We start from the raw sequence: 72,089 nt of genomic DNA, 5'->3' as shown, positions 1-72,089 counted from the left end.
ACTGACTTCTTCCAACTGGGATGGGCACACACCAAAGGTTGACCTCTGTTTTGATGGATGTCAGCTTCTTGACACCTCCTGGGAACCTCATAGATGGTGTTCCTACCATGGCCCTCACTCAGGTTACTGGCTGGTAGATATCTACATCTGTGGGGGCCCTACACCTCAACAGCCAAACACCTGTCCTCAGTTCTGCTCAAAAGCCTGGGGATGTGACTTATGGGTGGCAACTTGGCCAGGAATGGAACAATGGTCCACCAGGTGGCGCCTCAAACAGTGCAGTGACATCAGGATTTCTTGTCACATAATGCTACCCCATCCTCTTGCCCCAACAATCCCTGTATAGCGCTCACCCTCTCAGTCTTAGAACCCAATGCCATGTCATGGGCTACAGAAATCATTCTCCTGTTGGGCCAATATCACCCTATGGGGACCGACCCCATGGCCAAATTTATGATTAAGTCCATGTTCACGCCAAGCCTTACAGTCAACCCCCGGAGTCAGACAGAAAATAACTTGCCCTGGCGCATCCCTGGGTCCCCCATCCACAGGCAGCAAGCATCTATAGCACAACTGTTAGGTATGATTAACGCCTCCCACCAAACACTTAACCACTCAAATCCACCCATAGCGTCTGACTGCTGGATCTGTATGAAGTCCGGTCCCATCCAATACCTAAGTGTCATCCTCAACCAATCCACCGTGTCACCTCCCACCTCAATACCGGGGACCTCAGATTATCCTTTTCTGGCTCCGGTACCGCTGTATGGCAACTCTTCCTCTCCCATCATGGGCCACAGTCAGATCTGTGCTCCTAACAACATTTTTCTGGCTTGTGATCAAGGTATATACATCTGCATCACCCTGCACGATCAATTATGCAGGCTTTTCAGTCTCTTAGCCAATCTTTCAGTCCTCCCCAGGAGCGATGCCCCACTCATATGGAGACCTCCTAGCCACCCTCAATGCTCCCCCATGGTCATCCCTCTTATCATGAGCCTGCTGGCCACATCAGGTGTTGCCCTCAGCACCACTGGCGTCAGGATGTCAGGTTCAGTACCAGGGGTTAACTCAACAACTCACAGTGGATTTTTCCACCCTCACTCAGTCAGCCCTAGCCCTGCAGCGCCAACTCGATTCACTGGCCTCAGTGGTCCTCCAAAACAGGCGCAGGCTCGACTTGCTCATGGCCGCACAAGGGGGGCTCTGTCTCTTCTTACAGGAGGAATGTTGTTTCTATGCTAATGAGTCAGGGGTGGTCCAAGAAACTCTGATCCAATTACAGGAACGAGTACATGCCGGTGGGAAACACTCCAGCAGACAACTTGGTGGGATACCCTCTCACAATTGTTCCCTTGGTTTGCCCCCCTCATCGGCCTCCTCCTATTGCTTTTCCTCATAGTAGCATTTGGTTCTTGTATTCTTAATGCCCTCACTAGGTTTATCACTACTCAAATTGCTAAAATCAGACTCCAGTTGCTCCTTACTCACTATTGCCCCTTAGAAGATGAAAATAATGCCCTCTAAACTAGGTGTTTAAAGGGGCATCAAAGGGGGGAATGATAAGGGAAATCTGTGTCCTAAGATGGCCAACTGAGCCAGCAAGGGAGTCCCAGCCCCTACTGCTGGGGCTCTTCCGGGTTCTTCTCTCTGCTCTGCTTCCCGCGTGCACCAATCCGGGTTCCTCTCCCTGCCCCACTTCACACACACGCCAAGAGTGCCCACTATGCCAAAGTACAAGTGTATAAATTACCCCCTTTGTTTGTGCTTGGGGCTCAGACCTTTGGAGATCGCTCTCCTCTGAGCCCAACGACATTAAATAAACCTATCCTCCAAGATCTCCGAGGGCCGCTTGGTTCTTCCATCAGGCAATCCAGTCCAGGCTCCGTAACAAATTCACTTGGTAAACTCCATTAAACATATAGTGTCTTTGAGTAACTTGGGCTTCCTGAGGAGAAGGTCAAGCACTTTTAAGTTTCTTCCACTTCCCATGCTCTTCTCCAAAATGGCAGCTCAGGAATGGTGGTGGGCGCTGGATACAAACCCACCATTTTTTGCCTTCCATCTCCTATTCTGGTCACTGGAGCCCCCACCTGCCATCTAATATTCAAATCTGGGCCTGAGGAACTGTCAGATCTTTCTCAGCTGGGTCTGATGAGGTCTGATCTTCAATTTCCAGTCTACCTCCAGCCCAGCTGGGCTACCCTACCCTTGCTTCAAGTCACTTTGCCCCACCAATGTTTATACCCCTCCCCTTAAGTTCACCTACTATCCACACTCCACCTACCTGATCCTGCAATTGCCCACATGGTCTTGGGAAGAATCACTCTGTGAAATTTCCTCCTCACAAGAAGGAAATAGGGCAAAGACCACTCTTCTTTCACCTCTGCCCTCACCCTACCTAAAATGTCTCCACATTGGACACCTTGGCCTAGACAGAGTCACTCAGACACGCTTTGTCTCACCATCTGCTCCCTCTGTTTCTGTTACCTCCTCCTCCCACAAGGATGGGCTCCCCTCTTTCTCTACCTGGAAGAATATGGCTCATGCACTCAATCCAAAGAAGGCCCAGATGGAACCTACCCTACCCTATGCTTCCTGGAAGCTTTTGAGTTCATGGTTCAAGCTTGAAGGTGAAGGAAAAGAAGGAAAAAATCTTATTGTAAGACAAAACAAAAATACTTCCAAATATTTCAACATTTTCCAAAACGTGATTCCCTCCCATCTTCTCAGAAGCAGAATTTTTTAACTCCTTTCTAGAGTTTCTTCACCAGCCTTTAGTTCCCTAAGTTGCCAGTGTACCTTCAGCATTCCAAAGACGACCTATTATCTCATTTAAACAAAACAAAACAAACCCACCCAAACAGTCCTCTGAGCTTTGATGTCAAGTCAAAGCAGCATGCAGTAAGGGCTGGAGGCTGCAGAAAAGCCAAATGTGAGAACATAATACAGTATTAAATTGAGAAAGAAAATGACTCACAGAATTCGGGGCATATGAAAGTATGTTTGGAAAATCAAGGCCAGCATTATTAATGAAGCAGACTTGTTTCATATGGTGGTGAACACACACCCATAATTACTTTAACGATCTTCAACATCACATCAGGAGGACATAACCTGCCAGATTGAAAAGGTGAGCACTGCCCTACAAAACTCATCATATAAAACCAGCCTTATCTAGCTTTTATAAATTAATCTTCTAATGCAATTGCCCAATTGAATAAAGCTTTAGTATGACTCAATCTTACTTGAATTTAGGAATTCAGTCCAAATACTGAGGTAATAGTTGACACAAACAGTCATTTGCAAGGTCAAGGGGGTTCCGATCAAAAAGACTAAATTTCTCATTACTTGTCATTTCCACATAGTGTATGTCTATTTGAATATTGAATGGATCTCAGGGGAAAGTTGAAGATCATTTCTAGAGCCTTATTATTAAAGTCTCAAATAGATGCCAAGTAAAGAAATTTACATAGTTACTAATACAGACATTATTTTAAAAAGTCATTCCTAAGCAAGATAAATTTTATTCCATTAAACAGATAAAATACCCATTACCTATTTTTTAAGCAGTTTCTCTTCAATATTTATATAACAGTTTGTCTTTCATGTGTGACTTAGATCCACAATCAAAAAGAGTCTCTAAAAATATTAATTAAAAAAAAGGGGGGGCGGGGCGCCTGGGTGGCTCAGTTGGTTAAGCGACTGCCTTCCGCTCAGGTCATGATCCCGGAGTCCCGGGATCGAGTCCCACATCGGGCTCCCTGCTCAGCAGGGAGTCTGCTTCTCCCTCTGTCCCTCTTCCCTCTCGTGCTCTCTATCTCTCATTCTCTCTCTCTCTCTCTCTCAAATAAATAAATAAAATCTTTAAAAAAAAAAGGGGGGGGGGGCACCTGGGTGGCTCAGTTGTTAAGCCTCTGCCTTCGGCCCAGGTCATGATCCCAGGGTCCTGGGATCGAGCCCCACATCAGGCTCCCTGCTCAGCAGGGAGTCTGCTTCTCCGTCTCCCTCTGCCTGCCGCTCCCCCTGCTTGTGCTCTCTCTCTGTCAAAAATAAATAAAATTTAAATTAAAAAAAAAAGACTAAGTCTCTGCTTTGGTGCCACTGTCATTTTAAAGGGGAAAAACAGAGAGTCATGGAAAAGTGATGAGAGGTGTTGAATAATGTAGCTATGAAGAAACTCTTGGAGAAACAGCATAAATAGGGTGATAAAATGAGAACGTCAAGTCTACTTAAGCTCCCTAAACTTCCCTGAAATGTAATATAATCGTTAACCAGAACATAAAATGTCACTGAGGAAACCACAGCTTTTTAGGAACTGGAGCCTCTTCAGTTCTTTTTGTTTGTTTGTTTTTCCCCAATTGCAAAATCCACTTTTCTATAACAACAAGGAAATGAATATTTATGAACTCCTGCAGCTCTTTGTTGGTACACATATTAATATACTGATGATCAACAAGCTTTCGTATATGCTTGTCCACTTCTTCACACACACACACCCCAGATTATAAACTAGAGCAAGGATTATGGCCTAATATTCTTCAATCTTCCACAATTCTTATTCTAGTTCTTGCAGACAGTAGAGACTTAGTAAATGTTTATCAAATTGAACTGGACTTTGCGTTAGTGGTTTAACTAATAGATGGAGAACCTGCCACAGTCAAAAGCTTCAAAAAAAGAAAGAGAATTTCTAAATAAGATATTTTTAAAACTCCCTCATTTTATGGTACACTGGCATGGTGTGCAAACTAATTTATATTTTTTCATCAGCTCTTTTATACTCGGGTTCAGCAGAAATTTTGCTGGTAAATCCATATGGCAAATTTCCAGGGTTTTAGACTGTCGATTCAAAACCAAAAGCTGTGTTGACCAAAGGTATCTCACAGAGACAGAGTGCCCTGGCTTCTGATTAAATTAGTGCTGGATGAGCTTAATTGCCTCCCTTTTTAATATCTCACCACTGGAGACTCAGTGCAGGAGGGCTGAATTTAATTGTAATATCAGGTTTCAGAAAGTATGGCTGTCCTTCCAGATTCTATCCACTTTTCCCTCTAGGACAATTTCCTTTAATTAAAGAGATAAGTGTCTGCTTTTTATGTGTATTAAGAGTGGCTCAAGATTAGAGTTCTAGGACAAGCAATGCACACACGTGGGATAAAGACAAATACAGCTTTGATGAAGCAGAGTAACTAGAAGAGAAGGAAGGAAAGGAGGGAGCGAGGGAAAGGAAGCAAAGAAGTGAAAGATACTTCAGTGAAAATGAAAAACACAAATAGAGTAGTGAGTTGTGAATTTAAAGACACCACCTAGGCAGGGCCAGGATGATGTGTCTTCTTGACTTGGTTACCCCAAGTCCTTAAGTCACACTGCCATGCCCTCTGTAGTTTTCAGAGAATGTTAGTCCTGCTTTTCCAAATTGATACAGATTCTAATTTAGCGTGTCTGCCGAGGGTCCCGAGAGTCTGTATTTCTCACAACTGTCACCCGGGGACCAGCCTTTGACTACTAAAGTGTCAGCTGGTACCCTAAGCAAGAAACTGATTTTCTTGTATTAAAATATAGAACCAAGTGTCTCAACTTCGACATTTCTGCCATTTGGGGCTGGATGATTCCTTGTTGTGAGGTGCCATCCTGCAGGCTGTCCAATGTCCCGCACTGTAGGATGTTTATCAGCATCCCTGTCCTCTTCTCACTAGACGCCCGGAGCAAATCCCCCAGTTATGACAAACAAAAATGCTGCGGAATACAGCTCAACGTCCCCCGGGAGGCAAATCACCCTAGCTGAGGTCCACAGAAATCAAGGACATGTGGGCGGTCAGAGGGAAAAGGCCAATAGGTAAAATGCATGCATTTTTGTAAAAGCAGCCCTGTGTTTTGGTTCTTTGCCAGCCCTGACCCTTAGCCAACCTTGGCCTTCCTTTAGAAATGACAGGGGAGGAAACAGCGCTGGAAGCCTTCATGCCAACACCTCGGATGAAAACATTACAACTCGGCCAACTGCAGCCTGGCCTCCCTCCAGGGAAATCTGCCATCCAAGAACCACCCCCTCCATTCGCTGCAGAGCTGGCAAGATCTGAGAATATTCCTAGCATCTAGAAGAAATAAAATCCTTCGGACCTATTTTTAGGGCTTAGATAAATGTTCAACTAGTAGAAATGTTCACTATTTCAGACACACTAAAAATGTAGTTTTAATATCATCTATACAATGCATCTCAGAGATTCATTCATTCCTTCCTTGCATTTAAGGAAGCAAACAGCCAATATTTTCTAGACTGTTTCAGAAACATAGCAGAAGTTGGCATGGCCTTTCGGGTGAATTTTAGTTTTCCCTCCTGTCAGGAACGCCAGTAAAATAATCTCTCTCATCATTGCAATGTGGTCATTTCCTTCTCCACTTAACTCCCAAATTGCTTACAATTTTGGTTCAAAGTCTTTTCCTTTACCTTCTTTATTTATTGTGTTGTTCAATTATAATTATTTGAATATTTATTGGGCCCTACTAAATTACAAAATGTGTGGAAGGCAAAAAAAATAAGACAGTGTTTCTAATCTCAGAGTTACCTATTTAGTTAAGGTAAGACTAACATAAATAAATAGACTAGTGACCAATACAAACAATTCTAAGACTCCCTACCTCCTGAACTATGCCCAGCACATAGGAGACTCTCAACTAATCTTTGTGGAGTGAGTGGATGAACCACTAATGCTCCAGTTTCCAAATGCCATCAAAGTTGACAGATGAAGAATTTTATTGGTTGGAGAAGGTTTCATGGTGAGAACTGAAGAAGTCTACCCACACCTGCACTAAGAGACGACCAAACTCTAGGATGGCTTTTAGCAATATAAGTCTGTGTCCCGGGATGCCTGGGTGGCTCAATCGGTTAAGCAACTGTCTTCGGTTCAGGTCATGATCCTGGAGTCCCAGGATTGAGTCCCTGCTGATCGGGCTCCCTGCTCAGTGGGGAGTCTGCTTCTCCCTCTGACCCTACCCGCTCTCGTGCACTCTCTCTCTCTCAAATAAATAAAATCTTTAAAAAAAAAAAAAAAGAAAGAGGCTGTGTCCCCAGGATGACCACAGTCCCACCCTCCCCCCCCCATAAAAACACCTGCCCAGAGAAAGCTCACCTGCCAGAAAAGTTGGCTGCTTTTCTAACCAACACCTGAGGACAGGCCCAACCTCCCTTTCTTAGAGCATCTACTAAAAAGAACTTACAGCTGTGAATCCTTCCTCTGTCCCTTTGAGATGTATATGTATCTCCTACAACTCTGGAGTGTCCTCCTTAAGGACCTGAGAGCCTTGGAAGTGTAACCATCTGGCGGTACAGAGCCTCTGCCTACCAGCCCTATCAGAGGACAGAATCCGCACTTCCGTCCCCGCCAGCTGGCACCCACGGCTGGCCTCGACGCATCTATACTGACCAGCTCTTTGTCGTTCTCCTGGAGCCCCACTCTCCTCCTCCATACTTCCTCGCGTTAAAAAGCCCAGTCACTCCCACCCAAATCAGGGTGTAGCTGATTTTCACCGCTTCCACTCATGCCCCCCTTTGTTTATCTTTGAACTGGTGACGTTGAGACTAGGACGGTGGGCAGAATTCCCCTGTCGTCACTCTCTTCTAGCGCCTTCTTCCAGCCCACTTCATAGACATTGATTGTGCCCCATTTTCCCACCTTCCTTTACCATAGCTGCCGCCCACCGCCAGCTCCCATTTACTCGTTGTCGCGTCTTTCCCCAACCGGTGACAGCATCTGGGGAGTGTGGTCCTGGGGCAGACTGACTGTATACCTTTGGAGGGGGTCTAGGATCTGAAGTGGCCCCCACTGCATCCAACTCCACAAAGTACTCCGAAACTGTGGTCCACACCAGGAGCCCCTCCTGGCAAATTAACTGAAATTCCTACTCCTCCCACGTGTGGTGGGGGGATGGGCTTTCCCAGGCGGGCAGAAATGAAAACTGCTCCTGCCCTACTGTCTCCTTTCCCTTTCCTCCTGCATCTATAGGTAGGATCAGAGATGTTAAAATTCTACAGAGCTCCTTTACTACAATCTTCTCATGTAATAATAGAGGACCCAACCACCGCTACTACTTGACTTTTGCATGCATACTCTGCAGCAGGAACTGTGTTGAATGCTTCACAAATCGCACGCTTCTCCCCCACCCTTGGAAGAGGAAGACACCGAGGCTTGAGAAAATGGGAGTCTTAACTAGGTTTCTGCAGCCAACAAAAGGGGCAGGGCTAGAATTCAAACCCACTTTTTTTTTTTAAGATTTTATTTATTTATTTGAGAGAGAATGAGAGAGAGAGAGCACGCACATGAGAGGGGGGAGGGTCAGAAAGAGAAGCAGACTCCCCGCTGATCAGGGAGCCCGATGCAGGACTCCATCCGCGGACTCCAAGATCATGACCTGAGCCGAAGGCAGTCGCTTAACCAACTGAGCCACCCGGGTGCCCCAAACCTGCTTTAAAAAAAAATTTTTTTTCCAAATCTTTTACAAATATGAAACTTAAAATTAGCCACTCTCTTATCCTCCAGATTTAGTAAAATAGTAAGACCACCACCAAATTTTGTTAGATGCATTTTTTAAAAAGAGATGTGTACAAAACGATCAGCCCTGAGGATGTAGGTGAAGGGGGCTGTGACATATAGTTACAAATTTGTACAAAGTCTTCTGTACTTACCGCAATCACATTTTCCTTAAATTTGGCAAAATTTCAGTAGCAATTGATTTAAATATGAAAATGGTAAGATAGCATGTTATCCTGAGAGAAGTTAATGCTTATAAATGTTGTTTTATTTGTCTCAGTTTAATGAAAGACTAGTCAGTAAAGAATTTTGTAAATATTGAAAGTTCCATTAGGGGGCAACATGGGGCCGTCACATAGGTGAGACATTATTAAAAAAAACAAAAACAAAAACAAAAAACCCTGAATCCTCTCTTTAACCTCAGACTTTTCCAGAGCCCAAGCGTACTCCAAAAATAATATGCTAGGAATTGATTTTAAGAATTACTGCCAGGAATTCGAAGCTCTGTGACATCCTCCCAATGGCAATGAGAGCTAAATATCAGAATTGAGGAGTCTAAGACCTGAGGTTAGACCTTGGGTGAGTTCCTTGCCCAGTTTGGGTCTCCAAGTTCATGTTTGTTAAACAGGCTAAAATCACTTCCATTGCTTACTACAGAGGGCAGATGCTAATTTCCAGGGAAACGCTATGCCTACACAGGTAAGATTTGATTAAAAACACAGTTAATTCAAATAGATTGCTGTATTACCTGTCTGGAGCCAGGATCCTGAAGACAACATATGCCCAGAAGCATAAAGTTGGAGTGATAATCTCCTGACACCTGAATCCCTAAAACCCTGATGTAAAAGGAAATCAAGGCCTCAGGTAAAAACCCTTCTTTCACTAGCAGCCTTTCACTAGCAGCGACTAGGCACCACACGGAGACATCACTCAAAACCAGTGGAGCCTGGGTGGGCAAGCTCCATCAGGGATGGAGGAGTTTCCAGCGGGTCTCAAGAAACTGGTGGTCTGTCTGCATACCTAGGGCCCATAACTGTAGATACCTCAGTTAATTATCAGCCTTTTTAAATGCCTCTGCTATAATTAACTTTTGCAAAAATGATTACACAGGCTTTTATGAAAATTATGTTGTGCCAATAGGTTGCCTAATGACTTATTTGTCTGATCCTCACTTTAAAGAAAGTAGGTATTTTTAAATCATTGCACTCCCTGATACTGGTTGATGTTAATGATTCACCTATGTGTACCTTGCTTTGCTTTGTTCATATTTAGGAACAACTATATATACTGCCTTACAGTTTAACTACTTTACAGTTTAGGATTTTATGTACATGTTTATCTCCAGAACTAATCCTGAACATTTTGAAATTCCATCATTCAAGGTTCTTTGTTTATAAGAGGGCAGATTTTTCACCAGTCTCAAAATGAGAATACTAAAAATCAAATGAATAAAGTAACTCAGCAAGTCCCATCAAATTCCCTAGTGACCTGATGTAGGTCACCAGCAGGGGTCACTAAAGAAGTGATGGGGTGAGACCAGGTATTTAGCCTAAACCATAAAGTGAGTTTTCAATGGGAGACCCTGGGTGATAAAAATCTGTTTAGCATTTTCCATAGATGTTATATAGTCTGGGTGGGAAATGATCCTGTTCTAGAAAATTCATCATTTGGGGAGGAAAAACATAATCCTTAGTCAGAGTAATAATAGGCCCAACCCTTGAGAAAAAAAACAGAACATGTTAACCATGGTTCCTCCATCTACAGAGTCAACATTTGCACATTCAAAACTTGCAGGTATCAAATATACATATTTGTTTTGAAAAGAATTTTTGGAGCCAGAAAATAATCTACTCTTAGTGACAACCCTCTGACATCTCCTGACTTCTGTTCTACCATACATGAAGATGTCTCAAGAGAAATTCCAATTCTTACAACTTGAAGCGTTCTTCTGTTGTGCTGAAAAACGCATAGCTAGAGACAAATGAATTCTCATGTCTCTGGGTCCCACACTCCTCCACAAAGCTTCACTGTAGACCAGATTCTGAGGGCTGAGCCTCCAGCAAAGTGCAAAAGAAAGTCTTTAAGAAGCAATGGAAGAAGGCAAAGTGGAAGAGGGAAAGTAAGGGAAGGAAAAGGGAAAATGTTTTATTTGTATTCAAAGAGAATTCCATGACTGTGGCGTTGAGATAGAAAAGAGCTATGTTGGGGCACCAGAAATAAAGGCTTAGAGTATGATAAATATGCTATTTCGGGAAGAGTTAACAAAACGTATGAAATCAGAGCTGTCCTAGACCCAGGTTCTGTTAACCCAGGAGTTAAAGACCCTTTCACAAGGCTCTTTGGTGTAGGACTCCTGGAAGTCCTAGTGTCATCCACAGCCTTCTTTGCTCTGCCCACACACACACACACACACACACAAAATGGCCAACTTTCCTCAAACCCTAGAGCATCTGAACGTAATGCACACCAAAATTTTCAGACCAGTTTTTACATGTAGATAGGGCTTAGCTACTTGCAATCCCCGCTAAGCCAGTCTTTGCCCTAAAGAGACATACTTGTCCCCAACCTGGGAGAGCTGGTCATCAGCCTGGTTCATGTCTCCCAGCTCCCAACCTAGCAGCCCGTGTGGTAGTTTCCATAGGGGTTTCTTCCCACTGGCTCCCTCTCCCTGACATTAGTCTGAGCCCTTTTCTGTATATTTCTTTCTAATCACATGCCAGTCTCAAGGTCTGCTGCTTCACCATACCAGCGAACGTCAGGATTGCCCACAATGATCCAGCGCTTCCAGGAAGTTTAAAAAGATAAACTGTGCCTCCAGCACCAGCTCCCCCATCTTAACCACCACTTGCAGTTCTTCATTCACTCTTTAATGTCCCCTCGCCTGTGCCCCCACATCAGGGACAGCCCCTCCATGTCCCAGGCCTGCACGCTGTACCACCCCTGCCAGAGGACCCCGTGGAGAAGCTGAAACTGGGGTTTCTGGGGGGCACTGCCACAGGAGTATCCACTGTGTTGGAAGGTGAATTCAAAGATGTATGAGACACATAACCCCATCTTCAAACTGATTAGCTTTGAGTGTCAGAGGTAACCTCACAATTCAACCCGATGTTCTCAGGCCTGAGGAAATGTTGTAAAACAACTAGGTTGTCAAGAATGTAGGTTTTATGTCAGCTTCAAAAATAAGTCCCAAAATTTAGGTTACGTGAAAGCAGGAAGGTTTCCAAAACCACAGAAAGAAGTTCCACTGGATTTGATGGGTCACAGGCCATGGATAAAGGTTTGGGGGCAGGGGGTAAACACAGATGATGAGTGAGTTGTAATACTCCCCTGCAGACAGCCTCCTAGAATATCTGGAGGGCGAGTGTCTAAAAGCAGAAAAACCAGGGCGCCTGGGTGGCTCAGTTGGTTAAGCGACTGCCTTCAGCTCAGGTCATGATCCTGGAGTCCAGGGATTGAGTCCCACATCGGGCTCCCTGCTCAGCGGGGAGTCTGCTTCTCCCTCTGACCCTCTTCACTTTCGTGCTCTCTATCTCTCATTCTCTGTCTCTCAAATAAATAAATAGAATCTTTAAAAAATAAAAAAAAAAATAAAAGCAGAAAAACCAGCTGGAAACCTAGTATAATTCTCCAGCAGGGAAAACGCCAGGGCCTGAGACAGAGAAGGGCAGAGGGAATTAAGAAATATGAAAGACCTCGCAAAGGAAGCAGCCTCAGGAATGGAACACAAAACAGTCAAATGCAATAAAGACCATCTACCCTTGGTTCCAGGGAGAGGAGTGGAGCCAGGAGCGGAGATCCTTTTTGAGTTCGTATAAATCTGTTCCTAAGGCACGGAGACCCTCTGGTTTTTGAAATCACTGTGACCTGAGACGTGAACCTACTTTCTCTAGTTGTTCATTCAACAAGCCTTGATTTAGTACTTCTTCTCTGCGAGGCATTAAAAAGTCAGAAATCATTAAATGAGGTCCAGGCCCCCAAGGAATTCACCGACCAGTTCCATGACTTACAGGTAATGATTTTGGTTTCCTCATCTCTCACACAGAGAACTGCCACTCTGTTTTCCTTCATGATTTCCCCCATAACCAACTATGATGATGCACTGATCTTTATTTAAACTGGTACTCTCTTGGAGGTGTCATGAGCCACTGCTAAGGTGTGGATCATTCATTATGCCCCCCCTTTTTAAAGCTGTGTGGGGTTTTTTTTTTTAGATTTTATTTATTTATTTGACAGAGAGAGAGCACAAGCAGGGAGAGTGGCAGGCACAGGGAGAGGGAGAAGCTTATCAAGGAAAACACAGAGCTTAAAGAACAGCAATTCAAACGGAATTTCAAACATCACAGAGGACTAGAGGCATGGTCCTTCGCAGCTTGTAGCAAAAAGTCTCCTTCTCTGCTATTTCTCAGACGGAATTTTGTGCCCCATCAGGAATATGGGCGGTACTCTAAGCTGTACTCGAAGCCACGGGAAGCCGGGCGCATTACTCTGAAGCATCTATTTTGCTTGAAGATTTGGGGTAATTTTATTGATTTGAAGTAGCTTATATTAAAACACACCAAGGGCGCCTGGGTGGCTCAGTTGGTTAAGCAACTGCCTTCGGCTCAGGTCATGATCCTGGAGTCCCGGGATCGAGTCCCACATCGGGCTCCCTGCTCGGCAAGGAGTCTGCTTCTCCCTCTGACCCTCTTCCCTCTCGTGCTCTCTATCTCTCATTCTCTCTCTCAAATAAAATCTTTAAATAAATAAATAAATAAATAAATAAATAAAAAATAAAACACACCAAAACATTATGCAGTTCAATGAAGTTTTGTGCAGATTTTTCATAAAAAAATTTTTTAATATTTTATTTATTCATTTTTGAGAGAGTGACAGAAGGCATCAGAGGGGGAGAGAGAAGCAAACTCCCCACTGAGCAGGGAGCCCGATGCGGGGCTTGATCCCAGGACCCTGGGATCATGACCTGAGCCAAAGGCAGATGCTTAACGACTGAGCCACTCAGGCGCCCCAGATTTTTCATTGAAGTAAGTTTACACTGGGCCTTCGGGAGTATGTGAAGGAGACCTAGGGGAAGGGAGAGGAAGGTAAATAAATTGACTTTTGGATGCACTCCAGGGTGAGGTTTGGGAATCTTGACTCATATGACTTAGGATGAAAAAAACAATCAAGGACCATTCAATGAGACACAAAACTCAATACATTACTAAAATGTCCTTCCTTTTTCCCTGTATTTACTTTCAGTGGAAGTTTTCTGTGCTTTATAATTCTGAGCCTCCTGACTATAAGTTAGAAACTCAGTAACTGAAAATGAAAGAGCAAGCTGTGAACGGAAGGACCATCAGAGCTGACACTGGCATGTCTGAGGTTAAAGCGATTGTGAAGGTGGACTCCATTATCTGCAGAACATAGCCAGCTCCCTCACAAACCAGTGACCGTTCAATGGCATGGGTCAACCAAAATGTCAAATTTAAGGTTTGTACACACGGTCTGCTATGGACGCCCCCCCCCCACCTCACAAGGCCTTTAAAGAACTTAGGAGCCCAAATTCTTCGGCTGTCTAGGTTGTCTGTGTAAATCTTGACACAAAGACAGCCATCTCCATGGTAACCATAGATAAATCTAGACATAAGAGTGGCTTTGTATCGCTTACACAGAAATGAGAAAATCTGGTTCAAACTGTCTGACTTTTGATGCTAAAGATGATGGATTCAAAAAATAAAGTTATTTTAAATCTGTCCTCTGTGGCACTTAAATAAAGTGGACATATGATTTTCCCAGAGTTGAGTAGCTCTTGAGACTGATGGCTGGGACTTTTCGTTGCTGGCCTTGCTTGGGTGCAGCAGCAGGAGTGTCTTCAGCAGGCAACAGCTAAAACGTCACACAGCTTAGAAAGGCCCTCCGAGTGAGGTCCAGAGCAGAGCAAGCCAAAGTCCCCCATTTAGAAACATTTGCAGAGTCGAGAAGAGAGCAGAGCATTGGCAAAATAAGGGTCTTGGCAGACTGGTTCCCCAACGACTGTGCCCCCTCCCGCCCCTCTACTAGAAGGCCAGAATTTAGAAGGTGTTTTAACTGCCTGGAAATCACAAGTTAGAGAAGCAAGGAGAGCGGCAGGTCAAGCCAAGCCCTTGGTTCCCTGGGGAGCTTGATCTAGATAGTCCCCACGCAGGAGGCACAGGTAGATCTGATCTCAGCCAGAAGGCCCAGGCCCCTTCCCTGACTCCAGCCTGCCTTGCCCTGACAGATCCTGGCAGCCATTTGGCCAAGGCTGGTCTTCAGGAGGGCAAAGCTCTTTCTGCGCCAGAGAAAGAGGGACCATGGGTGGGAATGGTAGGCTGACTGTGGACATAGCTTAGTTTATAACTTTAAAATATTGAGATATATGATATATGGCCTGCTTTCATACTGCTGAACCTGATCAAGGGTTAGTAATCAATTTCCAAGAAACACCAAGTCAGCGAAACATGTTAACCAAAGCCCAGTGATGCAAGCAGCAAAAATTCAGAATATGGAAACTCTACAGGACAAGTAACAAACAAACTGCAGGGGTGGGGGAGGCTAGGCTGTAGAAACAATAGATTAAAAGAGACTTGAGAACCTATTCAACAACTATACGGTGCAGCCCTTGCTTGGAATGGAGCGAACTGACTAGAACAGTCATTCGTGAGCCAAAATATATACTGAAATATGAATGGATGACATGATATGATATCTGGGATTTGCTTCAAATCCTCTAGTTGGGGGGATAGAGATGACCTAAGAACGGCCAGGAATTGACCCCTGGCGAAGCTGGAACGTGAGATATGAGGGTTCCTGACACTATTCTCTCCAGTCTTACATAGATTTCCTTTCTTCTCTCCTTCCTTCCTTCCCTCCAGCCATATCTATTCACTAGACTAAAGGAAAAATAGGAGTAAGTTTGTGCAAATAAATGCAATGTTTTCAGCTATTTGAGGAACTTTTGAGTCAAATGCTTTCCCCGTGTTAAATAGAGGTATTACCTATTTCAAAACATTTACTCTATCAAGACAGTGTCTGAGAGAAAGCAACTCTGAATCCAGAATGAGCTTTAATTTAAATCTCACCTTACCACCTGGGCGACCTTGAGCAAATCATTAAACCTTGCAGCACCTCCCTGGCAGTTTTCTCACTTGTCAGCCTGCCGTAAAACCACTTTGTGTGCTTTGTTGTGAAGATCAGCGAGAATGTTTGAATGTGATAGGTTCTTAGCACACAACTGACAACAATTGATTAGAGATTATATTCCGATTATTTCTGCAAAGATTTAAATTCTTTGCCACAGAAGACCTAATTCTTGATTTTCAAACTTTCACATTTCACCATTTTACTAAAGGTTTTGTTGCGTTTGACGGCTAACTCCTCCTTTTAGTCTGAGATAGCAGCTATAGAAAATAGCAAGCAGTTAAAGTTTAATGTTAAATGTTGGTCTCATAATGAAATCGCCTTTGACTATTAAATTTTACTTTATTCTTATGCCAACCTGTGACGGAATATTTTCTTTGTATATATTTATCCATAACAATAAACTTATATCGGTTGCCATAGGAAAAATTAGTCAGCTCTTGGGAGTTTAAAGAATGAATGACAAACTGAGGGTTCTAGAGGGGAGAGGGGTGGGGGGATGGGTTAGCCTGGTGATGGGTATTAAGGAGGGCACGTTCCGCATGGAGCACTGGGTGTTATGCACAAACAATGAATCATGGAACACTACATCAAAAACTAATGGTGTAATGTATGGTGATTAACATAACATAATAAAAAAAAAGAATGAATGTAATGGAGGAATATTTATCATCAACACCCCACATCCTGCCTCCCCTGTCGGAATGTGGGAGAAGCATCCCTCCTCCGTGGAAGCCCCACCCCTCCATTGGCCCTTGGCTTCCCTCTGCTCTTTGCTTCCTCAAGGATATCACTCAGCCATTCTCCCAGGCATCTTTGGCACCTTCAATCTCTCCCTTACTACTGGATCATTCCCTTGAGTATAAAATACAATTATCTATTTTAAAAAACCCAACTCTTCCTTGACCCTATGACCCCATTCAGCCCCTGCCTCATTCCTCAACTCTCTCTTTTTTTTTTTTTTAAGATTTTATTTATTTATTCATGAGAGACAGAGGGGGGGAGAGAGAGAGAGAGAGAAGCAGAGGGAGAAGCAGGCTCCCAAGGAGCAGGGAGCCCGATGCGGGACTCGATCCCAGGACCTCGGGATCATGACCTGAGCCGAAGGCAGATGCTTAACCATCTGAGCCACCCAGGCACCCTCCTCAGCTCTCTTTACAGCAAAACTCTCAAGTCCTCACTTTCCACTCTCTCACCCACCCCTCTAATCATCTCTCCATCCCCACGACACCCGAGAAACAAGTCTTGTCAAGGACCTTCAGCCACACCAAACCCCCAATGGCCAGTTCTTTGTCTCATCCAACCTGACCTTTCACTGCATTTTGACCCAGCAGTCCACGCTCATCTTCCCAATTCATTTTCTTCTCTTAGCATCTGAGGCTCCTCACTCCGTGTTTTCCTATTCCAACCCCCTTTTCCTTTTTCTGTACCCAGCTGCCAACCATGGAAGCCCAGGGCTGGGTCTTTGGCCCTCTTTTCTGCCAGCCCTCTGCTCCCTCCTGTCCCCACACCCAACATAGATGTCTTCTAGGCCCAGGATTTTAAATGCTATCCATTCACTGATGACAACCTTATTTTTATCTCCAGCCCTGACTTCTTCTCTAAGCTCTGGTCCCATAAATACATTTTTGTTTAAATCAAGTATAATTGACATACTGTTATATTAGTTTCAGGTGTACAATATAATGATGTAACAAGTCTATACATTTCTCAGTGCTCATCACAATCAGTAATCATAATCCCCTTCACCTGTTTCACACACCGCCCCCACCCACCCACCTCCCCTCAGGCAACCACCTGTTCTATGTATTTTAGAGTCTGGGTTTTTTATTTGTCCCTTTTCTCCTTTGTTTGTTTCCATAAATACAATTATTTAATTAACAACCACATTTGGGTGTCCAATTGGCATTTCGAAGCTAACATTTCCAAGAATTTCCACATTTTTCCTTAATAAGCCCCACCTCTTGATTATGTGCATGGAGGGAAAAGGGATCTAAGGACACCAGTGGTTTTGCAAAAGTCACTTTAAAAATATTTGGGTTCGGGCGCCTGGGTGGCTCAGTTGGTTAAGCGACTGCTTTCGGCTCAGGTCATGATCCTGGAGTCTCAGGATCGAGTCCCGCATCGGGCTCCCTGCTCAGCGGGGAGTTTGCTTCTCCCTCTGACCCTTCCCCCTCTCATGTGTGCGCTCTCTCTCTCTCAACTAAATAAATAAATAAAATTTAAAAAAAAAAAAAAAAATATTTGGGTTCATACGATCCAGCAATTGCACTACTGGGTATTTACCACAAAGATACAAATGTAGGGATCCGAAGGGGTACGTGCATCCCAATGTTTATAGCAGCAATGTTCACAATAGCCAAACTGTGGAAAGAGTCAAGATGTCCATCAACTGATGAATGGATAAAGAAGATGTGGTATATATACACAATGGAATATTATGCAGCCATCAAAAGGAATGAGATCTTGCCATTTGCAATGACGTGGATGGAACTGGAGGGTGTTATGCTGAGTGAAATAAGTCAATCAGAGAAAGAAATGTATCATATGACCTCACTGATATGAGGAATTCTTAATCTCAGGAAACAAACTGAGTGTTGCTGGAGTGGTGGGGGGTGGGAGGGAGGGGGTGGCTGGGTGATAGACTTTGGGGAGAGTATGTGCTATGGTGAGCGCTGTGAATTGTGCAAGACTGTTGAATCACAGATCTGTACCTCTGAAACAAATAATGCAATATATGCTAAGAAAAAAAAAAGAAGAAGATAGCAGGAGGGGAAGAATGAAGGGGAGTAAGTTGGAGGGGGAGACGAACCATGAGAGACGATGGACTCTGAAAAACAAACTGAGGGTTCTGGGGGGGGTGGGTTAGCCTGGTGATGGGTATTAAAGAGGGCATATTCTGCATGGAGCACTGGGTGTTATGCACAAACAATGAATCATGGAACACTACATCAAAAGCTAATGATGTAATGTATGGTGATTAACATAATAAAAAAATTAAAAAAAATACTTGGGTTCTGTAAATCGTTCAATAAATATTATGTTACAGATGCTCAGCTGAGTGCACAAGATCCAAGAGAGGTAAGATAGGACCTCCACCGTCAAGAAACTCAATATAGTATATAACCATTGCTCCTTACAGTTGTCTAAACTTAACTTCTTGCCATGGGTTTCCTCAACAGTAACATAATAATAAAAATAATTATTATACTTTTCTCATATGATTATGTGAATCAAATAAAGTACTATATATAAAAGTGATTATTCCAGTGCCTGGCACATAAAACCCACTCAATAACTGTTAAGGTTTTTTAAGATTTTATTTATTTGTCAGGGAGAGAGAGGGAGCAAAGGCAGGGGGAGCGGCAGGCAGAAGGAGAGGGAGAAGCAGACTCCCCGCTGAGCAGGGAGCCCGATGTGGGACTCAATCCCAGGACCCTGGGATCATGACCTGAGCCGAAGGCAAACACTTAACCAACTGAGCCACCCAGATGTCCCAATAAATATTAACTTTTAAATAAGTGGCTAAAATCATTTGCCCTGTTGTCTCCTGAAATTCAAAATGGCACTTTCTTTATGCCTCGAAGGGAGACAGGCATATAAATAAATATGGAAATTATGCAATGCACTTGAGAGTAACACATAAATTAGTGTAAGTTCTGAAAGAAAATGTTCTCCAACACAAAGCCCAAACCAAACAATTGCTACATAAACATCTGCTGCAGAAAACAACTTTTTCTCTAGTCTATGCTTATTGCTTTTATCTTACTCATTTTGTCTTCTGGTCATCTCTTCCCTCTCAAGTATCCTTCATTAAAAAAGGCACTCCACATTTAGAGGCATATTCATTCTTTCTTCCTCCTACACTCCAGGGATCTGCTACCTTCAAAAGCTGAGCCAGCAGAGCGATGGTGTTGAAATGCCAATTATGGAAAGCCCTACATGAAGCCTATCATTTCGTTTCCTGCATAAATACTTGGCAGGCCCTCTGATATCCAGATTTTAGGATTGTTTTGCCTCCCCAACCACGAGCACTGAGTCTTTAGAAGTATGTCCTTCCCTTGGGAAGGCTGAGGGCCCTGGGAAAGGGAAATGCTGTGAAGCAGGGCTGGTTCTGCAGGGCTCTAGGTACTTGTCGAGGTCAGCTGTTTTCAACCCTGGCTCATCAAAACTCAGTCATGTCATGAGCTGTTTGAAAATTCCCTTAGAAGCTCTTACTAACCAAACTAATCGTCCAACCATAATTTCTTCTAAGACTCATCCCCATTTTTGCTAGTTTAATGTATCCCATTATTAAATCATCCACATAGCAATCTTATAGATTGTAAGGTTTTCTTGGAAGCACACTTAACCTTATATTACATAGTACCCACATAAGTACTTTTTTTCTACTGAAATCTTTGCATGCATGTAAATTATTAGAAAACTGCACTCCTCAAATTTCACATCAAATCCTGAAGTGTGTGACAAGGAGTGCTATTTTTCTTTTACAGGTAGAGAAGCTGAAAACCAGAGACATTACTAAATCCATAACAAGGCAGGAATGGGATGATGGAAGCCTGATATAAAATGCTTTCTCCTTTTTTTTTTCCTGCAGGCCTTCTTGAAGCATGAGGTCTCATCAGCATCCTGAACAAGGAACATCCTCCTGAATTGTTCACGTTTTTCTTGAGAAGGGATGACAAGAGTGTCTTCAAAGGACACATTTAGCTTTATTCCTTTTCCCAGCCCTCTTAAAGCAAATGAGTCCCTCTTTGCCCCTCCTCTGATTTATTTCTGTGAGTACTTTACTGACAAGTAAACCTTCTTGTCTCTGTTCAGAGTCTATAAGTAATGAATGACTGTCTCCCGACACAAAGGGGAGGATTAGTTCTTCCACACAGTGGAAATCCCACAGCAAGGTCAACAGCACATTGGAATGCTCCCTTCTGCCCACCCTTGATAGAGCACAGAAAGGGCAGGTCCTGTGTAAGGAATTTCTACCACAGGACCTGGGAGAAAAGCATTGAACTCTCTCTCTTATAGATGGAAAGAGACTCAGGGAGGCGGAGTTGCGTGAGCTCCTACGGCTAGCACGTGGCAGAGCAGGAAGAGAACAGAGGCCTGTTCTATTCTGCGTCCATCCTGCTTCCCCTTTGCACCGTGGAAGACAACGCTTCTCTCCTCAAGCACCTTCAGGACGTCTGAAGGTCTATAACCTCACCCATCCAGACCCCCTGCTCTGGTTCATCCCTGGGGCCAGCCTCAGAAACCCATTTGCTGCACCCAAGAAACTAAGGCTTTGCCAAGGGCTACCCCAGACTGAGCTGAATTCTGGAATCTTGATGTTTGAGTCTTTCTCCATCAAATATGAGTCAGGGTCAGATCAAAGCAAACTGGCCTTAGAAAATGGGAGGGACGTAGAGGCCCTGGGACCAGGAGACCAGGATTTCTGCCTGGAATCATCATATGCTAGCAGTGAAAAGACATGCCCCCCTTCTCTGAGCCCCAGTTTCGTAATCTGGAAAATGGAGACAGCAGAACCTTCTGCCTATCCAACAGCCTTACGCCGGGAATCAAAACGAGTAATGGAAATAAGCAAGGTGTCCCTCAACAAGAAATCGGATAAACAAACTGTGGTGTATCCACACAATAGAATATTACTCATTAACAAAAGGGAACAAATTACTGATACATGCAACAACACAGATGACTCTCAAAAGCAGTACACTAAGGGGAAAGAGACACAAAGACTGCAACGATCTAATTTCTATGAAATTTCCTAGCAAGAAAAGCTAAGCAGTGATGACAGAAATCAAGAGAGTGGTTGCATGGGGCTGGGGTGGGAGGAATTGACTGAGAAGGGTAATGAGGAGACTTCCTGGGGTGATGGAAATGTTCTGTGCCTTGATAGAAGTGTATACATTCATTAAGACTGATAGAGAACGCACACTTAAGACCTATGCATTTCACCATATGTAAGTTGTGCCTCAATAAAAAGGATAATAACATTTAAAAACCTTTGTAAATAGAAGAGCTGTGTACAAATGTAAAATGTCACAGTCCTCCTTCCATCATTTCTTGGTCAGACAACCTCATACAAGTGACTTGTGGTAGCTCCCACTAAAAATGCACTTAACTGAGGTTGCCTTCTTTTAATATCCAAAGTTGATGATTGGATCTGAATGTAGGGATTTCTGAGAAAAGCAAATAGCAGACAAACAGAGGAACACTAAGTTTAGAAATAATGATTCATATTCTAATAGCTAAGTGGCATATGGGCCATTCCACAGCATATACACATTTCCTCTAAATCAGACTCCTAGATTTCCATAGAAAAGGGAAGTTGCTATTTAAAATTTAGCCAAGATAGCAAGCAGCAATAAAAAGAATAATAGCCAGCCTCTTTCAAAGTGTTTTTTCTGCTCTCAACAGCCCTGCAATGCAATCAGCATTATCTCCATTTCACAGCTAAGAAAACGGAGGCTCAGGAGTGGCTAAGTTACTTGCCGCATGATACATAACAAGAAGTCACACTTAGGCGTGTCGAACTCCATAGCTTCTTCACTCTATCCTGACAGATTATAGATAGAGGCCAGTCTCACCTACCCTTCTAATTAGTTATCTTCACAGTTGTATGTAATTTTATATCATTACAGAACAGTCATAATAGTGATAGCTAATATTTATTGAACATTTATTATGTGTCAGGAGTTTAACATGTATTAACTCACTAAATGCTTAAAATTTAATAACAGGTAGATATTACTAGTAGCTTGATTTTACAAATAAAAAAAATGGCCATGAGAAATAAAGGAACTTTCTCAAGGTCACAGATGTAGTGAGTAGTGGAGCCAGGTTTTGTGCCCAGGCAGGCTGGCAGAGGCCACACGAGCGTTCCGGTCCCCTCATTATCTCTTCTCAATGCCACATGAAGGGTGGCTCACCTCCGAGAAACCCAAAGTACAAGGCATAACACAGTGAGGTTAAAACTCATTTTGGAAAGGAGTACAAAACATTTCAGGTTTCCTAGGAACAATCTGCAACCAGTTGCTAGTCCTAGATTGCAAAACAATTGCACATCTCCTATTTCTGCCCAACTCATGAGACTAGGTGGGGCTATCAGTATTTCTAGAGTAGATGCAATGACAACAGAATTTTACACATCTTTATTAACAAGTACCCTAAAAAGCTCATCCAAACTGACCATCTCTTGGAAAATTTCATTTATCCATCTAATGGTTCACCCTGACACCTCCAAAAGATGTGTTCAGACTCTCAGAGTAATGACTCATTGTGCAGTAAGGGAGGAGAAGGAAGAGTGTCAGAAAGGGAAGCGAGACTGCGAGCTCGACAAGAAACCCAAGTGTTTCTGATACGCTCCTCCCTCTTCAGCCTCCTAGAGAATTCCTGAGCTCTGGCTCCTATTCCTATCACAGGGCTCCCAGATGTTAGCAAGCATCACAACCACCTGGAGCAAGGGCAAGTTCTAACAAGCCCCCAGGTGAGGCGAATGCTGCTGGCCTTAAGACCACACCTGGAGAACCACCGCCCTCTAATATTTATTGCTAAGGAATCTCTGTTTAAATATCTCCAACCACAGGGGGCACCGAGGTGAAATTAACACTGCCCACTCAGCAAACCAGGAAGTTACAATTTTACTTACCAGCAATAAGAGGGCACACTTTAATTTTGTTCAGAAACACACACACACACACAAACCAGCTCAAAAACTGTCTAGGGAAGGGTTTACACCTGGTGGGGGGTGGAGAGGCCCTGCAGACCCAGCAGCTGACGTGCAGATTCTGCATAAACATGGGCAGCCGGAGTCTCAGCTGAGCTCATTTAGCTTAACAAGTCTCTAGCTCCAGTTCACAGTCAGCAGCAGAGATCAATAAAGCTCCATAATGCTTTTCTGTTAGTCTCTGGACTTTCTTTGAACAAAATAATAAAAGATGAGCAAGGGTCAATAGTGCGATAGACATAACCCACACCTGCCCACTCATTAGATCTCACTCTGGTTACATAGAGTCAAGCAGCACTTTTTAAGGGGGTTTCTGTGGTTTTCTGTGGTCATTTTGGAGAGATCCCCCCCACCTTGGTTTATTACAATTCACCAAATCCTAGATATGAAAGGGGCCTTAGAAATCTTTTGGCTTCACTTTCCATCAGTCTATATTGCAAGAAACTTTCCTACAATATTCTTAGGAGATGTAAATATGACAGTCTTCAAAAAGATGAAGGCCCACCTACCAATTTGCGGAGTAACTTTACATGGATCCCTAACCTATTCACATGATATGATTGCTGTTTATAAAATAAATCCTTCAGGGGCGTCTAAGTGGCTCAGTCCATTAAGCGTCTGCCTTTGGCTCAGGTCATGATCCCAGAGTCCTGAGATAGAGTCCCACATCAGACTCCCTGCTTGCCGGGGAGTCTGCTTCTCCCTCTCCCTCTGCCCCTCCCCCTACTCATGCGCGTGCACGCGCGCTCTTTTTCTCTCACTCTGTCTCTCAAATAAATAAATAAAAGCTTTTTAAAAAATCTTTCATGAACTTCACTATTAAGGAAGTAAGACAACTAATAACCACTGAGTGCCTGCTATGTGCAAGGCAATGGGAAATTCCTTTTACAAACGTCATCTTACTCATCACATCAATAGGTGCTAACTTGCAGCTAGCCAGGTAATCTAGATATCCAGATGCGCACTGAAACAAACAGCCAGTCAGGCAACTTGTGTCAAATTTAAATTAAATGATCCAACAGCTAAGTTGAAAAGTAAATTTTTAACACCTTCCATGTGTTAAATGACTAGCCTTGGCGAAGAGAAACCGTTAGCTTTAGTAAATAAGAGTAGGAAAGATACTTCCCAGGCAAGTCAGGAATACTATTTGGTATGACTGGAGAGAACAGGCATTTCAAAGGACATTGATTATTTCCTCGTCAACAACGACAAAAAGTCAACCAAAAGGGCGGCAAGTGATATTTTTAAAAGGATACGGAGAGGGTAGGGATCCTGTCCTTTGCAAGAGGTACAGGAGGTCAAAAACCTCCCCTAAGTAAAGGAGGGCTCAAATAAAAGCGGATTATTTATTAAGATGGTAAAAAAGCAAAGTGTCTCTGGAGCGCATTTACCACTAAACCCTTCCTCCTGTCTCTCACTCTCTATCCATCAGCCTCCCTAGCTGAGCCACCTTTCATTCTCTCTTCATTCTAGGGGAGAACTGTCTGTGTGCGTCTCCCCCCACCTACGCAACACCCCACCCTCATTGTCTTCCCTCCCTCTCTCCCCCTAGTGGCCATAGCGTAGAATTGAAGCCTTCAATTTTACAGTCCTTGATTAGAAATTTTTATAATTCTCCCTTAAGAATGCCTCCGCTCTTTTTTAAATGAGCTCCAGTCTTATTTAAAACTTCAAGGCTTATAATTACTAAAGTTGTCTTGAAATCTGCTAAATCCAGAACACCATGTTCTACGCCTCCATGAAAGATAATTTTAAGATGAAATCAGGAAAAGCATGATTTCTGCCGATCCGGAGGAGTACACACCACAGGAGGGTATGTATCTAGGAATGCCTGACCTCTTATAAAGCCAATCATTGAATTTAAAACAAAAACAAAAGTCATGATAAAATCCAGTATAGAAGATTTGGGGCAAATAAAATGTACCATCTCTGAGCTATAGTGACTCAAACTATTACATTGTTTCAGTGTAAAGAATGAAAACCTGAAACAAATTAAAAAAAAATTTAAAAGAGAAAAACAGTTTGTCTTAATATAAGACATTTTTCAAAAGTACAAGGAAATTCCTAGTGCTCATTTTGTTTCAAGTATTGATCTACCTCTTAATTGCTCCTTGCTTTGCTATTACTGATTTCAAAATCAGAAGGAGGGCTTGAGCATTTATTCATTTATTTATCCCTCAAATGCCCTGGGAGAGAAAAGGCTCCTGGCAGAAAGCATAGGATCTTCTTGCCCCTGCAGCTTCTAAACTTAGGAGACAAGCTCTGAGCCAAATGCCTCAAAAGGGAAGACACAAATGTTGAGATATTGCTGACTGAAATAACTTGTTCAGCTTTATAAACATCAAACAACAAAAATCTGTGCTCCGAGTAGCTTCTGAGCTACCCTGGGTCCAAATTCACAGTTCTGTTATTCCTCAAAATCAGGTCTTTGGTTATGAAGTCCAATGAGCCTGAGTCTGGCTCTCTTCTCCTGGGACTTGAAATATCCTTAGTTCTTAGAAGGACTTAAGTTTGAGTTGGTAGTTTCCAGAGACCTGTCAAAGAGACTTCTGAGTAAGCCCTCCACAAAACTGTGCCACATCCAAACAGCTACTGCAGTATAAATAACTTGACCCTGATAACTTGGAATTGATCATATATTAGTCACACAACAGTTGGAGGAGAATGCCTAGGTAACCTATTACCCAGAACTGTGTCTCAGCTTCCCTTAGAAACAATAGTAATATGACTCTTTTCTTCTTAAGAAACCATAAGCCTCCTTGAAACTAAGATGAAAAAATAAACTCTTCCAGTTTTTCTTCAATATTCTCCTCAATTAAACTTGGATACTTACTATGGAAATGCAGCTTCATGACAAAAGCTTCGCTTTCCTACTATTTGCCATATCTAAGAAATTTCTAAATAGAAATGTGGAACAGCTCGATTTCCCCCAAATAAACTCTATTATCTAGGTAATAAAAATATCTCTATCTTTTATTATAAAGTGAAATAAAATTCAAGGAAGGCAAATATTTTGCTGTAAATATTCATGTCACCTCCTACTGGTTTTCACCAGAGCTGATGGCACATTCAAAGTGAATGCAAAATAAAACAAAACAACTTTTTAAAGATTACCTCTTACGAGCAAGGTCACTTCCTAACTAAGGCACTTGCTCTCTCATTCCAACCTCAAAGTCAGAATTCAAGCCTGTGGCTCAGCAAAAGCACAGATTTTAGGGACCTCTAAAATAATTTGAATATAGTGGCATTAAAAATGTTACACCCACGGGGCGCCTGGGTGGCTCAGATGGTTAGGCGTCTGCCTTCGGCTCAGGTCATGATCCCAGGATCCTGGGATCGAGTCCCACATCGGGCTCCCTGCTTCTTGGGAGCCTGCTTCTCCCTCTGCTTCTCTCTCTCCCTCTCTCTCTCTCCCTCTGTCTCCATGAATAAATAAATAAATAAAATCTTAAAAAAAAAAATGTTACACCCACATATGCCCAGGGTCTATTTCGTGGCCTTCATTAAAATGTCTCCCTTTCCTTTATTGCATTGGTTAGATTCTCAGACAATTGATAAGATAATAACTATGTGGCCAAGAGCAGTTCAACTCCCATCTTCATCTGCAAGTTCTTTTGTGTTTCATTCCCATCTCAGAAGCCCCCTGTCCCTCTACTTACATTTTCCTACAGAGAAGAAATCACAGATTTTAACCTGGCTTCCTTGGGGAATACTTCCTGGAGTACTAGGTCATGTCTTTTTTAACCATTTACCATTGAAAATTCCTTCATCTTGGGCCCAGGCAGCCAGCATCATTCATCAAGGTCAGACCTGAAAGGTATAGTCAGTCATGGCGATTCCTCCTAGGCCACAATGTCTCACAGCCTTGTTGGCAGGCATTGCTCTTATTTATTTACTTGTTTACTTATTTATTTTAAGCACACCCAGCATGGAGCCCAACGCTGGGCTCAAACTCATGACCATGAGATCAAGACTTGAGCTGAGATCGAGAGTGGGACATCTAACCAACTGAGCTACCTGGGCGCCCCTGACAGGCATTTCTCTTAATGCACCTCCTGTTTCCACCATCAAAACTCTCAGTAGGCCTCCTTTCCTCTTTCTTTCTTTTTTAAAAATTTATTTGAGAGAGACAGAGAGAGCACAAGTGGGGGAAGTGGCAGAGGGAGAGGCAGAAGCAGACTCTCCACTGAGCAAGGAGCCCCGCATGGGGCTCCATCCCAGGATCCTGGGATCATGACCCCAGCCGAAGGTAGATGCTTAACGACTGAGCCACCCAGGTGCCCCACCCCTTTCTGATGAGAGTTGTGTGATCAGTAATATCTAGCCAGGTCTAGCACTCTCCTCTTGGTTCATTTGGTTGCCTCACCTTGACAATGTCTTCCTGGTTTGTAAGTGTTCTCTGAGAATGCTAGATAGCCTCCTCTCCTTTCAGTTGCAGTAATTATTTTTTTTTATTATTTTTTTTTAATTTTTTGTTTCAAGTTTTTATTTGAATCCCAGTTAGTTAACATAGAGTGTAATGTTAGTTTCAGGAGTAGAATTTAGTGATTCATCACTTACATATAACACTCGGTGCTTATCACAACAAATGCCCTCCTTAATACTCATCACCCATTTAGTTGCAGTAATTTAATACCTATTTTATCCCATCATGCACTTCTCTATTGGATGCTCAACCAAATGCTTAACTGGATGCGCAAGTCTAAAGCCTAAGGAGATACAACATTCTAGGAGCTGTCAACTTGTAAAAGAGATCCCTACCTCTGAAACACAAGTAGAAAAGAGAGTCTAGATGGTTTGCTATATGTTTAACTCCATCTCTGGTAGTTAGACTTTAACTTTTATTAAGTCAAGAGTCTTGTATCTTCACATCAATGAGTCACTGAAATGTGACATGGGGATAACTATAAGCCTTTTCTCACTTTCCTCATTTAGAAGCTCAAAAAAGAAATACATCATCTGAGTGAAACCCTTCTTTTAGCCCTAAAGGAGCTGGATGATATGACAATATGCATTTTTAATGTAATTCAATAAAAATCATGTAGTACCATCCTGCTTTTCCCCCTGATCTTCTCCATGTGCTTCTTGGTTTAAAAGTTTTCAGAATTAATATGATACTAGTGGGAAAGGTTAAATTGAGCTCTCATTTTATATTTGACATGGACTGAGTATCTTTAGCCATGCCAATTAACCTTCTTGGCCTTCATATATTATCCATCAGTTACCTTTCTTATAGTAAGTCAGACAGGAGGAGTTACCTCTTAGCCTTTTTGCTCTATTTGGGTCTTCAACTGACTGAATGAGGCCCACCCACATTGGGGAAGGCAATCTGCTTCACTTAGGCTACAGACTCTAATATTAATCTCATGTAGAAACACTCTCATGGACACATTCACAATAATGTTTGAACACATTTCTGGGGACCCCTGGCCCAGTCAAGTTGACACATAAAATTTATCATCACAGTGGCCAAACTTTTTGGATGATCCGACCATTTTACTTTGGATTTTGACATGTAACCAAATCTCTGCCCAGAACAAACTTACTTTGCCTGTATTTTGCTAAGGGATTCATTGCTTTTTTTGTTTTGTTTCCTTAAGGCTTTTGATTTAGCAACAATATTCTCTGACTTCTTTTTTTATCCTTAATTAGTTGGAGTAAGACTCCTCAGCAATAATTAATAGCTGTGTAATGAGAAAGGGAGAGAGAACTCCAGCCCTAACATTGCCCATTCCCCACTGAGCGCATTGTCACCCATCTTCAACAACAAAACATCTTCCTCTGACTTTAATGTACTACGAAAATTCATAGCTGCTCTGGCATTGTGACATTTTTCGGTGGAGAATTTGACATTCATTGTAAAGGTATTACTTTAATTACCATCAAATGTAACTTTTGGGTCAGGTTGCTGTTAAGGATAAAAAGAACAAACAAATCCAGAGTGAAAATAAGAAATAAGAGAATAAGGCAACAAGAAAAATCAGATGCCAACAGTAAACAACAACAGGAAAAGAAGCTCATGGAAACACAATGGCAACTGGAAAGTAGCCAGGGTCCTTTCTGGAGCAGTCTGTCCCAGTCTTCAATATCTGATCCAGTGACCTGTATTTTAAGTTTATATGATAGCTTTATGGGAGGCATCAGGGGAATTTGGGGAAGCATCTCACAAACCACATAATAATCACCTAAGAAATTCTTCCCAGCAAGACTAGACTTTTTAAAATCAGGCAGGTCACAACATGCCATTGCCCATGTAAATTAAAACAGAATCTTACCACAAATAGCAACCAAAATTTATATTGATCTTCATCAGTTTATTTTTTAAATGGCTGTCATATGCTTTTACCTATCATTTTTTAAAAGTAGCATTATTGAGATATAATTCACATACCATACAACTTGCTCATTTATAAAATACAGTTCAGTGGTTTTTAGTATGTTCACAGAGTTGTGCAACCATCATCACTATCTAATTCCAGAATATTTTCAGGACCCCAAAAAGAAATCCCATATTCATTAGCAGTTACTTTCTATTCTCTCACCCCCACCTCTGCCCTAACCTTAGACTCGAATTGAAAAATCAACTATTTATTTATTTATTTATTTATTTATTTATTTATTTATTTTATTTTATTTTATTTTAAGTAGGCTCCACGCCCAACGTGGGGCTTGAACTCATGACCCTGAGGTCAAGAATCCCACACTCTACCTACTGAGCCTGCCAGGCGCCCCCAAAATCAACTCTTTTTGAGTCTGGAGTCTGCCATCTTTTCAACTGGAATTTACACCATTGGCTCTCCTGGGTCTCCAGCTTGCCAACTGCAGATCTTGAGACTTGTCAACCTCCATACTAAAGTGAGCCAATTCCCTATAAACTGTCTCCCTCCCTCCTGTCCCACCCCCCTTTTCTCTTTTGCTCTCACTCTCTCTCCATAATTGGATCTATTTCTCTGGAAAACCCTAATACAGCCACTTTAGAGCAATCTGTATTTCAGACATTGAGAGTTCTGTCATTTTTTTTTTAGGATTTTATTTATTTATTTATTTATTTATTTGAGAGAGGGTGAGAGTGAGAGAGCACAAGCAGAGGGTGTGGGGGGAGTAGCAGAGGGAGAGGGAGAAGCAGGCTTCTCGCTGAGCAGGGAGCCCAATGCGGGGCTTGATCCTAGGACCTGGGATCATGACCTGAACCCAAGGCAGATGTTGAACAAACTGAGCCACCCAGGTGCCCTGAGAGTTCTGTCATTATTATCCTTAACTGATGAATCAATCAATTTCTCATAAAATAGGAAGCTGTTATGTTTAAACTAATTTCTACTTTTAAAACCCGAGTTAATTTATCTTATTTTTTGTCAACTATTGTTTTAAGTAAAAGTCTTTTAAACAGATAAGGAAGTGAAGAGTTCTATATCTAATTATATGATACAGGGGCACCTGGGTGGCTCAGTTGGTTAAGCGACTGCCTTCAGCTCAGGTCATGATCCCAGGGTCCTGGGATCAAGTCCCACATCGGGCTCCCAGCTCAGCGGGGAGCCTGCTTCTCCCTTTGACCCTCTCCCCTCTTGTGCTGTTTCTCTCTCTCTCTCTCAAATAAATAAATAAAATCTTTAAAAAAAAATAAATATATGATACTGAGTTAAAGAATGTTTTATGTTGGTCTGAAATATTAGGGCAAACAATGGGTTTCCCTGAAAAGGTAGTTCATAGAAAACACAGTTGAGTCAGTTATAGTTGGCCCAAAAGGGGAGGAAGGGAAGAAGATAGGGAGGGATGGAGGGAAGGAAGAGGAAGGAGTGACCAGTTATGTTCCTAAAAGACTAGTTTAAAGCTGTATATGTTATAAAAGATTTTAATAAGCAAAAGAGATGTATTAAGCATTTTCTAAGGGTCAGATACTTAGCTAACTGCTTTATACGCATTATAATCTCATTGAACTCTCAAAACAACAGTAGGGAACACTTATGAGACATTTACTCAATGCCCGGCACACTTCTGACTGCCTTTTGTATATTAACTTAAGTAACTTAATACATTTATTATCCTTTGTGGCATATGAAGAAATTGAGGCTTTGGAGAAGTTTAAGTAAGTTGTCCTCATTCACAAGTTAAGTGGTCATGGATTTAAATACGGGAGGTCTGGCTCCAATATCTGTTCTCTTAACCAGCACAACACAGCCACCTTCTTTGAGAAAAGTGATACACGAGAAATCATGGAAAGATTGTTTATAGTGAGCCAACGGATGATACGGCAAATGACAGGGTTTGACAGACAACTCTTAAAAGTTGTGTCACTTTAGAGGAGTTACAACCTCTCTGATTCTTGGTTTACTGTCTATAAAAATGAGATAAAAACTCCTACCTTGCGAACTTGTGGCAAGACAAAGAGATGATGTATGGAAACCTTGGCAGTAATAGTTCAATAAATTATAGTTATATCAACATTATTATTATCTTTATCACTGTTATTATTATTATTCTTTTGAAGTTTGACATAGAGCTCAAAGACACAAGCCATACAACTTTCCTGGTTGGTTTGTTTGTTTTCAATCTTACAGTTCTAACTGAGGAAGAAAATAAAATTCTATGTTGATAGAGGGAAACTGAAACACAGCAATTGATAGTAATGGAGGATATCAGTTGCATCTATGTAACAATGTAACCAGGAGGGGGAAAAAATGTTTTCCATTTAACAGAAAAACAGAATTACACCCTTATTCAGAGAAAACAAGGATAAATAAAAAATTACTAATGAAGATCCTTATACTAACCAGAAGGAAATTGAGATGGGTTCTTTGAGTTAATTAATATATTCCCATAATTTATGCAACTACCTGGGTTTAACCATGATGTGGTTCTGGAGACATTAGCTGGCTTAGCCAAGGGTGCTGAATTACTGCAAAGCTAGTTGATGACTCGGTAAAAACTAGTACATGTCAACTTCACAAACCTTTAGAATTCTCAGTGTTATAAAGAGTTAGAGTATTTTATGTCATCATAAAAATAATTAGTACTAACCTAATAATGTTTTTTAAAAAATAAGGGTTAAGGGGGCGCCTGAGTGGCTCAGTCAGTTAAGCATCTGACTTTGGCTCAGGTCATGATCTCAGGGTCCTGGGATCCAGCCCCACCTGGAGCCCCACCTCAAGCTCAAGCCCCCCCACACACACTCAGCAGGGACTCTGCTTATCCCTCCCCCTCTCCCTCTGCCCCTCACCCCCTTATCCTTCTCTCTCTGCTCCTTTCCCCCACCCCACCTCACACACCCCACCTCAAGCTGGCTCATTCTCTCTGTCTCAAATAAGTAAATAAATCTTTGAAATAAAATTTTAAAAATTCAAAAAATAAAAATAAGGGTTAACCTGCACACTGTGAAAGCAAACCAGAAAGAAGTCCATAAAATTTGTCTCAAATTTCTGTTTATGCTTTTTTTTTAAGGATTTTATTTATTTATTCAATTGACAGAAAGAGAGAGAGAGAGACAGCGAGAGAGAGAACACAAGCAGGGGGAGAGGGAGAAGGAGAAAGAGGCCTCCCGCCAAGCAGGGAGCCCAATGCGGGGCTTGATCCCAGGACCCCGGAACCATGACCTGAGCCGAAGGCAGTCGCTTAACCAACTGAGCCATCCAGGCGCCCCTGTTTTCACTTTTAAACACTCCTGTTACTGGGTTTCTTACTTTTTCTCCTCCTGGTCATAAAATGAACATAAGAGAATAAGAGTTGATAAAGAGAGATAGATGTTGCTGATATAGTTAGTTGGGGCTGTATTCTTTTCTCTTGATTTCATTGGCTTTCCATTGTCTTCTTTGTCTTGTCCAAATAGCTGTAGATACATATTGGAGAATCTTTTGTTAAACTGGTCTTACAACGGCTCTGGGGGTTTCTGTATTGTTCTTTGGGGGTCTCTTTATTGCTAAGAAGTATCCTTTTAAGGGCAAGAATTGTGCCTATTATGGTACATCTCATGTTTGTTGATAGTTAATGGGACAGTCACATTAGTTCCTTAATGAAATACTGCTTTTCCAATTTTTAGAACTACTGGCTCTCATTATTAATATGATCTTTATTTTATTATTAAAACTGAGACTGTTTAAGGGTTAGGGTCTTCCCACAATGAAAGACTTCAGCCTAAGCATATGCATATCTGTGAAACTGGAATCAGTGAGTTGGAGCAGCGTCACTTACTCACTCACTCACGCTGCTAGAACATAGCTCCATAGGAACTTAAAAAAGTGTACTAGGAAGGAAGTAAAGAATAGGAGGGAGGGGGATGGGGGGAGGGAGGAAGAAAGGAAGGAAAGGAGGGAGGGAGGAAAGACTGACGGGCAGGTGGGCAATCCTGTTTTTGCCATGCACTTTATAAGAGGGGGCTGAGTTAATTTTCAATTCAGGGGGGTCTTTCTAAAGTATTCCAAAGGTGCTCAGTCATGAGGCTTGGATTTCTCAATGCTAAAGAGCCATGGAGAAGGTGGCTGAGTCACTGAAAGAAAGGGAAGGAACATAGAGTTCCACTAACAAAACAGAAGAAATGTCAAAATACAGAAGAGAAGTTCCTGAATGATGGTATTTAGAGGAGAATGGAGGAAGGAAGGGAAGAGGAAAAGCCAGGGAGGAGGGAGATGGAGAACCGTATGAGTACTTCGTAAATGGTGGTTCATTTAATTCTTCAGACGAACCCAATGAAGTCAATATTATTCCCACGTTGCAGATGAGAAAATTAATGTATAGAAATAATAGACAATTTGTCTCAGACTACAGTTTGTTAGTAGAAAAGCTGGGATTTGCACCCAGGGCGATTTTGTCCCAAAGTCCATAACTTTTTCTACCAGGACACCCTGGTTACATTTGGAAGCTTGAGAAAACTCATATTTCAAACTGTTCATTTTGCTCCCCCGGGAGTAAGACGGTTCTCAGCAGATGCATACCAGATCTGGTAACTGACAGCTGGTTATTTTAAGTGGATTCCCACATCAGGTCCTTTCTCCTTCCTGGTATGCTGAACTCCAGATACATTCCACACAACCTTTCTGGGTCAGTCGGTACAGCTTTTACAAAGTGATCCCATTCCCTTCCCATATTTGTCCTCAAACCTCCCAGGTTACCTGAGGGAATATACTCTTCTATTACTTTTAACTTTTACTATTGCTAAAAGATTTCTACTCCATGCTTGCTGGAATACCTAAAGAATTCAACAGCTGCTTTATGATAATGACAACAAAAGGCCTTGTTCAAAATGTTCAGTTGATAAATTATCATTGCTTCAAATTCTCATACTATTATATTCTAAACAATTCTGCCTGGTTCTTTAAATCTTATTCCCCTTTCCATAAGCTGTGGTGTGTCTTAACCATTTCTTATCTCACAATTTGTAGTTAGCTTAAAGGGAGAATCCTCTTCATGGCAAAAGAACATCATTTGAGACTTTTTTTTTTAATATCCTCCTTCTCTGTGGTTATATATAATCTTTCCTTCCATCTTTCCTTCCTGATGTTACTTGTATCTTTGTTCCTTGATTTTTTTTCAATGAATACGTTTTTTCCTTTTATTGATCAATTCTCCCGGATTTTTATTTTCTATTTCATTAATTTCTGCTTAATCTTTACTAGTTAATATAATGCTTTTGCAATTTCTTCTAAGTTTCTTGGTTTGTACATTATTTTGCAATAAATACATCTAAGGTTTATGATTTCTGCTTTTCAATACTCTCCTGATTTTGTTATGCAGGATTTTTTTTCTTCTATTTCTAAAGATTTTGTAATTTCTCATTTGTTCTTCTCTTTAATCTAGATTTAAAGCATTTTTAAATTTCCAGTTGTATATCAATGAGAAGGAATTTTTCGTGTTAAGTTTTTTTTTGTTAATTTTATCCTCATTGTGCTTCAATAGTTGATGTGGTCTGTATGATTTCCCTGTCTTTTAAAAATGTGATCTTTATTTTATGATCTAGTTAAGTTTTGAGAATGTTCTATGATTAGATAGAAAAAAAATCTATTTTCCATTTGGAGGTGAAAAGATACACATCTCTTTTATCTGTGTGTGGTTATATTACACATATGTCATTTAAGATCCTTTTTAATAGTCTGGATGCTTCTGCCAAATGTACCACTTTCTCCCAACCTCCACTTGAAGTAATTGCAAGGTCTCCTATCCATTTCACAAATCTCTGGCACAGAGAAAAGGGGCCTGTTTCTATAGTTCCACAAATGTACAATCACATGGTGATTGGCGAGAACTAGATAATGAAGAACGAGACCTAAAAACTAGTGTAATAGTACTGGTCCTACCACACAACGGGCTTGGTGACCCTGGACAAGTCACTTTTCAGGTTTTCTATTTCCTCATCTATTTCCACGCCTCAATGGTGTGGTCTTACTTGCTCTGCCGAAATTACAAGGTTTGTCAGGAGAGGCAGCGAGATAAGGAATGTGAACAACACAAAGTGATAATGAAATAAAAAATACTAGGCGTGGTTGCTCATATTTAGATACAGTTCCAGAGAAGGAAAAGATAACCATGTAAAAACTGGCCAGCACATGTTCCAAAGTGCTCCTCCGTTCCTAGTGGCTCCCTTCCCTGGCCCCAACCACCTTCAGCTTCCTTTGGGGACGCACCCCCTCCTGCGAGGAGAAAATCCCTCTCAATAACGTAAAACTCCCTCTTCGTGGCACCCGCAGCTTGGAACCTGCTGGAAGAGTGTGGTGAAAACGAGCAGAAACCTGCCCGCAGCTCAAATTCGCGCTTCAGCACCATCAGCCCTGGCCGAGCATGTGCAGTGCCTCCTCCTTCAGCAGTGGGGGCTGACTGGCAGTTGCCCAAATGCTCATTAATCACAAGAGGCTCTGGGCCCCGGACGTCCCCGGGCCTTGGGCAGAGAGTCTCGGTGGCGGAGATATCGGGGCCGGGATCCTCAAGGGCCTCTGCGCTCGCAGCCAGCAGCCGCCACGTTAAATCTAAGCATCCTGCGCTCGGTAGAGAAGGGATCGATGGTGTTCTGGATGCGGGCTTCCAGGGAAGATGCTCTTCGCGGTCCCGCGCCTCCTCGGGAAGATCGTTGAGAGTGGAGCGCGGGCGCTGGGCACGCCGGCCCCGGAACCGCGGGAGCCCGCGCCGCGCGGGTCTGCACCGCCGAGCCGCCTCCCAGCCCGCTCTCCCCAGTTTGCTTTCCTGCCGCAGTCCGGGCCCGGATTAATTCTCTTCACTTGTGAGTGAGCACACACAAGTTCCCCGGGCACGATCCTTCCTTCTGTTTCCCCGAGGGGGCCCAGTTTTTCAACGATTAACCTCCCAGCCAAGGGGCGGAGGGAACGGGGCAGGATGGAGGGAGTGGGGCGGGGAGAGGCGTTTTTGCGCGTTCGAAGGCACCAAAATCAGCTGCCGACGTTAAATGGGTTTACTTTCTTCGATTTTTGACAAACAAATGTAGGGAGATGCCTGCTCGGCCGACTGCCGCCCCGGCCCGGAGCCCTGGGCTCACTTCGCAGCCTGCTGCCGAGTTTCACACCGCAGTCCTGCTCAGCATCCGCCGAGCTTCGCCCCCTTGCCCAAGTCTGCAGATGGATGGATGCGGGGCGCAGGCTTCCCGTGGTCGGGTTAACGCTGGCTCCGGCTAAAGCCCCAAAGCTCCCACCTCGCGCCTCCCGTTTATCTGCCCGCCCCCACCACCACTACCGAAGGACGTGCCCCTCTGGTAGTGTCGGGGCTCCCAGCCCAAGCAAGGGGGGAGGACACCTCCCTATCCCCTCCTCCCCAACCCCGCCGCGGCTCGGGGTTTTACTGCAGCAGCCGGAGGTGACAGCGACGCCTTCGCCTCCTCCGTTGCTCTCAGAGCCCCTGCTTCCCCTGCATCCGGAAAGCGCCCCCTCCTGAGAGGCTGGTCCCCGGAGAAGTGCTAACGAGCTGCAGAAAACCAAATTTAAAAAATGTAGAAGTCGCTGGGCTGCATTCCTCCGAGGACGAGCCTGATCGCCCAGGACAGAGAGTGGCAGCGTGTGGGAAGTTGGGACCGTAGAGCAAAGGGGGAGGGGAGTGGTGCAGCCGGCATTCTCCTCTGGAAGCAATCGCTGGGAGCAGTGCGGTTGGACACAAGTTTGCGCGGGAGTGTTTTCCTTTTGTCAATAATTAATCACCGGAATCGGTCTGGCAGAATTGGAGTTTTAGCAATAGTGCAGAGGGCGGGGCCGAACACCTAACTCCAGGAGGCTCTGAGGCGCCCGGCGCAGTGGGAAGCTCGCAGCAGCTGGGGAGGAGCCAAAGCCTGGGCGCTCACCTAAGCCGCAGGGAGATAACACCCAACCGGGAGGTAAGCATCTTCCAAAATATATGCTTGAACGCTAAAGTAGCTTTAGTAGGTTAGAATTCCTGTCTCTATAGGGGAAAAATTCATCCTAGCTTTAATGCAATTTATCAGTTTATTATTTAACTGCATTAAAATTTTAAGAATTGAATGGGTTTTTCCATTTGCCTTAGTAACACCGTTGCCTTTCTAACATAGTTAGAAACTAAGAGGTTTCACTCAACAGAAGCCAAACTTTATTACCGAAACTTTCCCAGCCCAAAGAAGAGATTACTTTGTGAATTACTTTCGTATTTATCTTTGTGTAGTTCAGTAACTATTCAGGGAAATATCTTTGGGAGATGCTTGGTTTCATTCTTAAATATTCTAGTGTTATGTTCTTATATAATACTTTTTGCCCCTAAAGCTACTTTAGGTGATAGTACACACAAGTCAACTGCCCAAAAAGTGAAGAATTTCCAACAAGGAGTACATTTTAACATTTTCTCATGATTATTAAGCAGTATGTATTTTCTCAAAGATGCTTATGTGATCATTCATGAGTAACCAGACTTCTAAACCCCAGGAGAAAGGAATAGTTAGCTTTGCCATGGAATGGAAAGGAATGGAAAGAGGAGGGTTTTAGATATGAGCCGAGGTTCTATGTTTGTTTCAACTAAAGTGATATTCGACTGGTTGGCAATTAACATAGATGAGTTCAGCTCCTGATTCAATAAAGAATTTGAGGAACTGTTAAATGTAAATCTTAGCCCTAAAACTACAAACGGGTTCATCACGGAAATTGGGAAAGTTGTTTTTATAAAAGACGTAGTGATGTGGTCGTTCTTTTGAATTAATTAAGAAATACATGGACATTTTTGCCTGTGAACTTTTTAGATTAACGCATAAAACTAATGAGGTTTTAATAACTTGATTTTCACATTTTAATTAAATATTTAATTATTCCTGTGCTTTCAAAAACAGGGATCATAACTGTCAATGGCTTTGATGGCTTTGTACATAGATTACTAGAGCAATAATCTCATATGAAATGCGCTGTCACCCTTATTATTCAAATATTTCTATTCGGCCATTTAATAACAATAAATTAAGAATAGTTTGTCAAATCAAATGCATGAGCATTCTAGAATTTGACTGGATATAAAGTTAAAAGTCAACCAGGCCTCAACTTCAATCAGTTCTCTTAATCCAATGTTAATAAATTTACAAAATTTACTTTTGTAAAAACTGTCCTTCATAATTCTGTATCTACTATGTCAACATAAACTCTTTTACCACCAAGTATAACAGATGCAACATTTGCATTAAAAATTATTCAAAAGGAACTCAACTTCCAGAAAGGTTGTGTAAGGAGCTCCATGAACCCACTCTGTAGCAAAACAACCACTGGTGAAAATTACAGATGAGCTATTTCGTCTCTGGAAATTGTTCTGAGGAAAGACAACAAATGAGGAAAACTTTACTCAAGACAAACTACTGCAATTCAGTAAAAACAGCAGGAGTGTGAGGCATTTCAGCCACAACCCACTTCCCTGCCCCCTTCCAGCTAGGGGGTGGTGCTCCATTCCCGGGGCCTGCAGCCAAGAACACAGGGCTCCCTCTCAACTTAGATCCCAGTCTAGGGCTATGGTATACCCTGGGAAAAGCAGGCTACTGGCAACTTACCACCCGTTTTGTGTTGTAGAAACTTTCATCTAGGCAGGAGCGGGCAAGAGGTCTCAGGCTCTTCCTCCAACTACCCCCATTCTTAAGGCATATGAAGAAAAATTTAACATCTAAAAGACAAATAAGCCATTCAAAAATGGGCAAGGGAATCGAAGAGCCATTTCTCCAAAGAAGATGTACACACGGCCAATCAACACATGAAAAAGTACTTACTATCAGTAGTCATTAAGGAAATGAAGATCAAAAGCATAAGGTACCATTTCACACCAACCAAAATGACCATAATAAAAAAGGCAGATAATAACACTGTTGGAAAGGAGGTAGAGAAATCGGGATCATCACACATTGGTGGTAGGAATATAAGATGGTGAGTTGCTGTGGCAGGGGCGCCTGGGTGGCTCAGTTAAGCATCTGACTCGATTTCAGCTCAGGTCATGATCTCAGGGTCCTGGGATGGAGCCCTGAATCGGTCTCCAAGCTCAGCAGGGAGTCTGCTTGAGATTCTCTCCCTCTACCTCTCCCCCTCCTCCTGCTCACATGTACTCTTGCTTCCTCTCTCTCTCTCTCTCTCTCTCAAATAAATAAATTTAAAAAAAAAGTTGAATACAGGTGTCTTGGGGTGATGAAAATGGTCTAAAGTTGACTGGTGATGTTTATATCACAGTGAGTATACTAAAGACTACTGAAGTGTGTACTTGAATTGTCTGAATTATATCTCAATAAAGCTGGTTTTTAAAAATAAATTGGCCAAAATAAAAAAAAAATGGGTGGATTTAGAACTTGGGAGTTCATGAATCCCCATATACCACTAGACAAATGGTTTACATGAGGCTTTTTTAAAAAAATTTTTTTAAAGATTTTATTTATTCATTTGTCAGAGAGAGAGCACAAGCAGGGGGAGTGGCAGGCAGAGGGAAAAGCAGACTCCCCACTGAGCAAGGAGCCTGACACAGGACTTGATCCCAGGATCCCGGAACCATGACCTGAGCCAAAGGCAGATGCCTAACTGACTGAGCCACCCAGGTGTCCCCACATGAGGCTTTTTCCCCAAGGGCCACATTGAAATATATGAAATAATCAAGAGTGGCACAGGTGTTACACAGCTTTGTGATTTGCACATGTTTACACACCCACCCAAGCTTTCCTCTGTTTAGAAATCAGTCAAATGTAGGGGCGCCTGGGTGGCTCAGTCAGTTAAGCATCCCACTCCTGATTTCAGCTCAGGTCATGATCTCAGCATCATGATCTCAGGGTCATGAAATCAAGGTTCAAGTTGGGCTTGTGCTGGGCGTGGAGCCTGCTTAAGATCCTCTCTTCCTCTGCCCCCATTCCCCCCCCCCCCCCGCCCTGGCATGAACTCTCTCTCTCTCTCTGTCTCAAATAAATAAATAAATAAATAAGGAAAGTAGTCAAGTGTCATTAATGTAGTCTTACAGAGAATTGGCTTGTAAATGCCCTTTTTGGACTCACCAACTTGCCATATTAATTTAAGCCCAGTGAGGCCAGTTGTTCCTCCTACCTCTAGATAACTCTAGTCCTTTATCAGTTCTTCAGACCAGTTGTTGAAAGAGGTCACACTGCATGAGAGAAGGAGGTTACGTAAATCTCAACCAAAAGTGAACTTTGCCACTCAGATTAGCCCAGTTTCACTCCCACTAGATTGGCCCCCGGAGTAGGAGTCTTGGGGAGGGGGAAGGAAAAGCTGGGGCCACCACAGTGGTTTTCAGACTACACCAACATGGCGCTGCTAGAAAGCATCTCCTGTGATTATATGATCTCCAATACAAGAGGAGCTCTCAAATAATGCATATACTCCTCTAGTCACCTTAATGGTTTGAGTTCCCATAAACTGCCTGATCCTGTACCAAGAACCATGGAATTGGATGATAGTGCTTTGTTCAGAAATAAGAATATAAAATTAGTGAGTCTCTGAGTTCCATGGGGCTGGTAAGTAGCAGCTAAACTTGCTGCTAGCAACAGTTATGAGTACAATGAGCCTAACCATACCCTTAGCTTTAGGGATTCAAGTAAGTCTGCCTGCATCAGGAAAACACAAGAGTTTCTATTGTCATCAGCACAGGCTTATCCTTCCATGTATATGTTTAGAAGAGCATACCATGCTGATGAAAATGGGTTCCATTTGGCTTTTGACCATCAAAACTTTTGTAAAGGTCCTATTGTCATATTTTATCCAATTAGAAGATTTATACAAAATAATTTTAAAAGTCCAACCAGTTGTCTGTAGATTAAATACACTTAAAAAAAAGCTTGATCACATTTATTATTTATTAATATTGCTTTGATTGGGATTAATAATTCATTTATCCAATAGATATTTATTGTGCACCTATCTTGGGCCAGAACAACTCTAGGCCCTGAATGAGTAATAAAATAAGCTCCTTCGAGGAGCTTCAATTCTAGAGGGGACATCAGCCGTTTAAAGAATGATTAAAAAATTTATTATTATTATTATTATTATTAAGTGAATTACAGTGTATGATAGGAGATAAGGGCTCTGGAGAAAAAATTAAGCAGGGAAGGGAATGAGGTACAGTTTTAAACTGTGGCATCATGCTAGGAAGTAAAATTATGTAATTAGATACTCGTGTACAGACCTGGCCCTGTGTCTCTGAGATAGACCGTGAGGATGACTAGCTCCAAGGGAACTTCCCCCTCAGGAGTCTCAGTGTCCCCTTCCCATCAGCATTATTTTGCTCCCTTGGATTTGCTGCTGTCTCATTAAGGAAAATACGAGTCTTAACGCAGCCCCAAGGAAGACAGAGCTTAACACCTGCTCCAAAGAACCATAACCTAAATAAAACACTACCTTATGATAACAAAAATTCTTGTTGAGGGAAATCATTAGCCTGGGGTTTTGGTTTTCTTTTGCCTTTCTCTCTTGCTTTGCCCTGGATTCTTGTAGTCTGCCGGAGGACCGTGTGGTAAATAATTAAGAACTGCTTTCCCAAAGTTTACATCTTTTTTGAAGAGTGAGAGGGTTGGGGAGAGGATGAGGGGAAGATAACTTTCCAGGTCATCTTGGAAAGGTGAAGGGAGAACGGAGCTTTCAGAACTAGCGAACAGAGCATGGAATCCCACAGATCACCCGAAAAAGGAGAGGGGAAGCAACCAGAGTCTCCACTTTCCTGGACTGTCCCAGAATCTCTACTCAAGGCCCCTGTTTTAAAGATTTTTATTTATTTATTTGACAGAGAGACACAGCGAGAGAGGGAACACAAATGGGGAGTGGGAGAGGGAGAAGCAGGCTTCCCGCAGAGCAGGGAGCCCGATGCGGGGCTCGATCCCAGGACCCTGGGATCACGACCTGAGCGGAAGGCAGACGCTTAACGACTGAGCCACCCAGGCACCCCAAGGCCCCTGTTTTAAAAGACACCAGAGGACACATTGCTGTAGGAAAAGACAATGGATGTGGCAGTTCTCCTGGAATAGAGCTTTTAGAAAATGGCTTAAAAGGGAGCAGGGACTTGATGTTTTTAAGTACAAAAAAAAAAAAGAGCATTTATTTCAGGCTTAGAGGAGAAGCATTTAAGCATGTTCAGAGTCCAGTTAGAAATAAGTCAAAAGATTCCCTGTTATAATGGGTTTATTATGGAGTATTAGAATTCTAATTCATTTATTCTACAGATGTTAATTGAGCAGTCACTATGTGCCAGGTGCTGGAGGAACAACATAGAGGAAGACCTTGTTTCAAAGACCTCTCTTTGTAGAGGTTACATTATATGCCTTTTGCTACAAAATAGTTGAAGCACACAGTGATGAGGATAAGAACTTTTCCACCTGCCTGTCCTGACACCCCCTTCCAGACTGGGTTAGAGCCTCCTTCCCTGCCCCTTCCCTGTCATAGTGCTATCACACTGTGTGGGGATGCTAGTGTAACTGTCCTTTCTCCTCTCTAGAAAGTGGCTAGAGGAGAGTGCCCATGTCAGTCTTAGTCATAGTTTACATCTCTAGTACATTTTTTAAATTAAAGATTTCTTTATTAATTTGAGAGAGAGAGAGGAGCACGGGGTGAGGTCAGAGGGAAAGGGAGAGAGAGAATCACAAGCAGACTCCCAGGCGCCCCTCTCTAGCACATGTTTGATGAATATTTGAGTGGATGGATGGGTGGGTAGATTAATGATTTGCCAGGTTAAGATCAACGCTCTTTGCATAGATAGGCAGTCTGGCAGAGTGGTTAAGAGTTGTGTACTCTAAATTAGTTGTGAGACTGTGGGTCAGCTTTTAAATTCCCAATGTCAGGGGTGCCTGGGTGGCTCAGTCAGTTGAGTGTCCAGTGATTTTGCCTCAGGTCATGATCTCAGGGTCCTGGGATCAAGTCCTGCCTTGGGCTCCGCATTCAGTGGGGAGTCTGCTTCTCTCCCTCTCTCTCTGTTCCCCCCACCCCCTGGCTTGCATTCTCTCTCTCTCCCTCTCTCAAATAATCTTTAAAAAATAAAGAAAATAAAATAAATTCCCCAATGTCTCACTTTCCTCATTTGTGAAATGGTTATAAAAATAGTGCCTCCGCTTGGGACGCCTGGGTGACTCAATCGTTAAGCGTCTGCCTTCGGCTCAGGTCGTGATCCCAGGGTCCTGGGATCAAGTCCCGCATCGGGTTCCCTGCTCGGCAAGAAGCCTGCTTCTCCCTCTCCACTCCCCCTGCTTGTGTTCCCTCTCTCTCTGTGTCTCTCTCTGTCAAATAAATAAATAAAATCTTAAAAAAAAAAAGAAAGAAAAGAAATAGTGCCTCCCCTATAGTGTTATTAAGTGAACTATATAAAGTAAACATATAAAGTGGTTAGCAAAGTTCTGGGACAAAAGTTGTTCAATAAATACTACCTGCTCTTATTACCAATATAGAATGGCAATTTCCTGGGGGACAGTTTGCTATTCAAATATTGCATCTCTGCCCTTTCAGCTGCATTGTAAGATCAAAGGATGTCAATTAGGAATTCCAAGCTAAAGGTGTCATTTTGAGTTCAAGCTCTCCGAAAAGATTAAAAAGAGAATTTGGGAATTAATATAAGCAGGATATTGAACAAGAAAATTAAACGGACTAGAAAAAGAGAGGAGGAAACAAGCTCAAGATGGCATGTCCAAAGCACCTTTTCTGGAGCAATAATAACCTCTAGTGCTCTCACCCTCCCCTGTAGATAGCCCAAGTACCAGCTCATCCCCGTTCTGGAACACACTCGTGCCTCATAAAATGTCACGCCCCTTAGGCATCAATAAATGTTCACTGATGCAGAAGAAAGAAAAGTGGGAAAAAAATTATTTGAAGTGGAGTCTTATCTAAACCTAAAAGTGTTATAGTATCCTTTTCATTTCTTTTGAAAATTGAATAATCCTCTTTTTGTGTGAGACCTTTGGTCAGAATTATCATAGCGCCTCCTCCCAGACAAGTCCTTATTACCTTCTGAATGAGACCAAACGCCAACCTGTGACCAACATATGGAACCCCAGCATCCTCTCTGCTTCCCTCTGCTTCTGGCAAACAGAATTCACATGGTCTCTCTCCCAACCACGGGGGAGTCTCCTGGCTTTCGTCTTCCCCTCAGAATAGTAAACTTCTCCTTTACTAACTCATCAACTGGGAAGTCATTTTTAAGTAAAATTAGCTTAGGATCACTCTATTGATGGAAAGAAACTGGGCCTAGGAAGAAGACATAACTGACCCCAATTCTTCAGTTATCAGCTCTTTTTATTCCTCAAGACTGTAGATACTTCCTCTACTCCACAAGGGAGATCTTGGTCCTTAAATTTTTAATAAGATGTTTTATTGCCTAAAATTTTCAACAAAGAAAAAAAATCAATCAGGTTGACCTAGTTCTGGTTTTGATGGGCAGGAAAATCAGGTTATAATTTAGGACAAAGAAGTTGTTCCACAGGTTTCCTCCATTTAGGAGAAAACTTTTTTTTTGATGCAAACACAAAAGAGGTGATATGGTACCCCCGTGACCTTTGGAGTGAATTCTTTCTCCTAGGCTCACGGAAGTCACCATTTTACCCACTTACATCATATGTCTCTAAAAGGTTCAGTAGAGTCACCTGAAAGGAATCTCTTAGGAGAAGAAATAAAATGCACGTAGAAAATAAGAGGAACAAATAATAATTGTGATAAAATTTACTCTCTGAGCCCTTTACTAGGACCAGGCACCATTAAGTATTCTTTACCAATGTTGTGCTGTATCATCTTTACAGCAACACAGAAATAATCATCTCTGTGTTACTGACAACATAACTGATGTTCCCAGGGGTTAAACAGCATCCTGACTATCACACAGTAGTAAACTCCAGCTTGCCAATTTCAAAATCCACACTTTTATTACAGCCCCCCAAAATTTAATGAAGCAAATCATTCTCCAGTGGGATATTGAATTCTGTTGTAGAAATAGGATCTCAGATTTGATGAAATCTTAGTAATTTCTTCTTAAAACCTTCCTGCTGATTGATAGCAACCCTCGGGAGGTGTGGTCCAGTCTCTGCTTGAACGGTTTCCCTAATGGAAATCTCACTACTTCAACTAGGCAATCGCTTTCCCTTTAGATAGCTCTTATTATTTAAAGTTTTCCCTGAGATTCACCTCTGAAAACAATAAATTCCAAACCTTCGCCTCCATGACTGCCTGTAACATCATTTAAAACCTTTCAGATCTTTTAAGACCTCCACGACACGTTTCTCTCCTCAAATCTTCCCTCAACATTGCCCTTGAAAACCTTCCAGACTTGGGAGACCAACCATAAGAGACTCTTCATCTCAGGAAACAAACTGAGGGTTGCTGGAGGGGAGGGGGGTGGGAGGATGGGGTGGCTGGGTGATGGATACTATGGGAGGGTATGTGCTATGGTGAGCGCTGTGGATTGTATAAGACTGATGAATCACAGGCCTGTACCCCTGAAACAAATAATACATTATATGTTAATTTAAAAAAAAAAAACCTTCCAGACTTTTCTCTATTTAGCTTCCTTTGGATGTGCTCAGCCTGCTGGAGTAACTGCTTTTAACAGCTGGAAGAAGGATGCTAATCAAAGCCAAGTGCTGTAGCCCCCTTTGTCACCTGTGGCACAGTACTCCTATAAATACAGAAGAACACTGGCACTGTGGTCTGAATGTATCCTCCCAAAATCCATGTTGAATCTGAACCCCCAAAGGGATTAGAAGGAGGTGGGGGCCTTCAGGAGGTGTTTAGGTGATGAGGATTGAGCCCCCTATGAATGGGATTAGTGTTCTTATAAAGAGGCTCCAGAGAGATCTCTTGCCCCTTCCGCCATGCGAGGATACAGTAGAAGGTACTGGCTATGAACCAGGAAGAGGGCCTTCACCAGAATGATAGTGATGCTGTCACCTTGATCTTGGACTTCTTAGTCTCCAGAACTGCAAGAAATAAATTACTATTGCTTATAAGTTACGCAGTTTGTGGTGTTCTAACAGCCCAAATGGACTGAGACAATTAGATTGCTTATTTGCCCAACATTTTGCAACACTAACGACTCGTAATGAACTTGAAGTCAAATTAAATTCTTTATTCTTTCTTACTTGAACTGATCATCGGCCACATTTTCCCCCATCTGACCCTTAGACAGTTAACTTTTTGAATTGAAGAACAAGATTTTATATTTCCCCCTAAGTTTTACCATACTTGGAACCCTGTAACCTGCTAAGTCTTATAACTCCACCCCATAACTTGGGCTTATCTGTAAATTTGATCATGCATAATTTCTATGATTTAATTCAGATGGACAAAAATGCTACCGTGGTCAGGAGAAAATGCAGACCTGTGGGCCTCACCAGTGGGTCTTTAACCCACTCCCCGACTTGATGATGCTTTACCAATTACGAAGCACTTGCACAAACATTTCATTTGGTTCTTACAAATACCTTGTTAATCAGATACTATTATCATTATATGTGAAGACAAAAATTCAGAAAGACTATCTGACTTGCCTAATGTGACACAGCTAATGTCAAAATAGGAAAAAGCCTTAGGGCTTCTGATTGTTTCCAGTGCCTTTTCAAAAACAGATTTTTAAACAGATTAAAAAAAGATTAACTTTTTCCTTTTTCTCCCCACCATGGATATCAAAAGAGACTAATCAAAATCAAAAAACATTTTCAAAAAAAAAAAACATATTTTCTACAAACAAAATCTCACATAAAACCCACCATATAAAGCAGATTAAAAGCTGGCTGTTCTGCTAGAAATGAGGTGCAAGACTCTTAGCCTTGTCTCTGTCCCATTTGGGGGTCCCCTGAACCCTGCTATAGATGGTAACATGGCACCTCATAGTCCCCCAGGGACATTCGGAAGTGACTAGCCAATGGCATGTTTTCAAACTGTAACCTTCTCTGAAAACAATTTTTAAATATGACTAGCTTGTTATACCTTGTTTTTGTAATATATTCTAGAATTTTGTGGGAGATATCCATTTAAGAGGTTGCATAATCTTTTACATGGAACAGAATTGTTTTGAAGTTTGAAGGCAACTTTGGGTTAATTCAAATCTTTATTTCACAGATGAAGAAACAGCAACCCAGAGAAGAGGAGTAACCCACACAGGATCATTCCACAGAGGCACAAATACAAGAACCCAGCTCTGGACCCTCCTCAGCAGGTAAATTCTTCTGATTATATCATGGAGTCTCACTTTTAGAAATCTGACCCTTTTGATGACAAGATGACATCTTCAACAACACGGGGCTTCTGGTTCTCACTTGAGCAACCAACAAACATTATATCCTTGATATTATAATGACATTTAAGATGATACAAAGGAATAAAATGGGGCAATTAGCTTTAGCAATGAGGCCTTGAAACAGCTTAGCTAACAGACATCACAGGCTTCTTTGAAAGCATGTGCAGAAAAAGGTTTATGCAAAATTTGCTAACATCTCAAGGGGTTTCTAGATGCGCCCCACCACCAAGTGCTTGGCCTCCAGGTTAAGAACCTCTGGCCAAGCCTAGTACAAGTGCCAGGGTCAGGACTGCATAATGCCAGCTCCTTTCTTATTTATGGGTCTGCTGGTTAAAGGCGTCTTCTGTTTCAGCATCCTTCATCTTTTATTTAAATGGAGCGGCATCTTATCCTGGAAGACCTTTGATACAAGAGCGTACTAAATGTTTTAATAAGTATTTAATTAACTGGATGGGACAAATTGAGAAATATGATAAAATGAAAACATTTTTCTTTCAAAGATGTTAGCGGTGAAAGTGAGGACGATCCGTGCTTATAATAGGACCTTCATTTTTGTTCTGTTTCTTTTATTTTTAAGAAAGTAAGAAAAGGAAGTAAAATGAAAAAAAAAAAAAACCCAAAACCTAGATTACCACTAATTGTTGTCATGACCGCTTTGATGAAATCTATGGGAAATGGGGAAAAGAGTAGGGGTGGGGACAAAAAGAAGTAGATTTATCTTCTAAATTGTTTCTTAATCCTTCCCTTTGCCACAATGTTTTAAGAGATTTATGGTTCTGAAATGGTTGGCAAAAATGTCTTCATTTTAAAATAGTTTGGGAAGCTCCTAAATTACTTTATTGATAACGAGGACTGATTTTCCTAATTCAAAGCCACTCATGGGACCCTTAGCATTTGTACAGCACTCTCACAGGAGGGCCAGTGCGGCGATAGAAACAACGCTCGGAGCGAGAGAATCCTAGGACCAAATCCCACTGTTGTTTCCGCTTTGGCTTTTGGCAATAAGCAAAGTGCAAAAAGCTAATGCGCTTCAGTTTTCTTGTCCTTCTTTTTTTTTAAGATTTTATTTATTTATCTGACACACAGAGAGAGATAGAGCAGGAACACAAGCGGGGGGTGGGGGTGGGGGTGGGAGAGGGAGAAGCGGTCTTCCCGCGAAGCTGGGAGCCCGATGCGGGGCTCGAACCCAGGACCCTGGGATCATGACCTGAGCCGAAGGCAGACGCTTAATGACTGAGCCACGCAGGCGCCCCACTGAGCCACCCGGGGCGTGGGGGGGGGGGGCTAGTTTTCTGGTCTTTAAAATGAAGTGATATATTTTTTATCTCCTTGATGACAGCCACACCAGAACTGAATAAACATGCTAAAGAAGAGTATCTCTAAAAGTGGCCTCTAATTGAATAACAAAGTTCAGATGCCTTGTCTTAAAGATGAGCTCATGTTCCTTTAATCTATACCTGGTATTCATAGCTAAGGCAATGATTAGTAATTTTAATAGAGTGTGCAGGGTAAGTAATGTAGTATATAAAACACTATGTAGTAATCATAATAGTTAAGATTCATTTAGCTCTTCCTATGTATTATTGTAAATACCTTACACTTTTTAATCTTCCCAGAAATCTTATGAATGAAGTTCTGTTATGATTCCTAATTCCCACTTGAGGAAACTGAGTCAGAGCGGTTGAGTCACTTGGCCAGGGTTAAACCCAGATGTGATCCAGGGCCAGAGCTCATCACTACTCATCACACCCAGTCTCTCAGTGAGATTCTCACCCAGCTCCGCATTCGGTCACTGTGAAACTTTTGCCCCCAGTTTTTTCATCCTTAAAATAGAAGGCACTTAAGTTAAGCATCTAGCCAGTGCCTGCCACAGTGGTACTTAATAAACGTTTTTTCTGTTCTCTGAAAAGAATTTCACATTATAAAATTCTAATGTTTTTTCTGTATTTTTTATTTTTTTTAAGATTTTATTTATTTGACAGAGAGAAACAAAGCAAGAGAGGGAACACAAGCAGGGGGCGTGGGAGAGGGAGAAGCAGGCTTCCCGCTGAGCAGGGAGCCTGATGCGGGGCTCGATCCCAGGACCCCGGGATCATGACCCGAGCCGGAGGCAGATGCTTAACGACTGAGCCACCCAGGTGCCCCTAATGTTTTTTGGGGTTTTTTTTTTAAAGATTTTATTCATCTATTTGTAAGAGAGAGAGAGAGCACAAGCAGGGAGAGTGGCAGGCAGAGGGAGAAGCAGACCCCCCGCTGAGCAAGGAGCCCGATGCGGGATTCGATCCCAAGACCCTGAGATCACTATCTGAGCCGAACATAGAGGCTCGACCGACTGAGCCACCCAGGCATCCCAAAATTCTAGTGTTTTTAAAGAGATCTGAATTTGTTTCCTAGGGCTGGTGTAACAAAGTATTACAACATGGGTGGCTTAAAACAAATGTATTCTCTGATAGCTCTGGAGGCTAGAAGTCTGAAATCAATGTGTTAGCTGGACCACATTCCCTCCAAAGGCTTTACGGGGAATTTTTCCTCTGCACCTCCTGTGCTGGGATTCATAACTTAATTATAGCTACAAAGACCCTTTTCCCAAATAAGGCCACATTCACAAGTTCCAAGATGTGGACATATCTCTTCGGGATCCACCATTCAACGTACTATGAAATCTTAATTTAAATATGCTTATGTCCTGGGAGATTCCCTCTGGTATTCTTGACCAACAAGCCCACATTTATTCCAAGAGGGAAAAGAACATTTTATCTCACCCAATTTACGCCTATAGTTAAATTGGTTATAAAATCTGCCGGCTGAAAATATTTTTCTTAATATGCCCAGTTGCCATTAGCCTTCTCACATTTACTTGAAAATCAATAAAATTCTTGGGAAACAAGCAGTTGTTACCCATTTAAAAGAACAGGCCTGCAGCTTAGCACTTGTCCACTTTTCACTAGAATCATGCAAGGTAGCCAGGCACTTGGGAGCAGGTGAAAGAGAATGAAGCCAGTAATAATATGGCTACACAGTTCTTACCGGGAGAATGAGAAATCCACTTGGCTAAATGGTCAATAAGACTTTTTTCTTTTAGTATATCATTTAGGTAACTCAATTTTAAGTACGAAATCATAAGATTTAGAGTAATTTAATTGCCTAAAAGCAACAACCTGTTTTGACGTAACTCTATGAACACCTGTCTTTCCTTTCCCCCCTCCTCGTACCCCTAAATTCCCTACGCCAGAAACTAGCTGACCTAGAATGCCAACCAACCCCGGAGGGAAATAACCTCGGATCTGGGCGTTGACAGAGAAAACATCTCAACAATGCCATGTCTATCTCTATGACCCTTGGAGTCAGCCTAGATTTCTACTTATTTGCCTAAAAGCAATAATAACTGAGACACAGAAGCAGCTCAGTTGAGGGCAGTGAAAAACAACAGACTGTATTACTACTGTCACAAAAATCACGCCTATGAGAGTTCAGTGTTGTTGGTCACCAAAATAAGAAAAACACTGAACTCATCACCAGAAGCATTCCAAACAGTGTAATAAGAAGTAAAAAACAAACCAGAAGAATGAGAAAGAGGAGGAAGGACAGAAAATAAAAAAAAAAACAAAAAAGTTTTATGAGCAAATATTCAATGTTATCAAAAAAATAAATTTTCAAAGAAAACTACTGTTAGGACATACTATTGGAAGTGTCTTGATTGACCAGCTGCCTGCCTATCAAACAGATTTCCATTGACAGAGCTCTGGGAGCAAGTGCTCACCAGGTATGATTGTGACAGATCAGTGTTGCAGTAACTCACCTTCTTCGGCCTCAGATTGTTTCTTAGAAATAAGTTTTCTGTTTCTGAAGACACATCAAATATAATGACGATAGATAGGATGAGATAAAGGTTTAATTTTTCATGGTCAGGCCTCTAGCTCCTAAGAAAACAGAGTCCTTAGAAACAAACAATAAGAACGTAGTTCCTTTACTGAATTGTGGGTTTGGGCGCCGGGGTGGCTCAGTCATTAAGCGTCTGCCTTCGGCTCAGGTCATGATTCCCGAGTCCTGGGATCCAGCCCCACATTGGGCTCCCTGCTCCGCGGGAAGCCTGCTTCTCCCTCTCCCACTCCCCCTGCTTGTGTTCCCTCTCTCGCTGTGTCTCTCTCTGTCAAATAAATAAATAAAATCTTTAAAAAAAAATTGTGGGTTTGATGGCCAAGAGCTGGGGAAGAAAACACAAAGCAGAACTGTTATGATGTGCATGGAATACAGTTGCCTAGAAAGGGCTCTGTAATGACAGTAGAAAAGTTTCGGCCAAACAATTTAACCACTTTTCCACTCTAACTTCTTTTAAAGTGCTTTGGGTACTGGGGTCTTATAAGCCCCATTTTTCACATCACTGTCAAAAACAAATAGGCATATCATAGAATTTACAATTCCCACAAGTACTGTATGTATTCTGTATACTGACTTTCACTGATGCCAAGAATACACGTAAACATGTCATCCCTCCTCTCAGAAGGTTATTTGTAGTTTGGCAGTTTCTGATTTTCCTCTTGTATCCTAAAAGTCAAGAGAAAGGGAACCCCACTGGGACCTCCGAATTATTATTTGAAGACATTTGGGGTTATTTATTTACTCAGCTTTGGATGGTACATCTATGTAATTTTGCTCAGCTAGTCATGCCCCACTACAAATTGAGAATCTCAAGACTTTTAATGACAAAAAATATATATTGTTCAGACTGTTTTATTTAAGATTTCATTTATTTAAGAGAGAGAGAGAGAGCAAGCACGAGTAAGGGGAGGGGAAAAGGAGAGGGAGAAGCAGACTCTGCGCTGAGCAGGGAGCCCAACATGGAGCTCGATTCCAGGACCCTGAGATTATGACCTGAGCTGAAGGCAGATGCTTAACGACTGAGCCACCCAGGCACCCCAGTTTCTTCTTCTTTAATAAAATAGTAATAAAGACTCTTAATCTCAGGAAACAAACTGAGGGTGATAGAGTGGTGGGGGGTGGGAGGGATGGGGTGGCTGGGTGATGGACATTGGGGAGGGTGTGTGCTATGGTGAGCGCTGTGAATTGTGTAAGACTGATGAATCGCAGACCTGTACCCCCGAAACAAATAATACATTATATGTTAATAAAAAAATTTTTAAAAATAGTAATAAAGAGGTTCATCCTAAGAAATGACATTCTAGCTAAAAGCTTGGCTCAGAAATTCTACTCTCCCCTCCAGTTTGGGCAGAAATAAACAGAGGTACTTGGCTTTTTTCTATATGAGTAAATGAAAGGACACCAGGAACAACACAAAATATATCATCCCACTTGTTACAAATTTCTCTTCCTATTCATAACATCTACTCAACACGAATGTACTTACTGCTCTTTTTTAGTTTCAAAATATTTATCTTCTTTTTGATAGCTACCCAACATAGAGACTGATCTAATGTGAACTTAGTATTTCTTAAACTATTATGAAATTTTGTGTTAAAGTCAAATTCCAAATTTTCTTTCCTGGGCAGAAGTCTTTAATTCATAAATCCCTCTGGAATCTGTCAGAATATGCCAAACAATAAGGATTATTTTGAAATTACAGTTATCCAACATATGCCATGTTGCCCAGCGGTCTCAATAGATAGTTGGGCTGGAAATACATGTTTTCTCTTGTTCTGCTTTTGTTAGTGTCAATGACAATTGGAGGCAATCAGGTCAGTTCAGATAAGCCACAAACACACTCTGCTCTTGCATATAATTCAAACCAACACTGTACCAACAACTTGGCTAAATTGTTGATGAGACTTTTTCTTTTTAGTACATTATTTCAGTAACTCACTTCTAAGTACAGGATTAGACAACTTAGAGTAACTTAGTTGCCCAAAGCAGTAACATGCTTTGACTTACAATTGTTTGTTTCTTCCTCTCCGAGGAGCCTAGAATTATTCAAATCCATCACTTCTCGTCTGACTACTAATATTAACCCGGGTATCAGCATGAGGCATTGGTTGCCAAAGGATGGCTGGAGAGTATTCTAAGATGGAAAGGAAATTCACAGGAAAATGTGAAGCAAGGATGGAACTTTCTGTGAGGCACAAAAAAACATTGGAGTCATCCACAGAAAACGTAGAGCAAGATATCTGGAAAGTGGGAGACCAATAAACTGCTATTATGCCTGATTCTGACATAGACACAATATGAAGTTTTGCCATTAATCGTAGGAACTTTGTATCTTTGTGAATCAAACCGTGTTCACATAAAGCAGCAACTTGCAATTAGGTCTCCAAGACAAGAACTATTACATAAGGTTGTGCAGGGCACAGCTCACACAGTGAGTGGTATGTGGTTGCCCTGCCCAAGACACATTTGAAAATGTGCTTAGAGATTGCATTGCCTTTCAAGTAGTGGTTTGTGGTGATCACTATATACATATGTTGTTTTAGTTTTTCAAAAACATTACTAGACAATTCAACTAGCGAACACAAATAAAGGTTGAGGTTTTTTCTTCCTATAAAATATACACAGCACTCCGTTATAGGTAACCGTTATTTCACAAAGACCCTTTGACTCTATTAACTTAGGAAAAATCTTGCAAATAGTTTAAAGTTGTACCAATCCACAAGAAACATCAACAAACACTACTAGGACCATGACTATGACTTCTAAAGAGCTCACGACCTACCCCTACATTCCCTACCGCATCACTGAGACACTTGGAGGCAGTTATGATGATCTTCATTTTACATAGAGAGGCTGGGACCCAGAAGATTTTGGAACTTGTTCAGGAATAGGAAGCAAAATGAATGAATGGATGAATGAATAGAAAAGAGTAAGCTACAACACAATTAAGGTCTCCAGATGTTCCCATCCTGGGATTTTTCTCTATTAAAACAATTTTTTCTACCTACCAATCTTAAATTATTACTCACCTAGAGTAAGCACTTGTAAAAGCCATTTTAATGGGCTTTAAAACGACTTCACAAGTGTTTTTTTTTTATTCCCCACAGAGTCCATGAACTTTAAATAGTATGAGAAAAAAAAAAGCATTTGTTACATTGAAAAAAATTTAGTACCAGCTTCTTTCCTTCCTACAAAAGGACAGATTGTACTGAATTTGCAAAAAACAATCTGCCTAAAACTCATTGCCTGAAAGCAGACAATGAGAATTCATAAGTACCTTTTATGTAGCCCACATGTGCTATGGAAATATTAAATAAGTACAAGTGTGTTCCCTGCCCTCAACCTACTTACAATTCAGTCAGCCAGCCAGCCAGCCAGCCAACCAGCTCACCAGCCAGCATGCAAGTATCCCACATTCCAGGCACTGGGGTTAAAGAGATGACTGGGGCATATTCCCAGTTCTCAAAGACCTCCTAGTCTAGTGGAGAAACTTTATATGGCTAATTATATTATGGTATAAGTGCTGAAACGTTCCAATTAAAACACATAAACGAAAGCAATATATTTTGCTCAGGAAGGGTAGTTTCCTGAAAATGTTTCATAGGAGAGAGAATATAGGAGCTAGGTCTTGAAAGTGAACAGGATTTTATCTAGAAGAGAAAGGGCACAAGAACATTTCTAGAAAAAAAAAGATGAACAAAAGCATGGAAGCTTAAGAGTGAATGGAATTTAGCGGGAGAGTTCAGAGATGCTGCTGGAGAGGTAGAAAAATGAGATCATGAGGGGCCTTAAAGGAATATTTCATATCATAGGAAATGGAGAGCCATTGAAGGGTTTCAAGCAAAGAAATTAATCTGTGATTTTAGAAAGTTAATTCCAGCATCGGGATGGAAGATTGTAAGGTGAAAGGAGATAAGTTTGTAGGCTATTTCATTAGTCCAAGCAAGATATGGAGAGAATCCACAGCACTGCCCAATAAAATTTGCCGCCATGACAGAAATGTTCTATATCTATGCTGTCCAATATGGTAGCCATGAGCTACATGTGGCTACTGAGCACTAAGTATTTAAATTGCCCCATGTGACTAGTGGCTGCCATATTGGACAGTGCAGAGGCATCTTAGAGAAGCTGGCCCTTGAGTTAAGCCTTAAAGCAGGGTGTTTCCAACTGTAGGTTATAATTGGTGTAGCTCACAACTGGGATATTTTTTAATGACCAAAGAGAATAACATAGAATGCAGTAGAATTAAATCAACTAGAACAGAATAGAAAAGAAAGTAGCATGCACTGTAGAGTAATACTGTGAGAGATGTTTGTTTCAGTTATAGAGCTGTGTGTGTGTGTGTGTGTGTGTGTGTGTGTGTACTCTGGATCACAATGCAAAATGTACTTTCCCTCTCTATTCTGTTTAAAAATGTTTGAAAGCCATTCCTTTATGAAAGGGTATTATTTAACCATGTTCAGAGTTATTAGCAAGACGTTCCCAGAAGAGCAGAGTTTAGTTCATTGGAGTTTAGAATAGGGATAACTCTGGACTTTCAAGACTTTCCTAATTATTTTGCTTTCAAAAAATTAATAGACTTTATTGTTAGGAAGAGCTTTAGACTTACAGAAAAATTGAGAAGATAGTACAGAGAGTTTCCACATACCCTGCACTCAGTTTCTCCTATTAAGACCTTACGTTAGTATTGCAATTAATGAGCCAAGGTTGACATGCTATTAAGTAAAGCCAATACTTTATTCATATTTCCTTTCTTTTACCTAATATCCTTTTTTTCTATTCCAAGATTCCATCCAGGATAACACATTACATCTAGTTGTCATGTTTCCATAGGCTCCTTTGAGCTGTGACAGGTTTTCACATTTTGCTTGCTTCTGATGACCTTGAGAGTTTTAAAGAGTACTGATCAGGTATTTTGCAGGATGCTACACTGTTGGAATTTTGTCTGATGTTTTTTCTCATGATTGCACTGAGGTTGTGGGTTCTTTGGGGGAACACCGCAGAGGTAAAGTGCCATTTTCATGCCATGATATCATGGATACATACCATCAACATCATTTATCACTATTGATCTTGGCCTTGATCCACTGGCTGAGGTAGTGCTAATCAGTCTTCTCCACTCTAAATTTACTTTTTTATCCCCCTTGTCAAACAGTACTCTTTGGGAGGAAATCACTCTGCTCCTTTTAAAAATGAATTACTTAGGGACCCCTGGGTGACTCAGTCAGTTAAGTGTCTGCCTTCGGCTCAGGTCATGATCCCAGGGTCCTGGAATCTAGTCCCACAACCGGCTCCTTGCCCAGCAGGGAGCCTGCTTCTCCCTCTGCCTGCTCCTTCCCCTGTTTGTGCTCCTCGCTCTGGCAAATAAATAAATAACATCTTTAAGAAAAATAAAAATGAATTACTTAATCAAAGGGAGGCTTGAACCTGAGTAAAAAATACTGAGTTCTTTCCAAAGAAAGCTACTTCTGAGTACAGACACGGTCTCTTTTTAGATACAGCATCTTTCTCTGCAGCAGGCAGGACACTTTTTTCACATCTCAGATTTTCAGGTTCCAAATATGAAGCTCACACACACACACATACACACACACAAACACACACACACACACACAAATTGAGTGATTGACGCGAAGTTCCAAAATAAGTCGGAAAGGAATTAACTCGAAATCAACTGCACATCTTTCTGACTTTTCTCCTCAGCCCCAGATGCTGACATTTTAGAAGTAAATTTAACCCAAAATTTAACCCAAAACCCAAAATGGGTTTTTCCCCCCCGAGAGGGAAGATTCATTTTTAGGCTAATGTTTAGAAAGGGAGATCCCACACTGAGAAAATCCGGTAATTTGGAGTAGCTTTTTTAGGTGGAGGAGGGCTGCAAGAGCGAGCCTCTGCAATGTCCACAAGGTCAATTCCAGCCTGCCAAAGCACCTGCTGCTTCCCCCTCGTTGCAGTTGCCTAACCTCCTGCCACTCCTGTTCTCATGTAGAGAAAACAACAACACAGAACTTCCTGAGCAAGCCCAGCCTCTCTTTTTCATTCCTTCCCTGCACGTTCCCTTCACAATGCTCTCGTTTCATGACTCATACACATGGGTTCATGGGAACACGTGGTGTTTTCTTGTTGCTCTATGTATTCTTTCTTGTCCATACAGACCGGAACAAAGTCCTGCCCCTGAGTAATGTGGGTCATAAGTCCCAGGTCCTCTCCGTTCATTCTGGGAGAAGAGGTGCAACTTTATCTCCTTCCTCACTGTACACAAATCGAGTGAGGGGAAAAAAATCATCACCTGTTGATAAAAGGGCAGTGACATTCAGAAATAAAAAATAGTCACTTACTCTCCAATCAATTATAAGATAACTTCTTAGGGGACTTCCAAGCCCTTACTATTTTCCAGGGCCCCAGTGTCCTAGATTCCCTTCAGGATTCAGTCTCTTCCTGTGTCTCCCAGGACACTAATAATCCTTCTCTCTCCTCCTCCCCTCTGCTTGGTAAAATTCTGCTTTACCAAGTTGGGTCAAGCCATGGCTAAAGCCAATTATCAGAGTTTCTCTAGTAATAACAACAAAACAATTTATTATTTTGCATATTGTAGCATGGGTAAAGCCATGCTAAGATGTGCATCACTAACAAGAACCTAAATTTTTGCTAGTTCCCAGTAACATTTGCAATAAATAGGCATCCAGATCCTCATTTGGTCAGAGGAGCATCTGAAGGGTGGGAATTCAGGAAAGAGTCTTGAGTAAGGGAAGAGTAGAGTCTGGGGAAACAGAGGGTAGGGGCTGAGGTCTTCCAGATATCCCACACACCTGAATCCATTGTCCTTGCTCAACTTTGAGTCTTCTAAGACCACAGAAAACCTTCACCGGAATTTTCACTTCATTCATCCAGTGTCAACTGCCAAGATACCAGGTGTTCTCCACCTGGTCCGGTCACTTCAATTTGGTTTGACAAACCAATTTCAATGTCAACCAATTTAATATCAATTTGATGTCAACCCCATAGATTTGGTCCTTTTCTTTAAAATGAGTAATTTAGTCTAGGGGATCTCTACAGTCCATCCAGTCACTAACATTCTGAGTTTCACTTTAGCTACCTGTTATATGTGGTAAATATTGTCTCTAATGTAGATTGGTGGAATATACTCAGTTGAATTATAATCCTCAAGGGCAATGATGACTGTCACCATGGAATCTCCAGTTTCTAGTGCAATTACCAGCATGTCAATAATTATTTTCAGTAAATAAATGGGAGGGTGGGAGGGAAGAAGGGAAGGCTTTCTCCAGTTAGTTTCTATCTTCCTATCTCTGTCCTTCCTCCATATGCAAATCTTTGATGTTTTGCTTGCATTTCTGCTAATCCTTCCGGCAACCCTAAACAGTAGGGATTATTGTCTCCATTTTACAGGTGAGGAAATTGAGACCCAGAACAATTAAGTAACTGGGCCAAGGTCACACAGCCAGTATGTGGAGGAGTCAGGACTTGAACCAACATCTATCTTTATTCCCAAACTCATACTCTGCATTATGCAAATGCAAAAAAAAGCACTTCTCAAACTATAAAAGATCCTTTGAAAATATAAATTGTTTTGTTGTTATTATTACTAGAGAAACTCTAATAAATCAAATCCATTAGGCACCTTAGAATGTGGTCCTACACTGGTCCTCATGATTTAAAACAATGGCCCAGAGAAAGCCTTTCCTTAGGCTTCACAGGCCATTTCTCCAGGTAACGCTGCTGCCCTTTGCTTCACCCTCTACTTCTTACCTGGAGCTTCAATTGCTTTGTGTTCCGCAGGGGCTCCCAGCCCTCCCAGTTCACCCAAGGGTGTACCCATCACTCAGCTTCAGCTGTCAGTCATACCCATCTAGGCCCCCAAAGACATATCACTATCTGCTTAAGCAATGCTGCCCCTAAAAAAAGGACAGCTTCCTTAAAGATCTAGGAAGTTTTTAAAAATCATCAAGTTTGGAGGGAAGTTTTTTTTTAAAGGCAACAAACTACTGCCTCCTTCATTTCCATGTATGGAAATCACCTTTCAAAAGCACACAACTGAAAACCAGGAGATTTGTTGTGTGCTTGAGTTTAAGTCCTTTGTTTAGCTTTGCATTAGGTCTTTAAGGAAGTGGGCAAATGAATTCCACATTTCACTGTGAGAAATTAAGACATTAAAATGTTTGCTCTCATCCAGTTCTAAGTTACCAATGGGTGATTCCTTTCATGGCATTTCTGCCATCTTGTTTCCCCAAACTCAGCCCAGTCTCCTAGTTTCCTTCTTAGCATCTTTCCATGTCCTATCCCCCATGTGGTGTTCATTACTGACCCCTCATCCACTGCGTGTTTGTGACATGGTCCAGTGTGCTGCCTATAAGAGCATCTCCTGTCTACAGTGCCATTTTGGGGACAGATTCCTTCTGAAGCCATCACTGTTCAGAAGAAATCACACAGTAGTACTCAAAATGCATTTGTTAATGAATGAGTGAATTCTTCTACCCACATTACTCATCTTAAGGACTTTTTTTTTTTTTTAATCTTGGATGTATTCCCATAGGAAATTTTAAAATGGGCTCAAAAGGAAGTAGAAATATATTACCTAAGCAAATCTAGAAACTAAATATAGTGTTTTTCTAACAATAGATTGTAACAGATGCTTTACCAATAATAACCAACTCTCTCTTCTCACCTTTTCTTTTTTTTAAATGTTTTATAAAATGCTATCCCCTTTTATTCTGTAAAAATGCACATAGATTCTAGAATGTACTATAATTCTGTTTCCTTTGTTTCCCGGCTGCATTAGTAATTTTTTTTTTTTGACTAAAGTGTAGTTGACATACAATCTTATATTACTTTCAGGTGTACAACACAGTGATTCAACGTACTCACCAGTGCTCAGCACGGTAAGTGTAGTCACCATACAAAGTTACTACAGTTATTATTGACGATATTTCTTATGATATACTTTTCCTCCCCATGACTAATTTATATAGTTACCTTTCCAGCTAAGGAACAAATAAACCATCTTTAAAATTGCTTTTCATCAGTAAGGGGAAGAAAGAATCAAAGTGAGGGGAGAAATCAATGCCTTTTGTTGACTTTTAGGCTTCAAGAGACTGAAGTGAGATGTGACGGTACAAGCATTTTCACATGTCCTAGCTGGCTCCTGAGAGAACTGGGAAGTGACACAGGGTCCTGGGAAGTGACAGAGGGGCCAGGAAAACTGGCAAGAAAAACTTTTAAAATCTTGATTCTTTAAATTGTTAGCAGTATATATCAAGGTCTTACCAGGTATCCACCTCTGGTGAATGCACGTTGGTGTGCTTCAGATCTATTGTTTGTCCGTTCGATTGATTGGTTTTTACGGTTGAAAACAACAAACATTGACTGTCTCACGGTTTCTGTGGCTCAGGAATCTGGGCACAACTTAGCTGCATGCCTCTGGCTCACAGTCTCTCACAAGACTGCAGTCGAGGTGGCCATCGGGGCTGCTCGAGCAAGAAACTTAATTTTAGAAGAGAAATCTATACCCCACATTGGGGCAGAGACTACTAAAAAAGAAAAAAGTTAAAAATAGAAGAGAAAGCTATGGCCAGGCAATTTGTTGTGTGTATTTTTAAAAGCTAAAATGAGAAAAAGTATAGAGAAAAAGCCAGTGATATTTTTTTTTTTTAAGATTTTATTTATTTATTTATTTGAGAGAGAGAATGAGAGATAGAGAGCACGAGGGGGAAGAGGGTCAGAGGGAGAAGCAGACTCCCTGCTGAGCAGGGAGCCCGATGCGGGACTCCATCCCGGGACTCCAGGATCATGACCCCAGCCGAAGGCAGTCGCCTAACCAACTGAGCCACCCAGGCGCCCAAGCCAGTGATATTTCTAAATGAGTCGTTTATCTCATTTATAAAAGTGAAAAGAGTATTAAGAATATTTTAAGCAGATTTTTGGTAGGAGGTTGATTCTGAATGAGTAACACCCTTGGGACAGCAGAGGTATAGATTTTCTGAAATGACTGGTCTTGAAAATCTTTTCATCTTGGCTTTAGAATGCAAAGAAGGCCACATGTCCCTATGAGCTTAACGCTTTATTGTCTCAAACCCACCACAGCCCCCCTCACTCATAGGATAAAGACAAAATACTTAGCTTATCCAAGTAGTCCCTGTTGTGCTTGGCCTAACTCTGGCCACCCCCTTCTCTTCAGTTTTCTCCTACTCCCACTCTCCATCCCCAGGTGTCTATGGCTCCGTTCCCTGACCCCCGCAAACATCTGTCAAACCTCTTCCCACCTCTGACTTTTGCACAAACATAAGCTGATCCCTCTCTTGGCCATTCTCCCCACCTGACTATCGATGTTATCTGTATGACTTATAGTCATCCTTCAGATCTTACCTCAAGCATCTCTTCCTCCAAGACTTGCTAAGACTGGATCAGGTTTCCCATAGCCTCTCATACGCTGCTCTTTTCCTTAAGGGCATAATGTAGTTGATATACATATTTGTGTATACCACTTGATTGCTACCTTTCTCCTCAACTGGACGAAGCTTCCTAAGGGGAGGGTCTGTGCCTGTCTGAGCCATTGGTCTTCCACCTTTGCCTAGTACAGCCTGGACATGATACCTGATGAATGTTTTCTCACATTCCCGAACAGTTACCCAGTGTCACCCCGAACCATATCTAGGTAATGAAGAGGAAGCAAATATGGGTAGCTGTAAATGAGATCTTTAAACAAGTAAGTTTAGTTTGAAATATACAGTTGTCTAGTAGGACAGCCTAAAAGCTCAAATAGTGATACCTCCTAATTTTCTCCATTTTGGCCTCTCAATGGAAAATGTTGGTTGCTTGGATAATATTGCTCACTGAAATGACCACTTTTGTCATTCACTTCCTCTGAGACCAAACTCTATTGGCCTTTGCTCTTTCTCTGCAGCCAGAGCTAGGAATGAAAAAGAATGTTGGAAGTGACTTCTTAACCAAGGTCCACCAACCAGGACAAGGCATTTCAATCCAATTACTTAGTTCCTGCTCTGGCTTCTAGGACAGATGGGAGACTGACTTTTCTTTTCATAAGAAAGCACAATGACTTCAGTTTGTACCATCGACTTATTTGGATTATCCTGGCCATTATTACAGATAATCGCAACAAAGACTTTCTATTTTGAGTTTTTGTGGAAATTACCCTTATCAGAAATAGTTACTTATCAAAACCAAGCTGTTGAAAGTCAACAATAGCTAACCATATCCTACTTAGGTTGGGACTATGAGTGATCTATAATTATTTTTTTTTAAGTTGGTTACTCTTCATTCATTCACTCATTCATTCAGCACATATTTACTTATGACCATCTTTGTGGCGGGCTTTAGGATCATGAAAGTCTCCCCATAGCCTGAGGAGTCCGTAGTCTTATGGAGCAAAAACATCTTATTTTACTCAAAGAGAATCAAAGAAAAGAGAGATGTGTTTAGGTCAGAAGGTAGAAATTATCTTCAAAAACTTTAACTGTGATTTGAATAGTAAATGTAAGCAAAGTGGACTTAGATGATGTGGCACCGTTATATTCTTAGGAATAAGCAGAAGAGGCACAAGGGTCAGCTTGTATTCCCATAGTGTCTGTGGGAGTTTACAGAATCTTCCCAAGAATCTTTTTAAGAAATAATAGATGCCCTTCTTTCTAGGAAGTTTTACATGCATGTGGTTGTAAGTGTGATTCTATCTGGGGACCAACAAAACCTTTTTATATGGTTTTCATAATTTCTTTACCCAAAAACCAAATGATCACCCACCTTTGGGCTTCCATGTGCTTTGGAGGTCCCCAAGACCGCCCACATAGTCAGTGATTCACTAGAAAGACTCACAAAACTCAATATATGTTTATACTTACAGCTAGAGACTATTACAGTGAAAGGATGTACAACAGGATCAGCAAGGAAGAAAGATACAGGTGGAATTGGAAAACATATCTTTACAGGCTTCCGATGCTCTCTCCCTCCCATGAGTGGACAAACCAAGCGTGCTTCTTTCTCCACTAGCAAAAAGTGCAGTGATACATATGCAATATTTCTCCCCAGAGAAGCTCATTAGAGACTCGGCACCAGGGTTTTAATTGGGGCTGGTTCTGTGGACATCCTTTGCCTAACAATTATCAAAATTCAGACTTCCAGAATAAGGCAGGTGTTCACCAAAAATTACAGTGTTTTCACAGTTTAAGCATAGTGAATCATCCTTATCCATTAGGGAATAGAGAGAACATTCCGAAAGCAAGTTCCCAGATGCTGGCCAAGGGCCAAAAACTTGCAAGCAGACCCTTGTAAATATAGCAGCCTCAGGCTCGCTGTATTAACTTTTTTCTGCACACCATTCTTTAAATCTTCTTCCAGAATACATGTTGTAGGAAATAGAATATTCACACTTCTCACTCTTTGCATACATGGCTAAAGAAAATGTGGTTAGCCTTGATTTTTAGGTATTTTCACTAGATTATCCACTAGCAATTATCGTTTTTAGATAACTATTACTATTATTAATAATATTGTTGCCATTAATCCTGGTAGTAATTATTATCCATAGTGGCAATATTTTGGGCTCCTATGATTAATATACTGTGAATTATTTCTAATATAATATTCATATAAATAATCCATCCAATGATCATTGACATTCTTTTAAAGGTTTTAACATGCTGAGATCATGAAAATCTAAGGAGATTCTGTGTTTGGTTCCTCATTTCATTTTTCTTCTAATCTGTTAACAGGACAGACTTTCTGCAGCTTGAAGGAGCCAACAATGGATTTCAAGCGTGTGAAGGACTATTTCTCCTGGCTCTACTATCAATACCAAATCATTAGCTGCTGTGCTGTCTTGGAGCCCTGGGAGCAATCCATGTTCAATACAATCTTACTGACCATTTTTGCTATGGTGGTGTATACCGCCTATGTTTTTATCCCAATCCACATTCGTCTGGCTTGGGAATTTTTCTCCAAAATGTGTGGCTATCACAGTACAATTTCTAATTGATCCTGTTTGCATTCTGTGAATTGGCTTTGCCTATGTATATGTTGCTTACAACTTACCGGTGTTACGTGAATACGTGTCTTCTTTCATTGTATGATCTGAAAAACTCTCTTGTCTATGCACTCTTATATCTTGCCTGCAGTGTGGGATAGATGTCTTTTAGGTTTTTTTGTACATGCTATGTGGTGCATTAGTCCATATAATACATACACCTTGCCTCACATACCAACCATATTCTTTCAACTTAAATCTACAACTTTAGATTTTTTTTTAATCAGGAAATTTCATATAAAATTTTTCTGAAAAGTAGGCTCATAAGAGACCTACCAGAATCATGTTTAAAATGCTCCCTTGATATTTATTCTGTACTAAAGGGTATATTTAAAAAAAAAATTGTTCATAAGCTCCTGTCAAAAGTATCCTATTTGTTTACACATATAAAAAGATGTGAATAAGTTATATGGGCCCCCTAAAGTCTTATTTTCTAGCAAACTGCTGATACCTAAAATTCTTTTACTTCAAGTGCAAAAGAATAGGTGGGAGGCAATTATCTCTTTTCAGAATGGTTCATGAATTATTTCAAATGCCTCTAAAAGTCTGGCTTTATAAGAGTTTAAAATCAACAATGTTGATTTTAGATAACCCAGTAAGTATTATAATACAAAAAATATTAAGTGTAAGGAACAAAATATAATCAAAGTAAATTCAGATATCATGACTTGTGATGTTGACTTGCCTTGCATGGTGCCCGGGGGGTGGGGGGAGGGAAGAAAAAAGAAATTGCTTTCTTTCTGTGATTTCACTCAGTGGAGGAGGGTGGGGGGAAGCACGTATTGGGCTACAGGAAGAAAAGCTAATAAATAGGCTGGAAGTAATAGTCTACCAGCAGGAACTCGACAGCTCCAGTTAAATGCTTTGATATAGTGGCTCTTTTGCAGAGCAAAAACAAGATTTATTAAATTTCCTTCAACGTGTTTATCTTAAAACAAACACAGGTTTTTAATTGTACTGCTGAATCAAATGTGAATGCCAAAGACCAAACCTTACAGTTCGTCTTTCCTTTCAATAAATAGTAAGGTTCATAATTCTGAGGGTCAAAATGTAAATAGTTTTTGGACAGTATTTGCACCCATGTTTGTGTTATGGAAAAAACATTTCCAAGGAAGGCTAGAGAGAAAGATGTTTGACATGCCAAATTAACATGCATGTTTGTTAAAAAACAAAACAAAACCAAAAACACGTGTTTTGACGATAAACCAGATCTGAACCTGGACTTGTTGATTTTTGCCAAATAAACTTAGGCTTAATTTTGTAAATAAGACAGTCACCTCCAGATTTGCTTTCTCCTCATATTGCACCAACTATCTAGGTGCTTCCATCCACACTTGTCCCCAGACTTTTTTTTTATTCTTAAAGATTTTATTTATTTATTTGACAGAGAGAGCGAGAGACAACGAGAGAGGGAACACAAACAGGGGGAGCGGGAGAGGGAGAAGCAGGCTTCCCGCTGAGCAGGGAAACCAATGCGGGGCTCGATCGCAGGACCTTGGGATCATGACCTGAGCCAAAGGCAGACGCTTAACGACTGAGCCACCCAGGTGCCCCTAAACTTATCTTTTCTTATAATCCATTGGGGCAACTGATCTTAAAACAGCGGGTTAAAATGAACATTTATTAAGGGTCTTCTCCATAGTGAACCCATTTTACATGTTGGAGTAGATATTAACGTCTCCCAGTTACAGGTAAGGGACGTGGAACTTGGAAAAGACGCATTTCTTGTTCAAGGTCCTTCAGCTGCTAGTGGCAAAGCAAGGAAGCAGGTCCAGGGCGGGGCTCCTCTGGGCCCGGAAATACGTGGCACGTTGGAGCCAGTGGGAGGACCATGGGAGCAAACGAAAGATGATGGGATGGGGTCACCGACAGGTTAGGAAACAGAACCACATCGATTAAAAGAGGCAAGGGCATGAGGAGACAGCGGAGGTCAGAGGAACAAGAAGCCCAGGTCCCAGTTCCACCTTTGCTGCTTACCCTGGTGCTGTGTTCACCCATTTCTACACTGTCCAGGCCCATAGGCCTATTTTGAAAGATCGCTTTCACTTTTAAATATTTAAAAGAGGATTCTCAGTTAAGCATGAACTTGGATGCATTCCCAGTTCACAATGATTCAACATGCTTATATACAAGGACCCCTGCTAAGTACTCTTGGAATTCAATTACAAAGATAGTGCATTGACCTTAAAATCCTCCTTCTAAAAATAAGAGTTAAAATAAATGTGAAGAGACACAGTAAAGCCTAATAAAGGATATTGCAAAGCACTGCCCCCAGGCTGTCACTTTGAAGGTAAGCATTTCCTCTGAGCAATCAAAATGATAAACACAGGGTTCATCAAATATAATCAAACATAGTATGGGGGGGGAAAACCTATCTGCATACAGAAGGGAAGAGAGCCCCACCTGCGCTACTCTGTCAATTTGTCCTGCTAGGCAGAGATGCTCTTTACCATGACCAGTGTTAGCCTAGATTACAAACACTTTTTATATGCTTTTTCTTTTCTTCTATTATTTGTATATTTCAATAGTGGTCACAGAACTTTAAAAAAAAAAAGGAATAGTCAAAAGTTTCATGGTTAAAATGGGCTTGTGTTTGTCACTCACTAAACTTGGAATCATAAAATGTTCCTGCACGGATATTGGCCAAGTCAACAACTGCTTTTCCTTACTTATGCAACCAAAAATACAAAATGCTGAGAAAGCAGGCAGTTTTAACACCAAGATAACACTGGTCAGTCTTTGTTAATAAGTTGTGTGTACTAAAAAAAAAAAAAAAAAAAATCACTAGTTCACATCTTCTACTTCTTTCTTCTTCCATCATTACCTTATTTAGATTCTCTCACTAGCAGAGCATGCGCCCCTGAAAGGCAGGAAATTTTTTCTTATTTCTGAATCCCCAGTATCTAGCCCAGTTCACAATACAGAGCTTAGCAGATACACATCCTAGAGCACATGACATACCCTGTATCCACGCAGAATCAAGGAAGCTCAGTATTCGTATTGGGCCAACCTCAGAATGAATAGCTTCCATCTATCAACCAAAAGAGTAGCACTCATTCATTTGTTTATTCATTCATTCAACAAACGTATTAAAAGCCAACCATGTACAGATAGAGGAGTGGAGAGATGGATAGATATCTAATGAAGAAAGCCTAGTAGAAACTAGGTTGTAGGTATTCACATGTCCGTTGTAAAATTCTCTTAACTTTACTGCATGTTTGAAAGTTTTTTTTTTTTAAGATTTTATTTATTTAAGATAGAGTGAGAGTGAGCCAGAGAGAGAGAGCGAGAGAGCATGAGCGTGGGAGGAGGAACAGAGGGAGAAGGAGAAGCAGGCTCTCCACTGAGCAGGGAGCCCAATGTGGGACTCAATCCCAGGACCCTGGGATCACGACCTGAGCCGAAGGCAGATGCTTAATGACTGAGCCACCCAAGCGCCCTTGTTTGAAAGTTTTTATAAAAAACAAAAAACAAACAAAAAAACGCTGGAGGAAAAGTCTACTACAGGCTGGTCGTTGAGCTTGCCACTAGGAAACAAAGATAAATGAGACTGAAACAGTAACACTCCCAAATTCATGAATCATACAATCTGGTACACAAGATGACACAGGAAAAAAATAAGCAAACAAAATATTTATGAGTTGTGGTAAGGTCTTAGGAATGGAACAGCAGAGTGCTGGAGAGGAAGCAACAGAAAGTCGGGGAGGGTGGAGCATTTGGGAGACCCAGTGAGACTTGAATCCAAACTTCTCTCATTGTAGGATGGTAGCAGGAGGACGAGGTGGGAAGGAGGTGATCTCACACTGTAAGAGGGGGACACTGGCTGTTGTGTGAGGGCGGGTGGGAGGGACAGGGGTCAGAGCAGGGAGAACCCATGCAGGAGAGGGCTGGACTAAGGCGGCAGTATCAGAAGCAGAGACACAGAGGTCTGATTTGACATATTTTGAAGCTAGAAAGTCACACATCTTATTTATAGGTTGGATCAAAGGAGTAATTCCATTAAATACCCAAAACCTTTTTCTTTAAACTCCAAAAGAAACTTCCCAGTTTGGTAAAGTTATTTCCGGAGCTGATTAACTATCCTAAGAGAGGTTGAAGGAAGCCAGCTTCATATATTTTTTCTATTTTTTCCACTGTATCTCATCAAGAGTCCTTACACTTCTGACTGGAAGAAAGGACTCCAGTTTTCCACCATGAAACAGAATGTTATTCTCTAGGTACTTTGCATCATCAAAACGGACTAGCCAAAATATCAGTAGCATGGTTGTTCCTAGGGATTAAATTACCCCAAGACTAATTCTAGAGCTTGAAAAGGCTTTAGAAGCAAACTTCAGGGCTCGGGTTCTCTTTGATTCATTCCCGAATTATTATGCAGACAACAGTGAAAGTAATGGTATTGAGAAGATTTAATAGTAGTGTTATCGGAGCATGGCTGACCAATTTTTAATTTCAGTTATTTGGTTAGAAATTATGAGGAAACTGGAGGCAGAAGGAGTTCCAAAATAAAATTACAGTTGCCTTTACTATAATGGCAAAGCCTATTTCTGTAGCTTTTTTGTGAACAATGATGACGTATTCCATTAACAAAATTCACACTTCTAATCATTTCCAGATGGAATTCAAAATTCAAATTGCTGCTTTTTATTATTGTAGTTTTCTTTCTAACAGAGGCAGCACTTAACCCAGATGTCTGATTGTGGGGGAGGGGAGACTGCAAAATGGAGGAGAGAGTGCCCCACATCTCTCTCTCATGCGCGCACGCGCGCACACACACACACACACACACACACACACACACACACCAGCGGGTAAATTCCCTGGATGGCATCGTCCTGATCACTAGGGATGCAGCGATGGAGGAGAGCCCCATGTCACCCAGCTTGGTGTCCCACTCAGCAATGAGATGAGAAAGGGACGAGGAGGAAGAAGAGTCAGAGAGATTGGGGGAGGGGAGGGAAGAAGGAAAATGGAAGAAGGCTTATCCTTTTGTTTTCTGCGTTCATACTGGGAAAGTCGCACTTCCAAGTAAAGTGCAATGCCTCTCCTCCATCTTCATCCCTCAAAGAAATTCCCTGATCTCATATATTTTTTTCCTAACAAGAGCCATATCCAAATGTTTTATATCTTGTTCACATTAATATTTCAGTTTCTTTTGTTAAAATAGTTCACCTTTGCCCATAGTAAAAAAAATCTTCTGAATAATCAGGCAACTGATCCTCTCTCCATCCTCCAGTGGGTCTTATGTCTTCCCTCCCCTATGGCCTGGCTTCTAAGTTTCACTCTGTCTCATCCCATCCCAACCCCATTACGTCATTATTTTTCAAAGCTCAATAACCTCCTTAGAAAATTAGGCAATGGATTTGGGTCTCTCCAAAGTGTCTTCAAATTAAAAAGTCTACAGTCTATGAAATTCTAGTGACTCTCAGCATTTCAGCTTCCTGAAGCTTTCCCTGGTTATTGATAGGAACCTGACCTTTCTCTGAAATTCTATGGCCTCTGTAACCCTCGCACTAACCATCGTTGTTACGGGGAGAAAGGTAAGACAGCCCACAAATAAAAACAAACAAGCAAACACACAAAATCCCAAAGAGCAATCAGTCAGTCCTTCACCGCAGATTCAGTTGAGAAAAACTAGTTCATTGAATGGGTGGTGGGTTTATAGGAGAGGCCTTCCCGGGGGATTCAGCTTGCACCTTACGTTTCAGTAGCCACGCCCACTCCGCAGCCCCTCCCCCACCCCCTCCCACAGGCCTCTTGGGGGCCCTCCGCCTGCCTACTCTTACTTGCTGCCCCAGGAAGGGTTCACTGTCTTTCTCAGCAACCTCAGTTTTCACCACTGGACGAACACAGAGGACTGGGGATAAGAGGACCGGCTCTGAGTAGAATCTACAAAGACGGAAGCGGTTCGGTTCCTGTCCTGGTCTAGCCAACAGACAAGGGTCCGATGTAACCTCTGGTAGCTTATCTTTTAAACACCTTGTTATGCAAAGGCACTGCCATCCTCCCAGCCCGGAATTATGTTTCCCTCAGCCAGAAAAAGTAACTGGCTCCAAAAGAGGGGTGAGGGGGAGGAAAAGTCCATTACCCACAGAGGAATACTCCGTGTCTCTCCTTTGTCAGTTTCCACAGAGTCCTGTGTGAATTGCTTCTGGAGAGCACAGACCTTGTGTTTTGTGTATGTGTGTTTTGGTTTTTGTGTTTTGTGTTTTTGGCCCCGTGTAATTTTGTAGGAGCTCATTCAATGAACTGATTAATGAATAAGTCCTTTTGACAATTAAGTCCTTTTGACAATTCCAGGTCGGGAAGCACAGAGTCCTATTTCCAGACGTGATCTGTCATTAGAGTTTGTATTGAGTGATTCACCTCTAAAGAAAGTTTTTAAACTCTGAACGAGTGTAGACGAAGGTTTTGAGAAATTACTGACCCTCCCTTAGATTCTCCTACCTGTTACTCCTCTTCCGCTCCTATATTTTTCCTTCGCAGCAATCCCCGCATACTCTGCTGAAAGAAGGAGGATTTTTAAAGGCTAAATGATGAATTTGCTCCTCAAGTACCACGTCATTGGTTCTCATCTGTGGCTATACATTAGAAGCATTTGGGAGGTTTAAAAACCACCAGTGCTTGGCCCCACCCAAAATATTAAATCAAAATCCCTGAAGGGGACCGCAGCATGGTTCTTTAAAAAGCTCCCCAGGTGATTCTAATATTCAGCCTAGACCAAGAACCACTTTACCAGGGCTTCACTAAGTGCTAATTAAGTCACTAAAATCCAGTGTAAAGCTGGACACTCCACTTAACTTTCTCCCATTTGCCAGTTTCCCCAACATGTCTATGACAGGGTCAAGGCTCCACTGTTTCTCTAGACACAGTCTAAATCATAACAAATATCACTTCCCTACAGGTTTTCTGTAAAAGTATTTAACACTGCCTTAAGAGCTTAAAGTGCTAAACAGTTAAGAACATCACACTCCCCACCAGATTCTGTCCCATGGGATGATGTCTTCAATCATTCATCATGCATCATTTAAGAGCAATAAAATATCACAATTTATGCTTCTAGGCTTGAAGCTCTAAGTACACTCGATCTGCCGCTGATGAGTTTGGTGGAGCTTTTTCATTTGCAACT

At 41.7% G+C, this 72,089-nt stretch overlaps 1 protein-coding gene across 2 annotated transcripts; it reads left to right on the top strand.

Annotated features, from left to right (window-relative positions):
* Window positions 1–36,200: 36,200 nt before the first annotated feature.
* On the top strand, window positions 36,201–65,657 carry SPTSSB (serine palmitoyltransferase small subunit B). Of its 2 annotated transcripts, XM_027585256.2 has the most exons (5): window positions 36,202–36,583; window positions 36,806–37,681; window positions 47,856–47,952; window positions 60,766–60,809; window positions 64,653–65,657. In XM_027585256.2, exon 5 carries the CDS (start codon window positions 64,685–64,687, stop codon window positions 64,913–64,915), a length of 231 nt encoding a protein of 76 aa, XP_027441057.1. In that variant the 5' UTR covers window positions 36,202–36,583; window positions 36,806–37,681; window positions 47,856–47,952; window positions 60,766–60,809; window positions 64,653–64,684; the 3' UTR covers window positions 64,916–65,657. The 2 variants fall into 2 exon arrangements, with proteins under 2 accessions (XP_027441058.1, XP_027441057.1); XM_027585257.2 differs by lacking the exon at window positions 60,766–60,809 and having other exon boundaries at window positions 36,201–36,583.
* The last annotated feature ends 6,432 nt before the right edge of the window (window positions 65,658–72,089 follow it).

Source organism: Zalophus californianus, chromosome 1, assembly GCF_009762305.2.
Source record: "Zalophus californianus isolate mZalCal1 chromosome 1, mZalCal1.pri.v2, whole genome shotgun sequence".
NCBI classification, from domain to species: Eukaryota; Metazoa; Chordata; class Mammalia; order Carnivora; family Otariidae; genus Zalophus; species Zalophus californianus.
The sequence above is the reverse complement of the archived record's forward strand: the minus strand, read 5'-3'. Positions and strand labels throughout refer to the sequence as shown.

What these genes read in the sequence shown, in the direction of transcription:
- SPTSSB (XM_027585257.2), top strand. Translation starts at nt 64,685, where the DNA reads ATGGATTTCAAGCGTGTGAAGGACTATTTCTCCTGGCTCTACTATCAA.